This window comes from Tenrec ecaudatus, chromosome 2, assembly GCF_050624435.1.
Source record: "Tenrec ecaudatus isolate mTenEca1 chromosome 2, mTenEca1.hap1, whole genome shotgun sequence".
Taxonomy (NCBI): domain Eukaryota; kingdom Metazoa; phylum Chordata; class Mammalia; order Afrosoricida; family Tenrecidae; genus Tenrec; species Tenrec ecaudatus.
Window position 1 is genome coordinate 104,537,566 of NC_134531.1, and position 72,089 is coordinate 104,609,654.

At 38.1% G+C, this 72,089-nt stretch overlaps 1 pseudogene; it reads right to left on the minus strand.

The window, feature by feature from the left end:
• Positions 1–26,560: 26,560 nt before the first annotated feature.
• LOC142440057 (large ribosomal subunit protein eL6 pseudogene) lies at positions 26,561–31,122 on the minus strand (annotated as a pseudogene).
• Positions 31,123–72,089: the final 40,967 nt, after the last annotated feature.

Genomic DNA, 72,089 nt, shown 5'->3' on the forward strand with positions numbered 1-72,089 from the left:
CCAGTGTCTCATTGGTAGCTTCTCACTAAGTTCAGCAATTCTAATGTACAGAGAACTGTGTTAGATTGGATTCTTTAGAGAAGTAAAACCAGTGATGCTTGAATATCTGTGTATATAGGAAGAGATTTTATAAAGAAATGACTTACACAGATGTATAACTGGTAGGTGGGTCCAGTCAAGTTCAAATCTATAGGTTATATTTAAGCTAGAGGCATCTTCTGACTCATGTAACTAACTAGAAGAGCTGATGAGCAGGAACTAAAAAGGTGAAATAATAAGTCCAGAGGCTGGTAGATGCAGAAAAACATAAATCCAAAGTTGCTCAAATGAATCCAGCTTGTCTGCTTACAGCTTGTCTGGAATCAGCAGTTGATACACATCCAACAGAAAGCAAAGGAGCAAGAGATAACTTGGTTCTTCTCAGTGTCTCTCTTGCACAAAAGGCCACACCCCAAAGGAGGTCCAAATAGGCTGTGATTCTATTAATAGGTTGGGTTCCACCCCTCGCTTTACCTAGATATGTCCAGTTGACATAAAATTAACCATCACAGACCAGCCCTTGTCAAAGTGACACTTGTACACAGCTCTGTAACCATACATAATCTCCAAAGACAATACTATAATCATGCTTGCCTCTCACACGACACCAGATGTGAACAACAGGAGACACACCAACCCCATTTTCATCTTATATTTTATAAGTGAACAAAACAAAAATATTTGATGCATATAAACAAATAGGAATTATGCATAACAGTTATATGATGTGTTTCTGCAGTTGGTCCTGTAACCATAAGTAGTATTTTAGAACTACCTTTGTACACTACCCACTCCATATTTCCTTTGCTCTCAGCAAGTACCTCAGCTGGCTTTGGTTCTTTGCCTGATAGAGTGACCCAAACCTGGATTCCTGAAGAGTCTTGGGTATTAGTAATCATATTAGAATTGGGTGCTGTAATTTATCATTGACTTTAGTCACAGGGCATGCTAGTACTGAGATGGCCTAATAAGTCTCCTGGATTCCATATTCTTCTTTACCTCCATTTTGCAATATTAATCCAATTTCCCCTTGGTAATTAGGATCAAGCACACCACTTAGTACACTACCAGCCTTCTTTTTCTTGTTGATCCAGAGGCCTGAGGAGTTCAAAATGACCAGGAGGCATTCTTTACTTCCAGAAATAGAATCAAGGCAGTGTCGCCAGGTGGGAGTATACCTCCCTTCAGAACTAAGATCGTCAGCATAGGCTTTTAGGGACAGGAAGTACAAATGTGGTAGTGGGTCATTTAGGAAGGATAATGGGCATTTTCATTCCCATTCCCACCACTTGGTTCCTGGACTCATGAATCCTGGCGTTTGGAGAAGAAGTAGCATATATTGTATTCTGGTTAGAGCATATGCAAACTCCTGAAGGATATTGCCTCCAAACTGCCAGATGTTACTGCATACCTGTCACCTAATTGTGTCATTAGTAGTTCCTTCCACTGACACACTTTATTTGCCATCATAAGCACACTGTTCATGAGCCCATTTGGCAATGACGATACTGACTTGGAAAAGAGGATGACAGACATGGTAGTTACATAATCTGGTATCAATTTGAGGATTAATAGTGGAGGGGTGGAGTCTAGTCTGTCAATCAAGACATAGACACTGAAGCCTCTGTGTGAGCATGGCCTTCTCCTGAGGATCCTGGGAACTCCCATATTTCCTCCTTGGAGGCAGGAGAGATGCTCTCCCTTGACCGACTCCCAGGGAGACTCTCTACTAACAAGACAGACTCCCTGGAAGACATACCTGAGGAGAGGTCACATGGACCTACTCTGTTGCAACCCTGAGAATTGGAGAAGCCACGTAGAGACCTTTGCCAGCGCTAAGATGCTTACACCACCACTGGACCTACAGGACTTTCCACCAACTGGCTTGTGATATTCCTGCATTTGGTGCCAGAAGAGGACTTTATAGATTGATGTCAGATATATGGGCTAATATCAGACTTAGGGACTTAATCTGGAGTGGGCTGGGATGTTTTTTCAATATTCAATTGCTTTTGTATATAAAGCTCTTTCTTATACACATTTTAGTGTCTATGAATTTGTTTCTCTAGTCTACCCAGATTAACATGGCAGGTTTCCACAGAATGTGTCATATAGTCACCAGATTGTTAAAGTCTTCCTTTGTAGAGATAATCCTTTTGTGAACATTCACATGAGATGAAAATATCTTAAATTCTTGTCCCATTAAGAGCGGTCTGGCCGCATACCTTTTCCTCACATATCCTTGTCATCAATGTTCTAATTATGCTCCTTCGAAGGCCCTGGTCATCAAGTTAAGCCAGTGGCCACAGCCCGTGAATCAGTGTACTGTTGCTCATTTGGCCATTTATCCTCCAAAGCAAATTGAATAACCATAATACATGTCAATTTATTACATTCTTGAGAATTATAGACACAGCTGAGTAAATTATAGGAACACTAATTAGAAAGACACGAATACCAGGTGACTAGTTAGTCAGCCAGCCAAAATTCTAGATTTTTAATCTCTTATTATCTATCCTTTACCATTTTATAGTTTTCCTCTTGATATTGGATACTGTGTTCATTTCCTATTGCACAGTTTAAGGAATACTTAGCTATATGAAATATGTGTTCATTTCAAGGGGATCCACCCCTGGTTTTGAAAAAGAATGCGAGAGTCATTTAAGAGCTTGATTAGAGATATCTTAAATCGCTATGATAGTAATCAATTTTATCACGAGTAAAACTATTTTAACCATCCCCTTTGTCTGTACAAGCATTTGCAACCCAGCAGAAAAATTCCTTGTCCTCCCCAGTAAGCTTAACCACGCAGAACAGTTGGCTAGAGTGAGGTCACACTGGAAAATGGTTTAAAAGGAGGTTTTTAAACCCTTTAAATTTTAAGTTAGTTTTTAATGAGCATTGCAGAAGAGTTAGATCTCTGGAGGCAAATCAATTTTGAGTGTTACATTACTTGTTCCTTTTAGCCTCCGAAGTTCCACCTTACCTAATTTCTCCTTAGTTTTGTTGGCATTAAATTCATGATGAAATAATGCAAATATACACCCATGGATTTCTTCCTCACCAACCGGTCACCAAATACTTCAGCCATTTTATTTTATTTTTTCAAATAGTTGAGAAAAAGGGAATGATTATAAAAAAGAAGATAGCTGTTTTGATGAGATGATGAGATTTAAGAGGGGACATGGAAGACTCTCTGATTAGCCTCCTATCATGCATGCAGGGTCAGTGGTTTAATTCCATTGCGCATAGGGTTTTTCATGAGTTGGGATCAACTCCACACCAGGTAATAACAAAAACAATGAAAGTTTTAGTAAGCCATAATTAGGTATGCTCAGTGACATCCCTCTGCCCCTCCACACACATTGGTTCTAGTGCAGCTACAGTTTGCACAGTTCAGGATCAGTCTAGGGCCCAAAGCAGTTAAATACAACTAGTGAAAAACCAAAACCCAAAACTAAAACAAATAACACTGACAAGCACCGTCCACATGAATTCTAGAGTTCTGAAACTTTATTTCTAAGTTTTTTCTCTTGTGAGTATATTTAAATGGGTTTACAGGTCTTCTAGACTATTGGGGGTGCTGATTGTTTTTTCTTTACAAAGATTAATGCTAATTCATATATTACTGCTAATAAACTGACACAATGCATTCTACTAAGGAGACAACATGTTCTACAGTGGAAGTCTCTGGGACTATTGACTATGTTCTGCTTTGTCTCTGCAATATGAAACTTATATATTCAAGATGAACTGAGCATACCATTTCTTCTCTCTAGGCTGCCATAAGTAAGAATGGAGACTGCAGCTCATATTTTTGCAGTTTATCTCTGTGAAAGCAATTATGAGACTAGGCAAGTATATGCTTTTATTTGATTATGACTATATGTTTGACATTCTGTAAATGGTAAAGAGTGCATTTTATAGAGTCCTAGTCCAAAAACATCATTTATTGATGCATTTACATGCCTTCTTTTAAATTTTTCCTTAAAGGTCATCTGCCCCATGAGGCCTCTATGAACAAAAATAAAAACAACAACAAGAAACCATTGCCCTTGAGTTAATTCTGGCTCCTAATGATTCTACATAACCACCTGCTTAAATTTGAAACACATATCAAACAGTACTTTTTGTCCCAAAGTGCTGCTATCTATGTTTTCAGTGTCCTTTCTTACCACCATAACACGCATTTTATATGTGACTTATTCATGCTGTCATTCCCCAATGGGTTGCAAACAGCTCATGTGCAGAAGTTCTTGTCTACTATGTACATTTGTGTTGCCAAAGTACCAACGATAGAGCAAGATACATGGAGGTTGTCCAATAATTATTTACCAAATTATGAGATGAGACCATACAAGTAGAATGTGTATTTAGTAGATAATATCAAAAATAATTATTAATATATGTATGTATGAATTAAATTTATTTGAATTCATCTCATTTTTAGAGCCATTTTTCATCCTTGGTTTAATATTTAAACTAAACATATGAATAATTGCCACCACTCTTCTGTCAGGTTGTATTGTGGTGACTTGCATGTTGCTCTGATACTAGACACTATGCCAATGATATTTCAAATGCCAGCAGGATCAATTATGAGGGCCAAAGTACCATTGTGAGTATATCAAATCATAATTTTGAGAATATCTCAAGAACCGATTTTTCAATTTGAGATTCTTCCATTCTACTTGCATGGTCTCATCTCATAATTCGGTAAATCTGTGACACAAGACTTCTTTAGAAGTCTTGAAAAGCAATGATGTTACTTTGAAGCCTAACATGCGATCCACTCAAGCCATGGTTGTTCAATTGCCTCATATGCCTGTGAATGCTGGACGTTGAATAAAGAAGACTGAGGAGGAATCAGTGAATTTGAATCGTGTTACTGTTGAACAGTGAAAATACCATGGGCAAACAAATCTGTCTGGAAAGAAGTATGGATAAAGTATTCCTTAGAGGCAAGGATGGTGTGGCTTTGCTTGGTAAAGTGGAGGGGCAGCAAATAATAAGTCCCTCAATGAGATGGACTGATACAGTGGCTGCCAGAATAGTTTCAAGCATAGGAACAATTGTGAGGATGACATAGGACTGGGCAGTGTTGAATCCTGTTGTATTTGGGTCAGAACCAACTCAATGGCACACAACAACAAAAACTACTTATCATTTTGTGGGAATTAAAAAAAAATCTAGAGATACAAGGGCCATATCAAGTAATTTCATTTTACCACAATCACACCTCCCTGTGAAGAAAACCAGCATCCCTACAAATAGACCACTAATCAATTGCATGATGATAAATGGAGAAAAGATTCAAGTTGTCAAGGGTTCCATTATGTTTGACTGCAGAGCGAATGCTCATGAAAGCAGCAATCCCAGAACTGAAAACCGGATTGGACTGTGCAATTGGGCTGTACCAGCCCTCTGGAAAGTTCTCAAGACTAAAAATGTCATTTTGAGAACTAAGGTGCCCTGGCCCCAGCTATATTTTTAATCTCCTCAGGCAAGAAACAGCATATAGTAAGAATGTATAAAAACCTATGAGGACTTGATTCTTGAATTCTGCTATTACAAACAAAAATAATAAATATACCACAAATTTCTAAAAGAAGAAACGAATCCGGTTTCAAAGAAATAGAGAACAGGATGCATTTTAGAATGGAAAATGGCAAAACTCCCCCTCATGCATTTTGGGCACATGATCCAGTGAGTTACATTCCTGGAAAGGAACATCATGTTTGGTACTGAGTCAGCGAAAGAAGAGAAAGATCCACTGGTTTCATCAGTGGACCCACTCTATGTGTGAATGCCACCAGACCAGGCAGTTTCATTTTGTTGCACAGAGTATTGCTATGGGTCAGATTTATTTTTAATACTTTCATTGGGGCCTCTTACATCTCTTATCACAATCCATAAATTCATTCTGTGTACAAAGCACATTTGCACATATATGTTGCCATCATCATTTTCAACTCATTCTCTTCCCACTTGAGGCCCTGATATCAGCTCCCCAATTTCTCCCTTACCCACCTGCCCTCCATCACAAACCCTTGATAAGTTATAGATTATTATTTCCATATATTACATTGTCCTCCGTTGCCCTTCACCCACTTTTCCTTTATTTGTCCCCCTGGAAGGGGGTTATAGCTTGATCCCTGTGATTGATTCCTGCTTTCCCCCCACCATCCTCCCCTAATCCTCCAGGTATCTCTACTCTCATTCTTGCCCCTGAGGGGTTTGTCTATCTTGGATTCCTTGTGTTTGGCTCTTATCTGTGGTAATGTGCATGCTCTATCTAATCTGTTTTGTAAGGTAGAACTAAGGTCTGTTTTGTAAGGAAGCACCAAAGAACTAGAGGAAAGTTGTGAGTTTTATTGGTGCTATACTTCACCCTGACTGGCTCATCTCTTCCCTGTGACTCTTCTGTGTCCCATGGGGTGGGGGCCGTCCCATGATCCTCCCCGTGCATTGTCTGCTTCGAGCAGGAACATTGTCCTCGGGGGCTTGGTGGGCCAGGATTTCCTCTCCTCCCTCTCCATCCTTTTTTGTTTCTCTCGTGTGCTCTAATATGATGTGTCCCTCTCCCCAAGCTGTAGCACAGTGCTGGCCTATGAAGTGCACTCTTCTGGGGTGGGAGGGTGGCGTCCACATAGTTGAGATTGGGACCAGCGCTGCAGACCTCTCTATTGGCTCCCTGGTACATGCCAGTATATTCTATTCGCATCTTGGTGCATCAGGTTGAAGCCAGGTCTCTTTCTCCCTGTCCTGTGGAGATATAAACAATATCCTCCCCTTTAGTGGGTTACTGCCCTGCTCCCCACCTACCCATGTTTTTTTCTTCTCTCTTTCTTTCTTCCTCTTATTTAGTTGACAGCTGTATGTATCCCTGGATTGGATTTATCCCTGGATTGGGTTGGCCCCTGCCATAGTTTCTGGATCTCACCTGAGGGATGTATGTATATAGTAGCTTTTACCCTAAACCCCATTTTGTTTTTTGTTTTTAAGCTTATCTCAGTGGACTCACGTTACACTTGCACTTGACTTACTTCACTTAGCATGATTTCCTCCATATCTTCCGATGTGGGAAGGTGTTTCATGCGTTCATCTCTTTTTTAGGGTTGTGTAGTACTCCATTGTAAGTATGTTTTTTGATCCATTCGTCTGTTGATGGAAATTTGGGTTGTTTCCAACTCCTTGTGATTGTGAACAGTGCTGCGAAAAACATTGGAGCACAGATGTCTGACCGGGGTTTGTTTCTTTCTTCTTCTGGATATATGCCCAGTAGAGGAATTGCTAGGTTATATGGTAGCTCAATCTCCATCTATTCTAGATATCAGCAAATTGACTTCCATAATGGCTGAACATACCTTCAGGTCCACCAGCAGTGGACCAGAGTTCCTTTTGCTCTACTGTCCCTTGAACACTTGTTACTTTCTGATTTTTAAAATTAGGCTATCTTTGAGGGTGTTAGGTAGTATCTCATAGTTGTTTTAATTTGCATTTCTCTTCTGGATAAGGTTTGGGAACATTTTCTTATGCATTTATTGGCCATTCGGATTTCTGACCCTGTGAAACTCCTGCTGAGGTCCTTTACCCACCTCCTTAGTGGGCAGTTAGTTTTTTTTTCTTATTGTAAGCTTGCAATGTATTGTAGATTTTAGTAATAAGGCCTTTTTCTGATGTGTCATTGCTAAAGATGTTTTCCCAGTCTGTGGGTTCTCTTACTAATCTCTTGGTGAATTCTTTTGATGTACACAGGTGATTTATCTTCAGTACATGCCATTTGTCAATGTGTGACTCCTCTGTATTTGTATCCTCCCCTATACCTAATAGTCAATGTATTCCCTGTGCCAAGGTTCTCAGGCTTGTTCCAATGCCCTCATTAAGGGGCCTAATAGTTTGAGGTTTTACCTCAAGGTCTGTGATTCACCTTGAGTTTATTCTTTGCATGGAGTGAAGTAAGGGTCTGCTTCATTTTTCTTCAGGTAGATATCCATTTTTTTCTGCCACCATTTATTGAAGAGGGTATCAGCTTCCCATTGGATATTTTTGGGCCCTTATCAAAAATCAGTTGTCTGTATGTTGATGTTTTTATTTATGGGTTTTCAGCTTTTTATAATTGGTTTGAATATCTGTTGTTATACTAGTACTACACGGTTTTGACCACTGTGGCCGTATAATAAGTGCTAAAGTCAGGTAGAGCAAGCACTCCCACTTTGTCCTTCTTCTTGAGGAGTTTCTCTGCTAATTCTGGGCTTCTTCTCTCTCCATGTGAAGTTGGTAATAAGTTTTTCTAATTCTTTGAAGAAGAATGATGGCATTCATATCAGGATAGCATTAAACTTATATAGTGCCTTGGACAAAACTGACATCTTTACTATATTGAGTCTTCCAATCCATGAGCATGGATATTCTTCCATTGTTGGGGCCAGTCTTTATTTCTTGTAATATTTTTCTGTAGTTTTCTTTGTGGAAACCTTTTGTTTTTTTTTAGTCAGGTATATCCGTAGATATTTCAATGTGTGCTTTGTTATTGTAAAGGGGACTATCTTTTTAATTGTCTCTTCTGTCATCTTGTCTGATGTGTAGAGTACTCCAATAGACTTCTGTTTGTTCATCTTGTATCCTGACACATTGTCATATTCCTTTATCGCTTCCAACACTCCACTTGTGGAGTTTTGGGAATTTTCTAAATATAATATATTGTCTGCGTTTAACGATAGTTTTGCCTCTTCATTCCCAGGACAAATACGTTTGATTTCATTTCTTTGTCTTATGTTGCTAGCTAGGACCTCCAGTACAATGTTAAATAGGAGTGGGGGCAAGGGGCATCCTTGTCTGGTCCCCTTTTTCAGTGGAATTGTTTTAATTTTTTCTCCATTGATTATTTTATTGTCTGTTAGTTTTTCATATAAAGCTTGTATAATACTGAGGAATTTTCCTTCCATTCCTATATTCTTGAGTGTCTTAAACAGGCATGTGTGTTGGATGCCATTGAATCTTTTTCTGTACTTATCGATATTATTATGTGGTTCTTATAATTTGTCATGTCAATTTTGCAAATAATACTAATGGTCTTCTGTATGTTGAACCATGCCTGCATTCCTGTTATGATTACCACTTGGTCATGGTGAATGTTTTTAATATGTTTTTGTATTCTATTGCCCAGTGTTTTGTTAAGGATGTTTGCAACGATGTTCATTAGGGATATTGGTCTGTAGTTCTCAATTCTTGCGGGATCCTTGCCCGCTTTAGGTATCAGAGTTATACAAGCTTCATAGAAATTGTGTGGGAGTTTTCCATCTTTTTCTATGTTCTGGAAGGGTTTCTGTAGGATTGGTGTCAGTTCTTCCCTGAAGGCATGATAGAAATCTCCTTTGAAGCCATCTGGCCTGGGAGATTTTTTTTGTTGGGAATCCCTTGATAATCTTGTCTATTTCTTTAATTACTATGGGTCTGTTGAGGTTTTGGATGTCCATCAGGGAAAGTCTAGGGAGGGAATGTTTTTCTAAGTATTTGGCCATGTTTTCTAAGTAGTTGAATTTATTAGCGTACAGGCCTTCATAGTACTGTGGAATTATCCTTTTGGTTTCATTAGGGTTCTTTGTAATGTCCCTTATTTCATCCCTCACCTGTATCTCAGTTCTGATTTATATAATTTTTTTTCTTTTGCTATTAGTGGGATTATTCTGTGGACTCTTCTCTAATTGCTGTAAGTTTTATGCCAGCATAGCAACCATAAGTGACTCTTCCTTTTTTATGTGTGCATATATTTCTGTAAGTCTTCCTCTGTAAATGCCTTTGCTTTGTCCCAAATGTTTTGGTATGTCATGTTTTCATTCTCATTTGTTTCTAGAAACTTCCTGATTTCATGTGTGATCTGGGCCAATACCCACTCCTTTTGCAATAGTTACTCATCCTCTAATTGTTTTCCCTAGTTTTCTTCATTTCCCTTTTGTTGATTTCCCTCATTATAGCATAGTGGTGCTTAAATTTACCCAGGTTCGACTTCTGTTCTAGTCTGCTGTCTATCTTCAAGTATGTGAGCTTGAAAAGAATGTAGTTTTTGTTTTGTTTTTTCATTTGGGTGGAAAGCTATGAAAATATCTATCAGGTCATGGTAGTTACATAATCTAGTGTCAATTTGAGGATTTATAGTATAGATGGAGCCTAGGTTGTTAATCAGGATGTGGCCAATGAGATCTGTGTGTGGTCATGTCCTTCCCCTAAGGCTTCTAGGAATATATGAATTTTCCTCCTTGGAGGTGGGAGATTCTCTGCTCACACCCTGGGAGACATCGCAGCTACCAATACACTCCAATGCAACCCTGGGTGCTGGAGAAGCCATGCAGAGACCCCTGCCAGCAGATGCTTCCAATGCTACTATATCCAAAGACTTTCTACCCACTGGCCTGTGTGATCTTTTACATTCAGCGTCATTGCATGTGTTTTGTGAGTCTGAAAAGGACAGATTGCTGTCGGACATATGGGTTAATATTGGACTTTTGGACTTGATCTGGACTGGGCCAGGATGTTTTCTCAATGTTCAATATAAATCTCATATATATAAATCTTTGTATATAAATCTCATTCTTATACACATATGTGTGTCCATGGATTTATTTCTCTAGGCTACTTAGACTAACACACAAGTCATGTCATATGATTATGCTGTTTAGATTTGTAGCCTCCTTGTTAAGTTTCTTTCCATGTGATGTCTTTTATAGAGAGTGGTATATTAATGTCACCTACTATAAATGTTGAGCCTGTGATTTCTTTTTTCATCTTTGGGAATGTTTGATTTATTAATTTCATAGGTCTCTCGTTGGACGTGTATATATTTATTATACTCACTGATTCTTGGTCAACTGTTACCTTGAGTACTTTCTAGTGCCCCTCCTTGTCTGTTGTTATGACTTGTACCTTGAGATAAATTTTATCAGAGATTAAGATTATTACCCCTGATTTTTTCGCATTGCCATTTACTTGGTATATTTTCTCCAGTCTTTAATTTCAAACTGTTTATGTCTGAAAGTTTAAGATGTGTCTCCTGTAGGCAACAGATCGATAGGTTATGATTTCTAAGTCAGTCTATCAGTCTTTGCTTTTAATGCCCGAATTCAGTCCATTGATTTTCAGTGTCATTACATCCATCTGTGAACTCTGTGATGTCATCTTCTACCATTTGTGTTGGGTGTGTTCCTACCTACCTATCTTATCAGTCTGTGTTGTGTGTGTGATTCATTCTTGCCTTCTTTCTACTATTGATCTAATGCTATCTAGGGGACTGTTTTCTCTTTGTGACCTTCTGGATGGTGTAGTTATATGTGATGGTCTCTTATTTGCACTTGGTGAGCATTGATGTTCTGCCCATACTGGGTCAGCAAGGATATTTTGTAGTACTGGATTTCTTTTTATGCTTTCTTAAAGTTGTTCCTTTTCTGGGAAGACTCTTCTCCATCTATCTTAACAGACAACATGGTGAGGTACATTATAATTGGGTTTGCATTATTTTCCTTCAATTTTTGGAATATATTACTACACTCCCTCCTTTTCTTCATCGTGTCTGCTGATATGTCTGGACATATTCTTATTTGGGTACCTTTATAAGTGACTATTTGATTTTCCCTACATGCTCTTATGATTTTCCTCATAGTTGGATAATTTAACTATTATGTGTATTGGTGACTTTTCATGGGATTCAGTCTGGCTGGTGTTCTTTAGGCCTCCCGAATGGTTGCCTGATTTTCATTTATTAAGCTTGGGAAGTTTTCCTCAAATAATTCTCTCACTATTTTTGCTGTTGACTTCTTTGCTGTTTTTTGTTCCAGTAGTCCATTATTCTAATATCTTTCCATTTCAGAGAATCAGTCATGGCTCTTTTCATGAAGATTTCTTCACCTTTACTGGTTGTCATAGTTGACTGATGTTCTCCCTTGTTAATCTCTGTCTGGTTATCATCTAGGTCAGGGGTGTTAAACTGGTGGTCCATGGGCCAAATGAGGCACCTGAGGTAATATTTTGTAGCCCACAATATTCTGAAATACAATTAAAATAGAAAAAATGTTATGAAGGAAAAAAAGCACTTAGGGGATATTGAGGCAATACTCTACACACAATTCCCTCTTTACATTTTATTTCTGCTACATCATTCAGAATTAAAAGAAGGAAAACCAAGTCTACTGACTTTATATCCATAGCACAAATTTCACTTCTTAGAAGAAAGTCTATATATTATGCAAGTTATGGTTGTTCATGTTTAATCAGCAATTATTATTTTTAAGAACTCTCTTCCATCATTTTAATACAAAGATTAGTGAGTACAAGTTTGTCTTCTTCATTCTCAAACAATGCTTAACTCAGATCTAGGCTTGACAGCACTGAAGTTTAAACCAGGGTTGGTTTAATATTGCATGCTAAAAACGAAAAAGCCCATTATAACATAGATCCCCTCACATGAATGATTATGTAGTCAAGAAGGCAATACCTACTTCACTTACAAATTTTGTACACTATTGTAATCAACTACAGCATAAAATTCATTGATTATTAATATAGTAATTTTGGTAGTTCACACAGAAATTCTGGGGCTCTGTGGTTACCCCTGAGGCACTACAGGAGGGTTCTCAGCACAGGGCAGAGTCCCAGGCTCAGTGGTCATCTTAAAAGCTGAAATCAGCTGAGAGGAAAGGCGACTCTTTAGCTCTTTACTCCATGTATCTTAGATAAGATGCTGAAAAATATATGTAATCATGCTTGATTGGATAATTATTAGCCATAAAATAGATATTTATTGACTTAACATTTCATTCTATTAGGATTTGTTCTGAGTGTTTCAATTAATCTATCCCAAAGTTAAGAAAGCTCCAATTTTGGATAGTCCAATTCTTTTAAATCAATGAAAACAATACTCTCCATCTAAAGTTCAAACTAGATTTAAATTTTGTTGGCTTCATAGATTTTACCTGACTATGACCTTTATGTATTAGTAGACTTCTAGTGTTTAGGGACACTAACTGTGATTGGCATGTATCCTTAGGTATTTTGTAGATATTTTGTAGAAGCTTCATAACAATTCACTTGCAAGGAGCATAAATAACAAAATAATAGCAAATTTGATGTAATTTTCTCTGGATGAAATGTAATTAAAATGATGGCATATTTTCTTTTAGACCTTCTGTCCTGGTGGGGTCCTTTAATTTAGAAGCACAATAAGGAGCATGAACTAGCTAATAAAGTTTAAGACATTTTGTTATATTTGTAATACAAAATTTTCAATGCATTATTACATCAGTCAAGAAAGGCTTAGTGATTTAAAACATCAATACTTACTTTTCACTAATGCTATGCATCCATTATGAGTCAGCTGCTGTTGTGCTCATGTGTTCACTCAGGACTCAGGTTGATGGGTCAGGCTGTACTTTGAATATTACACGAGGCATAGTAGCTCACTTGCTGCTTCTAAATACATCTGCTTGGAGATGACACTCAGTGCCCTAAACAAATAGCATGACCATGCTGGAATTCAGTCATAAGCTACCCCTAATGTCATTGTGTGTCAGTTGCATACTTTTTTGCAATATAAAAATGTTAGTTTTATATGTTCATATAGTTTACTGAGATTATCTTTAAAATTTTAATTTACAGTGTTTAAAACTTTTTATTTCAAATTGAGGAGCTTGAGAGTTCCTCATACTTTCATTCACCTGCTTTTTTGCCACACTTTAAACAGCTCCCAAAGACCCAAACTCACTCTCATGGAATCAATGCTGATTCACAGGGACACCCTGTGGGTTTCAGAGGCTGTGACTGTTTAAGGGAGTCAAAGGCCCAGGCTGTCTCCTGCAGAGCTGCTGGTGGTTTCTAATGGCCGACTATGTGGATAGCAGCCCAACTAGACACACTCCATCACCAGGGCTCCTTTAACAAAGCTAGGCAGATTATACTGTACTGTATATCCGTGTTTTCCATCGACAACATTGGTATTTTGTTAAGTTAGATAAAACGTAGCACAATTTACTATTTAAAACAGAGGAATGGCCTTTATTGTGTAAAATTATTTCACTTGAATAGGCCTGCTCGCCCAGTCTTCCATTTTACCTGTAGTTTACACACACATTTTTTGAATGCCTCTACCAAACTGGAATAATTGGTGTCAGCCAAATTGTAAAGACTACATTTTATATAAGAAGAACACAGCCAGGACAGTAGACACATTCCACATCCTCTGGACATATGGCTTAGAGAAGGCCAGAGGAGCACAGATGAGGAAACTCAATTCCTATTAGAATATATACATATATATATATATATACATATATATATATATATATGCCAAAGTCCTGTGAAGAGAAAATTGTGTGTATGTATGTATGTTTGTACATGTATGTGTGTATGTCTAACTTAACGTTTATTAAGCACCTCTCTGAACAATAAAGTTTAAGTAGACATCATAATGAGGAATTATGCTTTGATTTGTATATCAAAATTTATTTTATCTGTGGTCAGGATTAAAAAATGAAATGAAATATAAACCTCATTTATGCTCGTTACTACTGGAAACCCATTATGCTATCTCAATAAAAAACAGGATAATATTGCTCAACTTTGCCTCATGAGACTTTGAGTAGTCTTTGTCCACTTGCAATAGATATCTAAATAGTATGGCTCATATTCCCTATTCCAGTTTATTTGACTACAAGATCGGGCTGGTAGCAGGAAGGTTATGGGAAGAACAATGTCCTGGGCTTATTGCTTCTTTCACTTCAGGCTCCACAGGGAGCATAGAGCTTTGAGCACTCGTTAGACAACATTTTCTCTCAGTGTAAGAGCTAAGTTTTATAGTTATGTCAGCCATTTCAATACACTGAGCTTATGCATCCTTAGCAGAAAGTTATTCTAAGAGGCTACAAGTCAATAGTTATTGTCCCTTATGAGTAGTAGCAAGCATTAATCTGGGAAGAAATTCCCTACCTTCTTACCCAAACAGTTACTTTTATTCATCAATTCTTCTCTCTACAGTGTTTCTTGTCACACTACATGGCTGAACCTCATTCTCTCAGGCTGCATTCCTTTAGGAAACACCTTTTTATCCTCCTAGGATTACTTGGTAAAGTTAGATCTTGAAACACAGCATGGGAGCCTTGTGTTCCTTTCACAGCCCATTAACTAAAGGTGATTTCTAATGTGAGCATTAGTGTATGTTAAATATAGGACTCAACTGTTCCTTTACTCCCCTTTGGAGATAGAATAAAGTTTCTAGAAAAATTAAGTCTGGTATGCAGAATTTGGTGGGTGCCAAGCGCATGGCTCTGAGAATCTTTCAGTGTATGAAGTCAAGACTGCACTCCAGGGGCATTCTGGTATTCTTTATTTATCCCTCTGGATTCATCCTTCTTTACCTTGCTGTGCGTCCTGGAAAGTGACCATTTTGAACTACATAAATCTGGTTTCTGATTTGGCCATAAAGTCACTGGGAGATATTGGATGGCAGAAGGAGAGTGAAGTAGGGACATTTGCTTCTCTAAGCTACCTCCAAACTGCATTTTCTTACAGGGACTTCTCTTTAAGTGCCAAAGCTCAAAAAGTCTCTATGTCCATGTTTTGATATTCTACACAACTTCTTCTTAATTTTTGTTGTTTTTATAGTTAGGTGCCTGTGAGTCAGTTCTGACTCATAGTGATTCTATGAGCCACATAGTTGAGCTCAGTTACAGCCATTGTGCTAATGCTCTTCCTTAAGGTGTTCCTTTATTTCCCCGCTTTCTAGTTAAGCAAGCACGCGATGCTGTTCCAGTAAGCTGCTTTTCCCGAGAGAGGTCTTGTGCAGCAGGTTTCCCCACTGCAAATGTGTCTTGATTTCTTGGCAGCTGCTTCCATGGGCATTTGCGTGTGTCTGGGTAGACCAGAGAAACCAATTCACTGAGACTCATATATGTGCAAGAGGGTACTTCATATCATAGAGTAATTGTATATTAAGAAAACACCTCAGCCCAGTCCAGATCAAGTCCATAAGTCCAATATTAGCTCACATGTTTGATCTAGTCCATAAATTCCCTTTGGGACTCATGCAGCACATGCCATGATGCCAAATGCAGGAAGATCAAACGCCAGTGGGTAGAAAGTCTTGTGGAACCATCAGTGGAAACCTCTCAACTCTGCCCCGGGTTTCCATGTGTCTCCCCCAGCTCTCTGAGTGTCTCAACAGCAGGAAAGAGAAAGCAGAAAGAGTGGATCTGGCCTCTGGTGAGCTATTAGTCTCTTTAGAACCTCCAAATGAGGTCATCAAGCTGCGACTTAATTGAAGACTAATGTCCACCACTTCACTCAAGTTGACAGGAGAATATGTAACTGCCACAGCATTGATTGTGGGTCTATGGAAGCTGAAATCCTTTACAACTTCAATTTTTATTTCATTTAACATGATGTTATCTAATGGTTCAGTTGTAAGGATTTTGGGTTTTTTTTACATTGACATGTAATTCATACTGAAGACTAAGATCCTTGATTTCATCAGCAAGTGTTTCAAGTCCTCCTTGATTTTAGCCAATAATGTTGTGTTAACTGTATTTTGCAGATTGATAGTGAAACTTCTTCCAGCTGGGGGTCTTCATATTGCCTAGCTTTCTACATACTTACACAGCACACAGATTGAAAAAGTATAATGAAGTGATACAACCCTGGTGCATAACTTTCCCGATTTTAAACTATGCAGTGTTCCCTTCTCTGATTCATGGGACTGGTCTTGATGCTTGTGCGGGTTCTACATTCTAGAATCACATTCACTTTCAATGTTATTGATAGTTTGTTAAGATCTGTCCAGTAGAATGCCTTTCAAGTGTCAATAAAAACAAATAAAATATTTCTGATACTCTTTTATTTCACCTAAAACCATCTCACACCCACAGGATTCCCTGGTGTCAGATCCTCTTTTGAATTTATGGAAACTCTCTGTCAATGCACTACTGTAAAGATTGTTGAATGATCTTCAATACAATTTTACTTGTATGTGGTATTAGTAATTTAAATATTCATTTGGGTCATTTTTTTAATGGGCACAAAAATAATTTCTCCCAATCGGTTGGCCAAGTAGATGACTTCCAGATTTCTTGGCATAGATGAGAAAGTGCTTCTAGTCATTACTCAATATATTGAGCTATTTTAATTAATTTTCATCAATTCCTGGAGCCTTGTTTTGGCTAATGCCTTTTTTGCAGTTTGGACTTATTCTTTCAGTTTCATTGGTTCTTGATCACATGGGACCTCTTGAAATAGTTGAACGTCGACCTGTGCCTTTTGGTACAGTGCTTTCCTCCATATATTTCATCCTCTTTTGATGTTTCCCACATCATTCAATATTTTGACCATAGAATTTACCTCTATTGCAACTTGAGGCTTGATTTTTTCTTCTTCAGTTCATTCAACTTGAGATATGTTGAGCTTATTTTTCCCTTTGGTTTTTAAACTCCAGGTTTAGCACATTTTATTATAATGCTTTATTTTATCTTCTCAGGGTGCTGTCTGAAATTTTCTTTTCAGATTTTACTTTGTCATTAGTTTTATTTTCTTTAGCTACTCTAAATTCAAGAATAAGTTTCAGCATTCCTGTGGATATCCACATTGGCTTTCCTTGTCTTTTCCATGACCCTTGCTTTCTTCATATGTGAAGATCTTAAACCAACATCTTGTCCAATCTTCTGTCATTAGTGTTAAATGAGTCAAATCTATCCTAGAGATACTTAAGGTTGCATTTTTGACACCCACAAACTTATTTTAATTTTCTTTAATTGCATCCTAAACTGCTGGATTGACAATTGGTGGTTTATTGCACAGTTGACATTTTTGGCTTGCCAATATGAGTTTTCAATCATCTCTTTCCACAGATACACTCAATTTCTTTCTTTCATATTCAGTCTTTGTGTACAGCCCCCTTTTGTTTTGTTGAATAAAGGAATTCTCAATAAAAAAGCTGGTGATCTTGCAATAGTCTCTCATGGAATCTCCAGCTTTGTGTTGCCCACAAGGCCACGTCATCCAGCTACTGTTGCCTTCTGTTTGTTTCAACATGTAATTTTCAATGCAACAGCAATGAGATCATAGTCTTTAAAAGAAATGAAATGAGGTAAATCTAGACTCTTATATCACGACACAGTAGATTCCCATTCCCCATTTCTAGCCCAGAGATGAGACAAAGCTTCTATCGAGACAGGTACAATTTGTGCGTCTGTTTAATGCCCAAACACTAACAGTCTATAAGGCCACGTATGACCCACGTTTTACCTTCTGATATTTCTTGTTACAAAACTAACATTATACACAATTCTCAAGATAAAACACATGCAAAGTGGCTATATAATGTTAAGCGTTCTCAGTTTAACCTATTTTAAAATTACAGAAAATTTTCTTCTAAAGGATCTTTGTTCATGGAAGTTTCTACTCCATGAATAGAGAAGAGATCTTCTGCATTACCGAGGAGTAATCTGTGTCACAACCAAAGGGTAACTGCTGCCGATTCCTCCACTGCTGAGTGAAACCAACCTAAATGTGTATAAAAGTTCAAGCAACAACAGACAGTGACACAGTGCATTATTAATAATATATATTGTTGCTAGTTGGCATCTAGTCAGTTCTAACCCATAACAACCCCAGACACAACAGAATGGAACACTGCCCTGTCCTGTGCGGTCCTCACAATTGTTCTCGCCCTTGAGCCCGTTGCTGCGGTCACCGTGCCAATCCCCGGGGCCTTCCCCGTTTTCACTGTGCAGCTGCTTTACCAAGCGCGGTATCTTTCTCAAGGGATAGGTCGCTCTTGTCCAAAGTACTTCAGAGGAAGTCCCATGATCCTTGCTTCCAGTGAACATTCTGGCAGTACCTTTTCCCAAGAAAGACATGTTCTTTTGGTAACAACAGTCCTTTCAAGAGTCTTCTTCAGCATCATAATTCCACTTACCTATTATTCTACAGAATCCTTATTCCATGTCCGTCTTTCACATGCACATGATGAAACTTTAAATATGATTCCTGGAGTCAGTTGCACCTTAGTCCTCCAAGTAGCATCCTTGCTTTTCAACACCTATAAAGAGCTCTTTGTGCAGTAGATTTACTCAATTCAATGTGTCCTCTCAACTTTTGACTTCTGCTTTAAGAAGCATTGATTGTGGATCCAAGCAAAGTGAAATCATTGACAACTCCAACCTTTCTCCATTTATCTCTTAGTCCAGTTGTGAGGATTGATCCATGTACAAATTCCTCAGGAGCACAATGAAGTATTCTGGAATTTCCACTCGTCTCAAGTTTGCTTTTCTATCCATCATTTGCTATCATCTACAGAACAGGACATGTTGTCCAAGTCAACAAAACACAATTAAACTTCTTTCTAGTATTCTGTGCTTTGATCCAAGATCCATCTGAAATCAGCAATAATTGCCCTTGTTCCAAGTTTTCTGATAAATCCCGTCTGAACCTCTGGCAGATCCCTGTCCATGTATTGCTGCAACCTTTGTTTGATGATTTTCAGCAAAATTTTACTTTCATTTCCTATCAATTATATTGTTGTATAGTTTGCACATTCTCCTGGCTAACCTTTCCTTAGAATGGACACAAATGTTGATCTCTTCCAGTCACTTAGCAAAGTACCTGTCTTCCAAAATGCCTGACAAGTAAGATAGACAAGTAAGAGCTTTCTGTGCTGTACCAGATGGTTGAAACAGTTCAACTGGTATTCCATCACCTCCTAGAGTCTTATTTTGGTCAATGCTTTCAGCACAGCTTGAAAAGTACCATTGTTTCTTGCTCATATGCTACCTCCTTATATGGTGGAATTTCACCTAGTTCAAAAGTAGAGTGACTGTAGATTTCCATCTTCTTTGGATATTGCCTGTATTGTTCACTATTTTGCTGTAGAATCTTTAAATTTTTCAGCTCAACCTGAATTTTTCCTGAGTTATTTCAGTTTTAGGTATGGTTTTCCAAACTCTAAGCCTTTGCATATTTCATTATAATATTTGGCTGGATCTTCTTGAGCTTCTCCTTGACATTTTCAGTCCATCTTTTTGACTTCATAATTTCTTTCATTTGCCTTAGCTACTGTGTGATGAAGAGCAAATTTCAGAGCCTCTTCCAATAGCCATCTCAATATTTTCCTTCTCCTGTTTTTATGACCTTTTGTTTTCTTCATGAGTAATATTTTTGATGTTCTCCCACAGCTCATCAGTTCTTCTATCATTAATGTTCACTATGTCAAATTTGTTCTTGAGATATTCTCAAAATTCAGGGGAGAACATTCAAGATCACAATTTGGTTCTTGTGGATTTGTTTTGATTTTCTTCAGCTTCAACCTGAACTTATGATGAACACTTGATGGTCTGTTCTAGAGTTAGGCCCCTGACCTGTTTTTAGCTGCTGATATTGAGCTTTTTCATCTTCTCTTCTCACACATGAATGTAGCCCCAAAATAAGGCTCCACTAAGTGATGGAATACTAGTTTAAATGTTACAACAAGCTGGTGAAGCACTTATTCATCTTTGCCAAGAAATTTGGAAAAGAGCCAATAGCCCAAGTGACTTGATGAGATCCATATTTATGTGCATTCCAAGGAAAGGTTACCCAACAGTAGGTGAAAACTATAAAACAATATCATTGACAGGGAATGGAAGTACAATTTTGCTGAAAATCATCCAACAAGGGTTGCAACAGTACATTGATAGGGAGCGGCGAGATGTTCAGGCAGATTCAGAAGAGAACTTGGAACAAGAGACATCATTGCTGATGTCAGATGAATCTTGGATGCAAGCACAGAATACTTAAAATAAGTGTACTTGTGCTTTATTGACTTTGACAATGTATCTTTCTTTGCGGATCATAGCAAACTATGGATAACTTTGAGGAAACATTGCTTCATTGTGCTCCTGAGGAACATGTATGCAGATCAAGAGGAAATTGTGGAAGCAGAACAAGGGAATACTGCATGGTTTAAAATCAGGAAAGGTGTGCATCAGGGTACAGTGACTCTGGATCATATGATGAAGAACGTGGCCTAGGTTTGGAGGAAGACTTTTCAATAACCTTTGATATGCAGATGACACAACTTTGCTTGCAGAAGTTGAAGTGAGCTTGAAGCACTTGCTGATGAAGATCAAGTATTGCAATCTTCAGTATAGACTGAGACTCAATGTAAAGAAGACCACGATCCACCCAACTCGTTCAATAGATAATATCATGATAAACAGAGAAAAGATTGAAGTTGTCAAGAATTTTGTCTTCCTTGGATGCACAATAAATACTCATGGAAACAGCAATCCAGAGATCAAATGATATTAGATATCTCTGCTGCAAAAGACCGCTTTAGAGTATTGAGAAGCAAGGATGTTGCTCTGAGCACTGAGGTGTTCTGACTCAAGCCCTGGTCTTTTGAATTACCTCACATGCATGTGCAAGCTAGACGTTGAATAAGGATGACCTCAAAAGAACCATGCGTTTGCATTGTGGTGCTGGAGAAGAATGTTGAAAGTACTCTGGATGCTAAAACAAACCAATCTGTATCAGAAGAAGTACTTCCAGGGTCCTGCGAGGCTATATGAGTGAGATTTCTGACTTACGTTTTTTGGACATATTTTCTAGAGAGACAAATCCTTGGAGATGGACAAAAAGCTTGGGAAAGTGGAGGAACAGCAAAAAAGATTAAGTTCTGAATGAGCTGGAATGACACAATGACTACAAAAATTGCCTGAGGCTAGAAACAATTGTGAGGATGGCACAGGACTGAACAGTAATTTGTTCTTTTGTGCACTTTGTTGCTATTGGGCACAACTGACTTGGTACGACCTATTAACCACCATAAAAAGTCAATAGTTCAAGTATATTAAGAAGAGCTGTACAATCATCACCACAATCCATTTTAGAACATTTTCTTCTCCTTTGTACTTATGCTCTTAGCTCCTCATTTCCCTCCAACCTCCTCTGCCATACCTCCATCAATCCAGTTACTGTATCTATGTATAGACCAATTTGGATTTCATATACAGGAAAACATAGAAATAACTCCCTACAACAATAACAGAATAAAACAGAAAAAAATATCAATATACAAGAAAGCAAAATATACAGAAAAGTAGAAAAATGCATAATGGGTCAAAACAGAGAACAAATGATAAGGTATTAAATTTTAACCTCACTGAATCTGCAGTAACCCACTTTTCAAAGCACTCTGTACTTTAACTTCAGCTTATGCTTGGGACTTAGAAGGTCATGATTTATGAGTAGTCTAAAGTAATGTAGTGGAAAATTATGGTCAGTGGTGTTATTTTTGCTCCAAAATTTCTCCCCTCCATTCTAACATTTCCTAACTTTAGGCCATTCATTTCTGGAAGTTTTACAAATATCCTTTAAGTAGAATGTATAGTCCTCTAAAATTTAGATTAAGAAAATACGTCACTACATGATTTTCTCAGATGTATGTTTATACCTTTCCCCAGACTCTTAATTAACTGGGTCCAATAAGCAATGCTCCCTATTAGGATTTCTGATATTTGGCTTCTCTTCACCCCTTCTCCTTGGACACAGTTTTTAGACCTTAGATGACCAAATACAAAATTTTAAAATAGGTTATCTTGCTACTGACCCGTAAATGCATTTATTACACACAATACTATTTTAATTTCTTTAATATCTACTCATAGAGTTTCCTATAAAAAGGTCAGCTCTTGATTTATAGATCTGATAAAGAAACTTTTGGTCTGTTTCTTTATAACTGTAAACAGCAGGCACATTCAAGGGCTCTGTTAGAAGAAAGTAATCTTATTTCTCTCCCAGAGAAAATCAGATTAAGAGCCTTTATTTAAAAATGAAGCTTCTGAGTTCTGTTTCTCAGGGTTCCCCCCCTCTTTCTCTGAATTACTGACTTATCTCACGGGATTCTCATTGAAGTTTCGCTCTCTATCACACTGCATTATCAGGCCTTTGGTTTTCCTTCCATTGATTTCCTCTCTGATCTTCTATCTACAGAAGGCATCGGGTCACATTTCCAAGATAGCAAATGGAGTTACATCAGTATTTTCATACAAGATCAAACTCTATAGGAGATAGAAAAGAGTTGTGCTTTGAGTGATGTTTGTGTTTTAAAAACATTTTAAAATGAAACCTTTACTGTGAATTAGACAGGGGTAGGGGTTATATTTTCAGGCCTAATCTCTGCATTCAACAGTTCAAAACATTCATCAATCATCCACCTGCCCTCCTCTATTCTGTAGGATCTCGTCCCCTGACTTCTCTTCTCCTTTTTGTGGACCGGGCATTACCCACGTCAACCTCTGTCAGCCTCTAGCCAGCTGATTTGCCTCCCTTTTCTGGGTGCATGCAAAGTCGGTACCTCTGGTATGCAAGTCTTTTTCTTGGTTTTTAACCTTATAGTAGTGGTCTCATGCAATATTTGTCCTTCTATGATTGACTAACCACTCACTTTAATGTTCTCCATGTCCAAGCACATCATGAAGTGCTTCATTGCATCAATGTTTTTTAGCAATGTATAGGAACCCTGGTGGTGTAGTGGTTATGGGTTAGGCTGAGATCCAAAGTCAGCAATTACAAACCATTAGCTACTCTTTGAGAAAAAGAGGGGGCTTTCTTTTTTCTATTAAGGGTTCCAGTCTCTGAAATTCACAAAAGCCATTCTATTCTGCCCTATATGGTTACTTTGACCAGTAGAGATATTGTTGGATTGGACGGACTTTCCATTCCTAGTTGTTTTTAGAGAATAGCATCATATAATTGCCCACAATAGTCCGTGTTTACAGGCCAACCAACAGTGCATGAGAGCTGCATTTGCATGTATGTTTTTAAAATGGGCTGTCACTCCAGGTTTAAGGTGACATCTCACTGATGATTTCCATCTCCTTATCATTGATGATATATATAGCTCCAGGATATTTACATTTAGGTTTCCAATCCATGCGGAGTATGTTTTTATGCATCAGTTGAGATTTGGGTCCTGTTTCATTCTTTTGCAGATGAAGATGCAATATTAATATCACCATTTGTTGAATAGACTATTTCTTTCCCATTTAATGTTTTGAGGGGTCCTCTTTTAAACATAAGTTTTTCCTGTCTGGATCAATTTATTTATGGATTTTCCATTTAGTTCCATTTTTCTATGTACCTATCATGGAACCAGTATCGGGTGTTTTTGACTATGTGGCTCTGTATTGATTTTGTTCTTCTTCATTTTTAAAAAATCATTTTATTAGGAATGCATACAACTCTTATCACAATCTATACATACATCAATTGTGTAAAGCACATTTGTACATTCATTGCCCTCATCATTCTCAAAATATTTGTTCTCCACTTAAGCCCCTGACATCAGCTCCTCATTTTCCCCTCCCTCTCCGCTCCCCATCCCTCATGAACTCTTGATAATTTATAAATTATTATTTTGTCATATCTTGCCCTGTCCAATGTCTCCCTTCACCCTCTTTTCTGTTTTCTGTCCCCCAGGGAGGAAGTCACATGTGGATCCTTGTAATCGGTTCCCCCTTTCCAACCCACCCTCCCTTCACCCACCCAGTATCACCACTCACACCACTGGTCCTGAAGGGATCATCCATCCTGCATTCCCTGTCTTTCCAGTCCCTATCTGTACCAGTGTGCATCCTCTCGTCTAGCCAGTTTTGTAAGGTAGAATTGGGATCATGATAGTGGGTGGCGAGGAAGCATTTAGGAACTAGAGGAAAGTTATATGTTTCATCATTGCTACACTGCACCCTGACTAGCTTGTCTCTTCCCCTAGACCCTTCTGTGAGGAGATGTCTAATTGCCTACAGATGGGCTTTGGATATCCACCCCACACTCCCCCTCATTCATAATGATATGATTTTTTGTTCTGATGATGCCTGATTCCTGATACCTTCAACACCTCGTGATTGCACAAGCTGGTATGCTTCTTCCATGTGGGCTCTGTTGCTTCTGAGCCAGATGGCCGCTTGTTTACCCTCAAGCCTTTAAGCCCCAGATGCTATATCTTTTGATAGCTGAGCACCATCAGCTTTCTTCACCACATTTGCTTATGCACCCATTTGTCCTCAGCAATCATATCAGGGAGGTGAGCATACAGTGATATGATTTTTTGTTCTTTGATGCCTGATAACTGATCCCTTTGTCACCTTGCAGGCACATGCAGGCTGGTGTGCTTCTTCCATGTGAGCACTGTTGCTTTTGAGCTAAATAGCCACGAATTTACCTTCAAGCCTTTGATACCTGGGTACCATCAGCCCTCTTCACTACATTTGCCCATGCACCCGCTTTGCCTTCAACAATTGTGTCAGAAAGGTGAGCATCATTTAATGCCAGTTTAATAATATCAAGTATTCTTGCACTGAGGGAGTACTTGAGTGCAGGCTCATTGTCCATCTGCTACCTTAATACTAAACCTATGAATATATGCACAAAGATGTATTTCCACATCCTCATATATATTTTTGCATATGTACATGCATGTCTTCAGACCTCTACAAATGTCCTTTACCTCCTAGCTCTTTCTATTTACTTTAACTTTCATCCCGTCCCACCATCATGCTCAGCCTTCATTTGGGTTTCAGTAATTCCTGTTGGTTACATTACCTTTGTTCATGCCTTACTAGGTCTCCTACACCCTCCTCACCACCATTGTTCTTCTTCTTTATAGATTGCTAAAGGATGAACCTTTCTGTCTTGGAAGAAGTACTGCCAGAGTGCTCCTTTGAGGCCAGAATGGTGAGATTTCATACGACATAATTTTGACATGTCAGGAAAGACCGGTCCCTGGAGAAAGGTATCATGCTTGGTAAAGTAGAAGGACTGAAACATAGGAAGTCCCTAAATGAGATGGATTGATACAATGGCTGCATCAATGTGCTTAGGCATAGGGACACTTGGGAGGAGGGTGTAGGAATTGACAGTGCTTTGTACTGTTGTGCATAAGCTCACTATGGGACTGAACTGACTCAATGGCACATAGTAAAAGTCAGTCTCATGGAGCTAGAGAATAATGATTTCCTCAATCCCAATGTGCAATTCAACTCCATCTTTCTCCCATTCCTGCCATGAGTATATTTATTTCACTTTCTTGGATTCTGTGAATATCTGCAATAATCCACAGAAACTCATGGAAGTTTGAGGAAATGTCTCAGGTGGAAGTGGGTGCTGTTCAGTCCAAAAGCTGAAGGTCAGGGAGGGTGAGCCAGATGCAGGGTCCAGAGCCCGATGCCAAAGATGTCAAAAAGTCACCGGAGCTTCTTTCATTTCTACCAAAACTCCATGAGGAAATGGAAGTCTGGTGCTCTAGGTGAGGCAATGGTGTGTGGAACTGGAGGCGGTGGTACCATTTCATACCTAAGGAAAACAAAGACTGAGGCTTGGTTCATGCTCAGTTCTGTGGTGGGATCTCAAAGATGTCATCAAGGAAGCAAAGAGTGTGCCCCGATTCACACACTCTACTAAGTTTAGGTCTCCTCCGCCTCTTCCTCTTCCTCCTCCTCCTTCTTCTTTATCAGTTAATTAGGTTATTTGCAAGACGTCCAGGACACACTTTATGAAAATACATTCCATTCATGAATGCAAAGGAAGCACATAATAGTCTCGCAGCCGGGAAACAGCTTTGATTCTTGCCGACTTTTGCGAGTCCATGGCTGTCTGACCAGCCTTGCGCTGATCTCACCCTCTTGGTGTCGGGAATTACGCCTCTTCTTCTTGAAGTAGGTATTTGTGAGATACCCGGGGAATTTCACACCACTGATAACAATTTTGGTAGAAGTGTCCATGAAATAGTTGTAGTGTGTTCTGCACAGAGGAACTCGATTGAGGGAGAGAAGTCCAGTCACAAGCAGCACGCCGCTGCCCACCTACTGCAGCACAACCATTCTCTTTCCTCCGTGGCGGCCCTCTAGGATGCTCAGAATGGTCCCTGGGGTGCGACAGGTGTGCAGTCTCACGTGCTGACCGAAGGGCTTTTTGCTGTGGCTCCACGGCTTCGGAGACACGTCTTCCATAGGGTAAACTGCATTTTGCGTAGCTTAACCACTCTGCTACAGCCATGCTTGTCACCACCAACTGGCTTTGTGATAGCAACTAGACCTTCTTCTCGACCCTGGAATGGGCTCCTTCTAGAATACATGGCAGAATGGGAATACCGGGCAATTCCTCTGCCTAGAAAGAGCTTCCGGCTGCAGTGGGGCTCCCTCTTCCAGAGCTTTTTGCCCTTGACGTGAGCCTTCTTAACTTGGCCACTGGTGTTCGCTTTCTTGACTTCAGGCTTCTCCGTGGTGTTTGGCTTATTCTTAGTCTTCTCACCCGTGGTCTTGCAAGATAGGGAAGAATTTAAGGTTTTGTCTTATTTTAATCCTATTTCTGCTAACTAGTAGAGAATGTCCAAACATCTGAGACTATCTCCACAAACACATGAAGTCCAGAATTATCATATATCACATAAGGAATTATAGCTAGAAGGGCCATACATTAGTTGGGTTGTCTACAGAAGCACTATCATAGAAAGAGATTTAATGGCTTACACAATTCAAGAAACAAGTCCCGTCTGATTCAAGCCAGCTTCTCCAGACTCAGTGAAGCTGATGGAAGAGAAGCGGGATAATGGAAGGGGCCCTCCTGGTTGATGCAGATCTCTGAGCTCAGCTGAACAAATCCTCCACTGGCAGTAAGCTGATGGCTCCTGGGACCAGCAGCTAGGAAAGAGGAGATCAAGGAACCAGACACAAGATGCAGCTTTAGTAGAAGGCAAATAGCCAAAAAGGATTTGATTTTACTTGGCATCTGTTATACAGAAAGGCTTACAACACCAGGAGTTGTCATCAGGTTTCCAGCCAGTTGATAGATTGTAGTCTGCCCCTATCCTGTCCCACGAGTCGACACAATCCCTTACAATCACAGAGCAGGGCCATCTTTGTCTGATTCCAGTTCACAGGAGAACGCTTTCAGTTTTTCTGTGCTGGATGACATGCTGGCTGTTTGTTGTTCATAAATGGCCTTGATTGTGCCAAGATATTTCCCTTCTATTTATATTTTATTCAGGTTTCTTCTCTGTTTTTTACTAAGGAATGGGTGTTGAAGATAGCCGGATACATTTTCGGCATTCATTGATATGATTATGTGATTTTTATTTTGGGATTATATGGTGGATTATATTGATTGCTTTTCTAATGTTGAACACTGTCTGCAGAGATGGTATAAATCCCACTTTAACAACGTATAATATATTTATAGCCTGGTGCAATATGTATTTTATATATTTTGGGAGTCTATGGGCCTTGATTTTGCTGAGAATTTTATTCTCTATGTTCACAAGGAATATTAGTCTGTAGTTCTCAATCTTTGTGGTGTCTTTGGCAGGTTTTGTTATCAGAGTTACATCTGCTTCATACAATGGGTTTGGGAGTTTGTTGTCCTTTTCTATATTCTGGAATAATCTATCTATAATTGGTCTTAGTACTTGATAGAGTGATACTTGGTAGAGTGATATCAGATTCTGAATACCTCATAGAATGATATCAAATTCTAAACTTTCTGATTTGGAAGGTTTTATTAATGGTGGCAATTATTTCTTCTTTTACTATGGGTCTGTTGTAGTTTCTTATGTTAATCTGTATTAATTTAGGTAGAAGGTGTCTTTCTATAAACTTGGCCATTCTGCCCAGGTTTGGAAGTTTGCTGGAGTACAGTCTTTCATAGTAATGTGTCATTAATCTTTTTATCTCATCTAGTTCTGTTGTGATGTTAACATTTTTCATCTATGACTCAATATTTGCATTTTCTTTATTAAATTTGTAAATTGTTTGCCAATTTTGTTATTTTTTTCAAAGAATCAACTTGTTTTATTGTTGATTTCCCCATTGTTTTCCTATTTTACAATTCTGTTATATTTTACTCTTTATGAATTCTTTTGTCTTGTGGTTGAAAGCTTCCTTTAGTTGCTCTTGTTCTCGTTGTTGAATATTAGAGGTGAGGGTGTTGATTTTGGTTTTCATGTGTGATTTGATTGCTAAAACTTGCTCTCTGATACGGTTTTTGCAATGTCTCAAAGGTTTTAGTATGTTATGTTTTCATTCTCAGTTGCTTCAAGAGCATATTTATTTCATCCTATACTTTTACTATTACCCAGTCTTTAAAGGTAGTGTGTTATTTTCTATGTATTTTTGCCCTTGTTCTTTCTATTATTGATTTCTGGCTTTATAGCATTGTGGTCTGAAAAAAGAGTGTAGAATCTCAATAATTAAAAAAAAACAAACCCAAATGGAAGAAACACACCAGCCTATGTGACCATGAGCTGTTGAAGGGATCAGGTATCAAGCATCAAGGAACATAAAATCTTATTGAAAATGTGGGTGAGTGCACAGTGCAGACTCAAAGCCCAAGGGTAGCCAACTGGACACCCCTTGCTGAGGGCCTGTGGGGAGAAAATGAACCAGGCAGGGTGCAGGGTAGCAACAATGAAACACATAACTTTCCTCTAGTTCTTGAATGCTTCCTCCTCCCCACTATCATGATCCCAATACTACCTTGCAAATCTGGCTAGACCAGAGGATGTACATTGGTACAGAGAGCAACTGGAAACACATGGAATCCAGGACAGATGACTCCTCCAGAACCAGTAATGAGAGTGGCGATGCCTGGAGGGTGGGGAGAATGTGGAGTAGAAAGCAGGAACTGATTACAGGAATCTACATATAGCCTCCTCCCTGGGGGAGGGACAGCAGAGAAGAGGGCAAGGGGAGACATCAGACAGTGTAATATATGGCAAAATAATAATAATATATGAATGATGAAGGGTTCACGGGGAGGGGGAACCGGGGAGGGAGGGGGGAAATGAGCAGCAGATATTAAGGGTTCAAGTAGAAGGCAAATGTTTTGAGACTGATGATGGCAACAGATGTACATATGTTCTTGACACAATGGATGGATGTATGGATTATAATAAGAATTGTATGAGCCCCCAATGAAATAATTAAAGTAATAATAATAATAAAAGAGGAGCTTATACCAAGAGCTCAATAGAAAGTAAACGTCTAGAAAAAAATGAAACTAACACATGTACAAACATGCCTGATTCAATCGGTGTATGAATTGTGATGAAAGTTATACAAGACCCCAATAAAATCATGTAAAAAATAATAATAATAAAAACTTTAAAAAAAAAACAAACCCACTAGAAGCCGTGGTTCAAAATAAAGCTGTTGACCATCTGAAAAAGCAATTTATTAAGACTTGCTTTGTTACCTAACATGATATATTCTAGAACATGTTCCATGGCAACTTGAGAAGTATGTGTATTGTGCTGCTGTTGTGTGGAGTGCTCTATAAATATCTAGGAGGTTGAGTCAGGTAATTGTGTTGTGTAGTACTTCTGTAGGTTCACTGAATTTTTTCTGATCATCTGTCTTTCCTCAGGAGTATTTTATTGAAATCTCCTAAATTATTGCTGTATTTTGCATTTCTCTCATGAAATCTGTAACAGTTTGATTCATATGTCTCTGGGGTCTTTTAGTGGGTGCCCATATGTTCATTGTGGTTACATCTTTTTGTTGTAATATTACTTTAATCATTATAGAGTTTCCCTTTTTGTCTTTCATGACTTTTACCCCTTTGAAGTCTGTTCATCAGAGATTATTATTGCACATCTGCTCCTCTTAGGTTACCTTTAACTAGGTAAAAATGTATTAATTCTTTGATAGTCTATTTTTCCCTTTGTGTCTAAGGTGTGTTTCTTGTAGGCAAAATATTGATGAATCTTCTTGTTGATGTTTTTTTAAATCCAGTATGCTACTCTGTATTTTTACTGGTGCATTTAATTTATTAAAATTCAATAAGCTTTTGAAGAGTGTGCATTTGTTGATGTTATTCTGCTTCCCTGACCACCTCATGTGTGTAGCTTTACTTTATTTTGCTGCTGTTATTTCTATAGTTCTGTGATACCTCAGGTGCAGTTACAGTGATTTCTGCACGGTATTTTACATGTATTTTCTGTAGATGATCCAGCAACAGTTGCTTCAGTACATTGCCAGAGAGCTGCCAGACGTTTAGTCCAGATTCAGAAGAGGACATGGAACCAGGCCTATCATTTCTAACACCAAATGGATTTTTGCTAAAAGCAGATAATATAAAACAGATGTTTCTTTGAGTTTTATTGATTATGAGAAGGCATAACCCTGAGTGGAGCATAGCAAATTATAGATAACCTTGTGAAGAATGGGAATTCAAGAACACTTCATTGTGCTCATAGGGGCCTATACAAGAGGCAGTTGTGGAAAAGGAAAAAGTGAATACGACATGGTTTGAAATCAGGTTTAAAATCGTATGTGCATCAGAAATGCTGCTCGTCTGCGGGCACCTGCAGCCTCTGTGGATCGTCCGATGATTGCTGATCTCACTGCTCTTCCTTTCTCCTGCACACCGGCAGCCTCTGGTGTGCTGTACGGGGCAAGAACCTGCCTGCTTCTGTGTGCTGATACCTGGGGCGCATCACATCCTTTTCAGATGAATGTCAGATGTGGCTGCTCTTTTTCTCCGGCTCTTCTCCAGGGATGTGACCACTGACGTAGCCTTTGCAGTCTTTCCCATGTTTAGTAGCAGCCCCTTGTTCCACCCAATTATTGCTGAATACATATACCAGTATATCTCTGGTCTTGGATATACAGTATGTTTATTCATAGTACTTAGTCTGCCATATTTTATTTTTTAATTTTTGTATTAACCCTATCTGGACCCAGTGTTGACTCTGCTTGCATAAAGCAGCCTGTGTTAGGGCTCATAATATACACTCTGCCTTATTGTACACACTGTGCTACTGCATGTCTTGTGTTAGCACTTCCCATACATATGTAGCAACGCAGCATATGCGGTAACGCAGCGCAAGCAGTAACAGTGCATACACAATGTAGCATGTATATCATGAGCCCTAACACAGGCTCCTCTATGCAAACAGTAATGTCACCACATTCTGGAATATCATCAGCCTGCATTATGCTTCAAACTATACAAGTTGTAGTGTGTACATGAGGTAAGGCAGTACATGTAGTAATGAGCTCATGCAGTAACACAGCAAGCATAGCATGAGCCCTAACACAGACTGTGCTAACAAACATGTCATGTCCTCACATTCTGGAATATTATTATACCAAACTCTCCAAACCCTGAGTTTCTGTCAGCTCCCTTGGTGATCCAGCATGTTTTGGGTCTCGTGGTATTTTTTGAGTGTGATTCCTTTGAGGGGATATCTGCTTTCTGTGGTGAAGTCACTGTCTTGCTGCATTCTATTAACAAATGATTTAAGTTGTTTACACGTATAGTTGCCTGAACACCACTATTTTTACTGTCAATTGACCTCTTTTAAGAGCTATAACTAGGGCTTATTTTTGGAGTAGGGCTTATTGTATAATTTGAAAATTCAATCACTAAGGTACAGCATTCTTTTTCAAAGTCTTTTTTTTTAACCTGTTAAAAATATTTCCCAACAATTCTAATCCTGGACCAAAACAGGTCATATGAAGCAGGTTTCAAACGTAAGGTTGTGTCAAGAGCAGTATTTCAAGTAGGGTATTTTGTGTTGACGAAAAACAAGTGAGGGAGTTGCAGAAAATGAAAGCTGACTTGGAAAAGACTCTAAAGGCATGACTTCATATGGGGCTCTAGATACTGAATTGCATGAATGGTTTTGGGAGTGTCGTCAAAATGGTTACCGAGTAACACGCATGGGCATTCGCTTACGTGCCCTTCATATGGCTAAAGACGACAAATTAAAAGCACCAAGCACTGAAAGTTTTGTTTCATCAGCAAGATGGTGTACCCGCTTCATGAATAGGTTTTCCCTATGTTTTAGGCAAGAACAAAGATTTTACAGAAGTTGCCAAGAGACCATGATGAAAAAGTGGTGTCATTCCTCTCATTCATCATAAAACAAAGATGGATCAATAACTATGACCTAGGAAATATTAGGAATATGGATGAAACACCTATGATCTTTGATTTTCCAAGCAAGAGAACTGTGGCAAGTTTGGGAGACAAAACTACTACTTTACTCAGAACCACCGGAAATGAAAAAAACAAAAAACAAAAACATTTCACAGTCATTCTTTCATTCTTGGCTAATGGAACTTAGCTGTGGCCTGTCATTATTTTTAAAAGAAAGGCCTTGCCTTAAAAGGTCAAATTCCCACCATGAATTACAGTGCATGCACATATTAAAGGCTGAATGGATGAAAACGGGACAAAAAAATTGCTGGAAGAAATTTGGAAGGGACGACCAGGAGCAGCCTTGAAGAAAAAAAACATCATTGCTTGTTTGGGGTGTGTTCATAGACCACACATCTGATGACATAAAAAACCTGGCAAAGTTTTCTCAAGTTATGTACTTTGGCCGTTACGCCAGGTGGGCTTACATCTGTATTGCAGTCCCTAGATGTGTGCTTAAATAAACCTTTCAAAGACTGCATAAAAGATGTGGCATGAATGGATGTCATCTGGTCAAGCCCGACTGATGAAAGTTGGAAATCTGATGAAGTCCAACATAGAACTGATAGCAAAGTGGGTTCGTGATGCATGCAAAGAGATTCCAGAGCACATGGTGTACTGCACCTTCAAGAAATGTGGCCTTAGTAATGCTGTGGGTGGCAGTGAAGACGGCACTTTGTATGAGAACGACAGCAGTGATGGGATGACTGTGAACTCAGTGAGGATGACAGTGTCCATGCTGATAACCGCACACCAGCTAAAGCTGAAGCTGTGTTTGGACATAACAGATGATAAGGAGGAATTCAGTTTTGAAGGATTTTAACTTTTGTTTTTTAGCTTGGTTGCTGATTGAGCTAAGGTTTTTGTACTTTTAATGTTATTGCTGATACCATATTGTTTTTGTTGACCCTCTTTTCCAGTTGTAAAGCTAGTTTACTGTTTTTCTTTGAAATAAGTATTCAAAAACATTTAACCTACTGATGCCTCAATTAATGTAATTTTATTGGTATCTAATTTTATTTTGATATTTACCAGTACATGCTGCATTTCCCACCCTAGGTTTATACTCGAGTCAGTGAGTTTTCCCAGTTTTGTGGTAAAATTAAGTGTGTCAGCTTATATTCAGTTCAGCTTATACTCGAGTATATAGGTACTCAAAACTATAACAATAGGTAATCGTGCTAAATGAAAAAAAGGTTGACATTGTCAAGGACTTTTTTCTTGCTTGGATCCACAATCAATGTCATAAAGAAAAAACAGTCAAGTAATCAAACAAAACATTGCATTGGGTAAACCTGCTACACAAGATCTCTTCAAAGTGTTGACAATAAAGGATGTTACTTTGAGGACTAACATGCACTTGACCCAAGTCATGTTATTTTCAGTTGCCTCATATGCGTGTCAATGTTGGACATAGACTTAGGAAAATTGAAGAATAAGCAATGCTTTTGAATTATGCTGCTGTTGGAGAATATTGAAAATAACAAATTTGCATCCATTGAGTCAATTCAGAATGAGAGTGACCATATAGGACAGGTGAGATCCTATAGGACAGGGTGGAACTACCACTGAGGGTTTCTGAGACTATAACTATTTTTTAATCATTTTATTGGGGGCTGGTACAACTCATCACAATCCATACATACATCCGTTGTGTCAAGCATATTTGTACATTTGTTGCCATTATCATTCTCAAAACATTTGCTTTCTCCTTGAGCCCTTGGTATCAGCTCATTTTCTGCTCCTCCTCGTTCCCCACTCCCTCATGAACCCTTGATAATTTAGAAATTATTATTATTTTGTCATCTTATACTGTCGGACGTCTCCCTTTTCTGTTGCCTGTCCCCCAGGGAGGAGGTTATATCTAGATCCTAGTAATTGGTTCCCCCTTTCTACCCTACCTTCCCTCCATCCTCCCAGTATTGCCACTCTCACCACTGGTCCTGAAGGGATCATCTGTCCTGGATTCCCTGTGTTTCCAGATCCTGTCTGTACCAGTGTACATCCTCTGGTCTAGCCAGATTTGTAAGGTAGATTGGGATCATGATAGTGGGGGGAGGAGAAAGCATTTAGGAACTAGAAAAAAGTTGTATGTTTCATCATTGCTACACTGCACCCTGACTGGCTTGTCTCCTCCTCGCGACCCTTCTGTAAGGGGATGCCCAGTTACCTACAAATGGGCTTTGGGTCCCCAATCTGCAATCGCCCTCATTCACGATGATAGGATATTTTTGTTCTTTGATGCCTGATAACTGATCCCTTCAGCACCTCGTGATCACACAGCTGGTGTGCTTCTTCCATGTGGGTTTTGTTGCTTCTCAGCTAGATGACTGCTTGTTTACCTTCATGCCTTTAAGATCCCAGATGCTATATCTTTTGATAGCTGGGCACCATCAGCTTTCTTTACCACATTTGCTTATGTACCCACTTTGTTTTCAGCGGTCGTGTAGGGAAGGTGAGCATTATGGAATGCCAGTTTAATAGAACAAATTATTCTTGAATTGAGGGTTTACTTCAGTGGAGGCCCAATGTCCATCTGCTACCTTAATACTAAACCTATAAAGCTATGCACATAGATTTAACTCTTTATGGGAGTAGAAAGTCATGTATTTCTCCCATTGAAAATATCATAGACTGCCAAAAAATAAGCAAATCTGTCCTGGGATACATATAGCCAGAATGTTCCTAATAAGGAGGATGGTGAGGCTTTCAGAATGACATCAGGGGAGCCCAGTCCCTGGAAAAGGACATCATACCTCATAAAGTAGAGGGTCATTGAAAAAGAAAAAATATCCCCCCAAAGCTGGACTGACACAGTGGTTGCAATGATGGGCTCAGACTGACAATTCAGAGGATGGTGGTGCATCAGACAGCATTTCTTTCTGTTGTGCGTAGGTTCTTATGAGTTGGAATCCACTTGACAACACCGAGCAACAGCATGTGCTTTTGGAAATCACTGTTTTGTTTGGACCTTACTCTCTTGGTAAATGCAAGCTTTAATAAATGCAATCTACAACCTGAGAAGGTTTCCATCCATAAAATCTTCCTCATGACTTCTATCTTGTTTAAATGATGATAGAACGATAGAAATTTTTGAGTTGGCTGATTTCAAGCAATTATTTTGACCACTTTCTGCATCTTCATCCTATCAAATGTGTGTTTTGGCTAAGATGTCTGCTGAAGAGAGAAAATTCACATTTATGTTTAGATCTCACCTTCATTTGTTAACACATCAAATGGTAATTGTAAGTCTTTCAGGACTTCAACATTCTTATAAACTCATTGCAAAACTCCAGTCTTCTGAGAGTATGTCCACTTGAGTCAGGATGAACTATTTCTCCTCATTTTTTCAGCTTTGTTATGGTCAAAACATATAGATGAAGGGAAAAGACAAAAGTTATAATTACTCTTCATCTATATGTTTTGGCTCTGTAAAAGCCCCCCCCCCCCAAGCTAAGCACCCTAGTCCTTTGTGTGAGCATCAGTTAAACTGCCCTTCCTAAGGATAAACTGTCTTTCCCCGTTTTTCCAGATCTGATATAGTAACTTGCTTCCTTCTTATAATTGTCAAAATAACACATCTAACAATTTTTCATCTCTGTTTCTCTTTTGCTGCTGAATAAAATCTTTCTTCCTTCTTGTGTGAGGCCAGGCTGTCTAGAGGAACACATATAGAGACACTCATATGTGTATAAGAAAGAGCTTTATATCAAGAAATACTTATATAACAAGAAGACATCCCAGGAGAGTTCAAGTGAAGTCCATAAGTGTGATGATAATCTATAGGTTCTTTTTTAGACTCACACAGCAGCAGACCGGTGATGCAGAAAAGTGAATCAGAAAGCGTGAATATCATGGGCTGCTGGGTGCAGAGCAGAGTGGATCCCAGGTTGGGGGGAACATGACAGAGCACTGGGAGGTGTCAGGATCAGATAGCTCACACAGGGCTACCACTGGTGACTGGCAGAATCCCACCATGTAGGCAGGTGGAGGAGCAGAGAGAGAGGGGGGGGGGGGAGAAGTTCCCAGAGCCCCTCACTCTTTTTTCCCCATGTCTATAGTCTTTTTATTATTTTATTTATTTATTTTAATGTTTATTTGTGTTTTATTGACTAGGCAAAGGAATTCGACTCTATAACAAATTTGGATCAAAACATACTATGATCATAATTCAGATCATAATAAACTATGAATAGCCTTGAGAAAAATGGGATTGCCAATTTCCCCCCCATTTTTTCAATTTTATTAGCAGCTCTTACAGATATTATAACAATCCATAATTCAACTAGATCAAGCACGTTTGTACAATTTTTAATTAAATACTTAAAATTTTTTTTAACATTTTATTAGGGATTCATACAACTCTTATCACACTCCATACATATACATACATCAATTGTAGAAAGCACATCTGTACATTCTTTTCCCTAATCATTTTCAAAGCATTTGCTCTCCACTTAAGCCCTTTGCATCAAGTCCTCTCTTTTCCCCTCCCTCCCCACTCCCCATCCTTCGTGAGCCCTTGATAATTTATAAATTATTATTTTGTCATGTCTTGCACTATCCGGTGTCTCCCTTCACCCCCTTCTCTGTTGTCCATCCCCCAGGGAGGAGGTCACATGTAGATCCTTGTAATCAGTTCCCCCTTTCCAACCCATCCACCCTCTATCCTCCCAATATCGACCCTCACACCCCTGGTTCTGAAGGTATCATCCACCCTGGATTCCCTGTGCCTCCAGCTCCTATCTGCACCAGTATACAACTTCTGCTCTATCCAGGCTTGCAAGGTAGAATTTGGATCATGGTAGTGGGGGGAGGGGGGGAAGGAAGCATTTAGGAACTGGAGGAAAGCTATATTCTTCAGCAGTGCTACATCGCACCCTGACTGACTCATCTCCTCCTCTAGACCCTCTGTGAGGGGATCATCATTGGCCGACAAATGGGCTTTGGTTCTCCACTCTGCACTTCCCCCTTCATTCACTATGGTAAGATTTTTTTTTTTATGATGCCTTATACCTGAACCCTTTGACACCTTATGATCACACAGGCTGGTGTGATTCTTCCATGCGGGCTTTGTTGCTTCTGGGCTAGATGGCCGCTTGTTCACCTTCAAGTCTTTAAGACCCCAGACACTATCTCTTTTGATAGCCGGGCACCATCAGTTTTCTTCACCACATTTGCTTATGCACCAGTTTGTCCTCAGCTATCATATCATGGAGGTGTGCACAAAATTATATGATTTTTTGTTCTTTGATGCCTGATAACTGATTCCTTCAGAACCACGTGATCACACAGGCTGATGTGTTCTTCCATGTGGGCTTTGTTGCTTCTGAGTTAGATGGCCGCTTTTTTATTGTCAAGCCTTTAACACCCCAGATGCTATATCTTTTGATAGCCGTCACCATCAGCTTTCTTCACCACACTTACTTGTTCACTCACTTTGGCTTCAGCAGTTGTGTTGGGAGGGTGAGCATCATAGAATGCCAATTTAATAAAAGAAAGTATTCATGAATTGTGGGAGTGCTTGAGTAGAGGCCCAAGTTCCTTCCGACACCTTAATACTAAACCTATAAATATAGGTACATAGATCTAGTTCCCCATCCTCATATATATATTTGCATGTACATGTCTTTGTCTAGACCTCTAAAATGCCCTTTGCCTCCTAGCTCTTTCCCCTATTTCCCTTGACTTTCCTCCTGCCCCACTATCATGCTCCATCCCCACCTGGGTTACAGCTATACCTCTTCTTTATGTTACCTTACCCTTGATAATTCCCTATCAGGCCTGCAACTCCCTCCTCACCACCAATTTGAATCCCATATTGTTCCCTTGTCCCTGGGTTAGTTAACACCTCTTCCTTACCCCCGACCTTCCCCTATCCCAACTCCCCCAAGAACTGTTGGTCCCATTGTTTTTCCTCCAGATAGTTCATCCAGCCTATCTTATTTAGACAGACCTGTGGAGATAATAACATGCACAAAAACAAGACAGAGGAAAACAAAGCAACACTATACAACAAAATAAAAACAACAAACCACTGACAAAGAACAGAACAAAATACATCAAGAAAGAAAAGCTTGTAATTAGTTCAGGGATCGTTTGTTGACCTTTAGGAGTATTCTACAGTCCAGTCTGTTGGGGCACCACGCCCTGGCCCCAAAGTCCACTTTCAGCATTCCCTAGGGACCTTGCCACTCCATTCACTTGCTGTTCTGCTGCACTCCCCCAGTGCTTTGCCTTGGTGTGTTGGGATCAGGACGGGTGCAATTCCCACACTGTGTCTCCGGTGCTGTCCCCTGTATCGCCCTTGGTCACTGAGGGCATCATGTCTCATAGTGGGGCCAGCCATATTGTTCTCTCTGTGGACTGGCTGCTCTACTCAGGAACATCATCCTCACGGCCTGGTGGGCACGGCTGTGCTCCACTCTCTCCTCCTCCCCCTTCATCTGCTCCCGTGTGCTTTGATCAGATATGTCCCTCTCCTGGAGCTGCAGATTCAATGTCGTCCTTTGAAACAAATTCTTCTGGTGGAGGGAGCCCCTCACACTTATGCGGAAGGATATACCCCAAGGACATGTCATCAAGTTGCCACTTGATTGGCAGACTTGACTCCACTCTTAGCCAGAAATGTCTAGTGTCCATAGAATCATCCAGCCATCACACTTCACTATTATAATTTTGTTGTAGTTGATTTTCCTAAGGATAGCGTGAACTCATACATGACTAAACTGGAATTCACGTAACACTACATTTCTCATTTGACCTCATTAAAATTACAATTTTAGACAATTAAAATATGCCCCATCCACCTACCTTAACATTGAAGCACTAAAGCCTTCATATTTTTGCCTATATTCTATTTTCATTTAAATCCTCTATAGGAAATATTCTTGTGCATGGATTTAACTGTCACTGACATGTAGATGAGTAACAAATTTATATCTGGGTGGCTCATTTCTTAACTGAATAAAAGTTTTTTTTATTGTTAATTTTTGACTGGTTTTACCAGATTCATACTCTTGAATGCATCATTCTATAAAATTATGGCTGCAACTCAACATCTGTTGTGGATTGAATTGTATCTGTTTAAATTATGTGTGGAAATACACATAATTTACCTGTACCTGTGTGTGCAATGCATCTGGAAATATAGAAGTATCTTTGTTATGTTAATCGGGTCATAGCTTTGCAATGTGTCTCCAACCAATTATATTTTAAGTATGCAAAGAGTACATTGGGCACAGAGACAAGCAGGCACAGATAGGAGGAAAATAGATGCCATGTGGTCATCAGCAAAGAATCGAGGGAAACAACACTGGTGACAGAATGTTCCCCTAGGCAGAAAGACAGAGCTCCTTCCATTAGCAAGAGTGTCTTCACTTGGAAGGTTTGCCTTCTGAACTGTGAGAAAGCAGTCTCAGTAGTGCTGGTAGATGCATTAGACTGATAGCCTCAAGATCAACAGCTCAAACTCATCAGCCACTCCAAGGAGTACAAGTGATGTGATCACTTCCTATAAAGAATTAGAGCCTCAGAAATCACATATAGAATCTCTCTGAGTTGGAATAAACTATATGGCAGTGGATGGGCAAAAATGCTGACAATTTCTATTTAAAACAATTCACAGCACATCTATTACAGAAGCACTATATTTTTCTTGAAAATATGATCCTTTCCTGTTTCCTATTTAATTAGAGAAAATCTTATTAAAAACCTTCAATGTGAAGATGGTACAACTTTGCTTGCCGAAAGGCAGAAGACTTTCAGCACCTGCTGAAGAAGATCCAGGTTCGCAGCCTTCATTATGGATCGCAAGTTAAAGAAAACGAAAATCCTCACAACCAGCCCAACAGGCCACATCATGATAAATGGAGTCAAGACTGAAGTTGCTAAGATTGGGTCTGCCTTGGCTCAGCAATAAATTCTCACGGAAGTAGCAGTCACGAGATCAAATGATGCACTCACTGTCGGGTAATTGTGCTGAACAAGAGCTCTTCATAGTTTTGAGAAGCATGGATGGTAGTTTATGCTGCACCCTACTCATGGCCCTTCCATTTGCCTAATGTGCATGTGAAAGGTGAATAATGAATATGGAAGACCAAGCAAGAATAAGTGGATTTGAATTATAGTGCTTATGAAGAATTATGAAAGTATCACGGGCTACCAAAAGAATAGACATCTTATTTGGGAAGAATCAAAACCAGAATGCTCTTTGGAAGCATGAGCGGCAAGACATCACCTCATGTACTTTGGGCATGTTATCAGGAGAGACCAAGCCTTGGAAAAGGGCATTATGCTTTGCATTACAGGTAATACGGTTCAGAGAGCAAGAGGAAATGCTTAGATGGAATTAATTGATCTGGCAACTGCAGAAATGGGCTCAAAGAAAACATGATGGAATAGGACCAGGCACTCTGTTGGACACAGGGCCAGACCAATGGCACACAATAACAGCAGCCGGATGTGTTTTTAGGTAAAGCCCTATAGGAGCAGACAGCTTCATCTTTCCAATGCAGAGGCTCTGCTAGGTTTGAATTTCAGACCTTGAGGTTGGCAGGCCAACAGTGCTATGAAGTCTTCTGTGATGACTACATTCGTTTCCTCCTACTCATTTTCTACCCATTACCAACCCTATCAGTTTTCAAATGCAAGTTCAAACCAATTGCTTTCTTGCTCAAAACTTTCAGGTATTCTTCATTGCCTTTAGAGTCAAACTTAATTCTAAGAGATGGCCTATTACTAGGAGGACTCTAGGTCCCTTGCTGTTTGGAATTGTCCCAGCTATAGTTGCTGTTTAAGTATAATTAGTACCCACACTATAACTTTCCAAAGAGCCTTGTCTTGGATATTTACCTTTCAGGAGCACTAAGTTTGTGGGAGGCTACAGACGACAGTGAAAGCCCCAAATTTATTTGTCGAATCCCCTCCATTCAACTCGTTTAGACTATTAACCACCGAGAGACTTGTACATGGATCAAGAGGGAGTTGTGCAAGCAGAACAAGGGATTATTGCATGGTTTAAAATCAGGAAATTGTGCATCAAGTTTAGATCAACTTGCAATACTTAATAAAAATACTGAGAAAATAATCAAAGAAGCTAGATTATATGAAGGATAAAATAGTATCTGGATCAAAGGAAGGCTTATTAACAACCTGGATATGCAGGTGTCAAAATCTTGCTTGCTGGAAGCGAGGAAGATTTGAAGCACTTGCTGATGAAGATCAAAGATTGCAGTATTGATTATAATTCAACAGCACCAAAGGGTAACATCATGATAAACATAAACAAAGATGGAAAGTGTCAAGGATTTCATCGAGCTTAGGTCTATAATTATTGCCCAAGAAATCAAAGGATGCATCGCAATAGGTAAATTGTCTTTAATGTTTTCAAATGCTTAATCGTGAGCATCCAGTTTCTAGAAGGCAAAGGATGGTTATGGAAACCCCAAATCCACTTGCAGGGTGCCTATATAGATCATGCTGTTGGTCATCCCCCTTTGGGGGCGAGGTAGTAGTTATACATTCATCATTGTGATCAGTTTCTCCTTTCTCCCCTTTCTTCCCCTACTGTCTCCCTCCCCTAATAGTATCAATGCTCCCATTACTGTTCCTGAGCATTTATCTGTCCTGGACTCTGTGTGCCAAGAGCTCTTACTTGTTCCAGAGTACATTGTGGTGGTTACATAATCGGGTGTCAATTTGAGAGGATTACCAGTGAAGGGGTGGAGTCTGTCCTGTCAATCAAGATGTAAACAATGAGGCCTCTGAGTGGGCATGGCCTTCTCCTGAGAATTCTGAGAACTCCTGTTTTTCCTGCTTGAAGGCAGGAGACAGTTCTCTCTCTCTGCTCACTTACTGAGAGATGCTCTATTGACAAGACTCATGGTTCTATTGCCTGGTAGCTGGAGAAGCCACAGAGAGACCCCTGACAGCGCTGAGATGCTTAAACCACCACTGGATCCACAAGATTTCCAACCCATTGGCCTGTGATCATCCTGCATTCAGCATCATTGCATATATGTTGTGAGTCTGAAGAGGACTTTATAGGTTGCTTTCGGACATATGGTGTATTGGACTTATGGACTTGATCTGGGCTGGGACATTTTCTCAGTATTTAATTACTCTTATATATAAACCTCTTTCTTATAGACCTAAGTGTGTCTATGAATTTGTTTCTCTAGTGAACCCAAAATAACACATACATTTGTAAGGCAGAACTGGGGTCCTGGGCAGGGGTGAGGGCTGTAGGTGGGGGAGAGGAAACATTAAGGAACTCCAGTGTTGTTGTATGTTTCACTGGTGTTATCCTGTACACTGGCTGACTAGTTCCTTTCTGGTGAGCTTTCTATGAGGGGATGTTCAGTTGTACACAGATGAGCTTTGGGTCTCCTTTCTGACCGCCTTAATTCCCACCCGTCTAATTGTTTGGGGTCTTCTGATGCCTCATACTTGATCCTGTTGACACCATGTGATCACACAGGCTGCTGTGCTTCTTCCATGTGGCCTTTGTTTCTTGTTTTTAATGATTTATGCTCTTTTTTTGCCTTCATATGTTTTGTCTAGTCATGGTTCTTGAGGTTTTTTGCTCCTGTGATTGATGGTTCCTATTTCAGATGATTTTCCATATATGAAGTCCAGGATGGTTGGATTTATAGAGATTATCTGGGGATATGGCATGGGAGTGGGGACAAGTGGGAAGCCAAGACAATGAGTACAAAAGGGGGGTGTTCCGGTACTCATTAGTGTGATGCTGGCGTGGCTCTTCTTAATACGGTTGAAGGATAAAATTGTATGATGCATGAAGTGTAGCCCAATAAAAGTATAAGAAAAAATAAGAAAACACTAAATTGTTGTAAAGTGAATGTGTTATTTTGATGACTAAGGTAAACCAGACCCAAGCATGGCATTTTCAATTAACTGATAAGCAGGTTGGACACTGAATAAGGGAGACTGATCATGGTAGTGGTGAAAAATCTTGGAAATACCAAAACCTGCCAAAAGAACAAACAGATCCATCTTGGGAGAAGTATAACCAGAATGTTGCTGAGAAGCAATTGGAACTGCTTCTCACAGTACTTTGGACACATTATCCCTGGATAAGGATACCATGCTCAATGCAGTGGAGGGGCAATGACAAAGAAGAAGACCCTCAATGAAATAAAGTGGCACAGTGTCTGTACACATGCTGTTTCATTTTGTTTCTCATCGGGTTGCTGTGAGTTGAAACCAACTCAAAGGGTTCTGACAACATTAACATGGGATGTGACGATGCTTGCCTCGGGCAGAGTGCTTCTATCCTCGTGAAGAGCCCAAGTAGAGGCAGTCTTTGTAAGGTTTAGCCTGGTGTGTTCTTGATGCGGATAACCATATTGGGTAGCATAACCAGGAGTCATGCCCTGATTTCCTTTGTTGGAAGGCTCTAGACCAGCTGTTCTCAACCTGTGGGTCACCACCCCTTTGGGGGTCGAATGACTCTTTCACAGGGGTCGCCAGATTCATAACAGTAGCAAAATTGCAATTATGAAGTAGCAACGAAAATAATTTTATGGTTGGGGGGGTCACCACAACATGAAGAACTGTATTAAAAGGTCGCGGCATTAGGAAGTTTGAGAACCACTGCCCTAGACCCACTTTGTGAGCTCTTGTGTTTAACTGAATCCCAATCATGGCCCATTCCTGCTTCTGTAGTCCCACCTGTAACTGTGATATATTGATCTGCTGCCAATCATGCATATGTAACAGTTTCCTTTGCCCTCCCAAGTCCACTTCACTTCCTGGCATCATTTCAAGCCCTTAGGCATCATTATGACCTCACACTAATGGTCTTTCTCATCTGGGTGTTGAGTCCTCTCCTTTGTCTTTGTCCTGTTTAAGACTTAAGGAATATTCTCCTTAAATTATATTTGAGTTTCAGGATCTTTATTATATCCTAAAGACCACCTAGATGTCTGAGATCTTGAATAACCTTGTCTTTCATCTCATGTTATCAAATATCCTCCTCTATAAGCTTCATTTATTCACAAAAGTATAATTTCACATCCTCTAACTAGACATATAGGAAGTAACTTCCAAAAGTTTATAGAAATGTTTCATTACCTTTTAATTTGTTTTGAATGATATTTGAAACTCTTTCATAGTTATTCACTTATCTTCTATTATTATTATTATTATTATTTTTAATTTCAGCTCAGGGTTCACTTTTATCATAGGTTTTCAGATCCTCCCTGATATGGCCCTATAGCACTTTAACATTTTATTTTGTAACTTACCCCTTGAGTGATTTTATGGCAACTTGTCATGTTCTGCTTCAGACTGTCCCATGGGAGCAGATAATGTATCTCCTTAGTTCATCATTGCAATCTCAGTATCTTTCAGTGTTTAGATTGGGTTATAATTCAATAAATTTATGTTTTGAAGAATGATTTAAATTCTCTAGTGTTTAAGGTATCATTATTAGTAATTCATATTTTTAGCAAAGCTCTGTAAAAATAATGTTTACTATTTTGGACACTTTTAAATGAAAATAAGAGTAGCCTTACGGAATGGTTTGAGTTTTCTGAGTTAGTTCATCACATACGAATTTCTCTTCATATATATTCCTCCCCATTAAAAGAGACCCAGGTCTGAAAGGGAGTAGGAACGAAGAAAAGATCTTTCAATAATAAGTGATGTACATGTGTGTGACTGTGTGACTGTGTGTGTGTGTGTGTGTGTGTGAGAGAGAGAGAGAGAGAGGTTGTTTGTATTTATAGGAAGCAGAGTATCTTTTTCTATTTGACTCTTAAACTGTAGCCTTGAGTGTTACGATCTCATGAGAGATGCATACATCCAAGCAATCTTAACAATTTAACCGCTGGAGGAAATTATTTTGACATAGCCAAGCCCATAGGCCTTTTCCGTTACTATCTTTCCTGGTGCAAGAGTTCAGTCTTGCATTAGTAGTCCCTCCAGCATCCTGGACATTTGTTGTAGCTCTGAAGGAGAGGTGACAGAGAAGGATGCAGTTCTATGCCAAGTAGAGATGGTGGTCCAAGAGGTCACTGTAACTCTGTTTAATGAGCACTTGAAGGACACAGCCTCTGGCCCTAAGTCATCAATCTTTTCGAGAAGTTTAGTATTGATATAAAGCCCTGCGTCACAGGTAATCTGGTAATGACCTCTGCTATAGATGCCTGAAGCAAGCTTACTTAAAAGAGCTCTCTCTAGGATCATGCTTAATTTGATAAATGTTCTCACATATTTTAGTCCATTGTTTGCCACTCTGTTCTGATAGCAGAGACTACATTTTAGCAAAAATTCTGAAAACTTCAGATGACCTTAGATCTATGGAGAGCATGAGACACTTTACATTGTTCTGCTGACCTGCAAAGTGGAAAATAACTCTTATAATTACATGATTTACAATGTTTTAGCTTTCCTTCCACCTTGTAGGCAGATGAGGTAATAAGCATATGTCAAAGCATCTGAGGATTTATCAGAAGTCTTTAGGATTTAGTTTATTTAGTGTAATCTATTCCCTTGAAAGGTGCCAGACACTCTTGAAAAACAATTCCATTAAGCATTTCCTGTGCCTTCGTGTTAGTATCTGTTTACCAATTTACAAAAGTCTTCTCAATGATGAGTGTTCAGTGTTGGATTTTATTATTAAAATGAAAAAGAGATAACACTTTGTTTTATTGGTCATCAAAATGTTCCCTTCTCATGATTTTTAAAACCTCTTCTCACAGTGATTATGCTCCTGATGTTCAGTGTTGGATTTTATTATTAAAATGAAAAAGAAATAGCATACTTTGCTTTATCAGTCATCAAAGTGTTCTTTTCTCATGATTTCTAAAATCTCTTCTTACAGAGATTATTCTGATTACTGCACATTTATTTTAGTCATTGATACCAACATCTAGGTAAAGATATACTTCACCTCAAAAGCCTCTCTATTACTAAATATGTAACATTGTTAAGTATTCCTTGAAGTCTAGGAAACTAGTATAGTGAATGATTAAAGTCCATATTTCATAAAACACCTCATTACCAACTACTGTATGATTTAAACTGTATTTGAGTTTAAATTCTGAACTCATTTGCAGAAGGCTACGGATGACAGTGAAAGCCCCAAATTCATTTGCAAAGTCTCCAAGTAGATGAAGCCTCCATTGATCATTGACCAAGGATGTGGATTGTTTCACCCCCAGGCAGAGTGCATTGGAAAGTGGATTGGCTCTACCCCTCTCCTGCCAGTCCAAGAAGCTGCTGTCTCTCTTGGTGCTTGCCTATGTGTGTCCTTGATGGGGGCCGTACTGGAGGTTGTATAGTCATGACCTGTCAGTCATGCCCTGATTGTCTTGATTGGAAGGCCTTGGACCAATATTGTAAGCTCTTCTATTGAATGTACTGCACACATTCCAATCATTGTCCTGTTTCTGCTTCTTTAGTCTCACTTGTTACTGTGATGAATTGATTTGCCATCAATCATGAATTTGTGACAGTTTTCTGTGTTCTATGCCTTATTTAACCAGTGTTCGTGTGTGAATTCTCAGATGTCATTATGATCTCCAGTAATGACCTCCCTCATATGGATGGTGTGGCTGTGTCTTTCATCCAGTGTTCAGTCTAGCACTGATGAAACACACAATCCCTCTAGTTCTGGAATGCTTCCTCCCCACCACTACCATGATCCAGTTCTGCCTTATAAATCTGGCTAGACCAGAGTACACACATTGGTACATATAAGAGCTCTCGACACATGGAATTCAGGAAAAGTAGTGAGAGTTTTGATATGAGGGTCAGGGGATGGTGGGGTTGGAGGGAGAGGAAGAGAGGGATAAAGGGAGGAACCCATTACAAGGTTGGATACATAGCCCATTCCCCTGGGGGACAAATAACAGAAAGGTGGGTGAAGGGAGACAATGGACAGTGTAAGACATGAAATAACAATAGTAATATATAACTGAACAAGGTTACATGAGAGTGGGAGGATGCAGGATGTGGGAGAGGGGAAGAGAGGAGCTGATACCAAGGGCTCAAGTAGAAATAACTTGTTTTGGAAATGGTGATGGCAACTTATGTACAAGTGCAAGTGTGCTTAATATCATTGAATGATGGATTATGATGAGATTTGTAAGAGCTCCCCAATAAAATGATTTAAAAGAAAGATTTGCTTTCCTTAGATTATATTTGAGATTGGAGTCCTTGTTGTAACCTAAAACAAAATAAAAATCAACACATTTTTACATTGTATTTTTAAAATAAAACAAATATATATATATGTAAATTTCTAAAATTAAGATCAGAAATAGTAATGCTGTAGATACAAAAACTAAAGACTTGGATTGTTGTTGGCAGGTTCTGTTGTTGGCAGGTTCTACTTGGTTCCTGCTCAGCAACCCAGAGCCAAACAAGACCGGTCTTTGCCTCACCATCAGTGTTTGACCCTATTGATACAGCTGCTATGTCAATCTCTTCAGTGAACTTCCTCTTTTTTGCTAACAGTATAATTCAAAGACATTTATTTTAGACTTCCTTATACATTGTTCAGTTTTTGCATGCATATGAAATAAATCCATACACTGGATTAGGCACACCTTAGTCTCCCAAGTGACATCTTTACTTATTAACACTTCAAAGAGATCTTTTGAGGAAGATTTACTCAGTAAATTACATCATTTGATTCCTTGACTACTGCTTCCAGGAACTCGGATTGTAGAACTAAGTAAAATGAAATCCTTGACAACTTTAATCTTTTCTGAATCATGATGTTGCTTATTGGGCAGGTGTGAATAATTTTATTTCCTTTATATTGAAGTGAAAATTTCTAGCTCAAAAATTTAAAATATAATATCTTTGACTCATTTTCACATAAATAAAGTGCCAGAAAATCACATTTTCTGGAGTAGATAATTTATTTTAAATTTTTAATTGCATTATACACACTGTTCGATAAATTTAAAAATAAATGGCCTCTTAATATTTACTTGACTGATAAATGTTTATTAAACACTAGCAGGGTTGAGAGTCATAATTAAAAGTATACATTTTAATAACTATACAAGCTTCATTAAGTACATGTTTTGACTTTTTTATTATAGAATGTGACACATTGAATTATCATTGTTTCTTTAGTGTCTCTCCCCAATCAAATGTAAGGGCATCTATAGAAAAAATAGTGATTTACTGACATTTGTGTCAACAAACCCCATTTTTAGTCCATGGCATGAATGCAATGATGGCCTGTTCCATGAACAACCCAGTTACTGTGCACACAGTTTTCAGAGGCTGAACTTGACGGAGACACAAAGCACTGAGACCGGCATTTCAGATGGGTCACTCAAACACTAATTTTTAATATTTTTGTAGAAATTGCTCTAATTAAAAAAAATTCTTTTAGCTGATAAAAATAATCTTTATTTTTTTACAGTACAAATGTACACTTAAAATATTTAAATGGGCCCAGGATGTGATTGTTCTTGGATTGCATATGAAGCTACTTTTTAATGGAATTCCTCATTACACCTGATTAAAGGAAAAATAATCCTGATGTCAAACTTGAGAGTTCATGAAGGTATAAGAAGTGTGATTTCTAAGCCAGTGGCTGCCAACAAATTATACATGGTTTCAATAATGAAGCTACATTAGTAACTCTACTTTCTAAACCGTTCATTCTGTGCATGGCATAGATAATAGTTTTCTTGTACCGTATATAAATTTATTTATTTGATTCGCTACTTTTTTTACTTTTACAATTTTTCATTCTAAAGGAATGAATAACTAATTATTATGATCCTTTTCTATTTGCCCTCATACTTCTAAATTCACAATGGGTTTACATATATTCCAGGCTAGATTAAAAATTATTTATGCGGCCTAAAAAAATCCAAGTTTCACTCTGCATAATTTAGTTTGATGAAGGAAAAAGCTTTTTTACATTTTTCTTGTAGAGTCCCTAATTCACTGAAAATTGCATAGTTAATAATCTCTAGGCTGTGCAAATTTAGGAACTTAGGCATTTTTCACCTCAAATACAGTTGATTAAGCCTGAGGATTAAGTAGTTAATACAAGTTACACATTTGCACAGTCATTTCTAATGTTTATAAAGGCGTGGGGTTTGCATAACATTTGCATTTCTGTAGGCTTTAGCCATTCTTAATTGATTAAGACTGGACAGGTAATTGGTATTTGTAGAGAGATGAAGTCTTGGAAAGTAGTTACATTTATTTGATCTTTAAAATGTGTAGAAAGTTGCAGAGGAATGGAGAGAGAGGGCCAGGAATTGCTTTCCTAACGATCGATCACCAAGTGCACTGAACATCGTTTTCACTTTTATGTGGATGCTAGTCTCTTCACTTTCCCCACAGACCTGCGCATTTCGACGGTACATGCATTGCTAGCTGTGGCTGTACTTTGACTTTTCAAAGACTCACCTTCCCATGTGGTTATTTTCTTTTTCTTGAAATCATATCACATAAGAAAACATTTATTCTGTAACTTCCAAAATACCTAATAGGATCTTATCTAAAAAATGGAGTTCATACGCTCACCATAGTACATTCACAATGGTATTGGAAAAGTAAAATCTAAATGTTCAGAGTTAGGGAGTTGAAAGACTATCACCACAAAATGTGCATGGTGACATTTATACAGCTTCAATGACATAATACTTAAGAATGATAGGCTCAAGTCTTTGGACTGTGGCCCACCTGCAAGTCGTTATAGACTATAGTATGGTTCTCAAGGCCTGACAATATTATTTATAGAACTTGACCTACCTGTCAGCAAATAATAACAGCATTTTATACTTCTGCTGTGTCCTACCTATGTCTCAATGTTCTTTACCAACATGATTAAATTCTTGTATCGCTTCTGTTGAGTATTGAAAAAATATTATGACACCAAGTTTGCAGATGGGGAAGTAGAAAATGAAGCACAGATGTTAAATAATTTTCTTCAATCTGACATCACTATGTAGCACTTTCCCACAAGTCATATAAATAATATTAGGCACCAAACCTGAGATATAAGGCAGTAAAGAGTGGTGGAGGGAAGTGGAGCTCTTATTTAAACAAGTTGAATACCAAATAGCCACAGTAGGGGTAATGATTGGGGAAAAAAAGGAGTGGGGGGATTAATTCACTGTGATTTATTTATAGCTTTTATCTTATTTAGCATGAAAAACAATTTGAGATTGAATGTTTCTTCTTCCCCTTGGCATTTTTTTCCAGAAAAGAGAATGTAAATAGACACTGGGAATAAATTTCCATAGATTCCTTACCAATGATTATTGTTTAGTTGATCTTGATGATACTGTGTGGCTATAAGTTTGTAGATTAACTAAAGAAAGAGCTTGCTGAGAATTCATATTCATTTATCGGTTCCAGGTGGGCTCACGTTTGCATCCCTGCCCTTCTTACACTTTATATCTGGCCATACATCGTCATTCCTTAAGTTCCAAATCAATTTTTATTTTTGCAACTGCCATTATTTCTGTCTTAATATTTTTATTTTCTCTAGAACTCAGATTAAATCAAGATTTATTATATATCCATTATCTATGTGATTAAATAATTGTTTCAGTAATTATGTATAATACCTACCACCCACATTAGAACATTTACTCCGTAAGGGCAAGAACCATCTGTCACATTTCTACCTCTGCTTGACTCTCTGTGCTCCAGACTCCCAGAGAGTAGGTACTTGTTATATACTGAAGGTCCAAGGAAGGGAAAGAGAAAATAGTTTGAGATTGTGGCAGAGGATAGGCTCCTGGGTTCGAAGACAATCCCTATATGACTGAAGGTGAGCTACTTTCTCACAGTTTACCATGGTGACATGAATGGAGTAAAGCCTGTAGGAACAAAGAAAACTGGGTCTACATTTGCTCAAGATCCATACTCAAAATGAGAATAAATAGCTTCAAACATCAACTTTTAATTTGAACTTGGAATGTACGAAGTAGGAATCTAGGAAAATAGGAATTCATCAAAAATGAAGTAGAATGCATAAAGACCGATACATAAAGGTGTTATTGAGATAAAAATCAACTGGTATTGATCATTGTTCAGTACATGAAAGCCAAGAGAGATAACCCTTTAGAAACAGTAACAGGAGTAATGGTTCTCTGAGGGTACAGGAAGAGAGGGGGATAAAGGGGCAATAGAGAGCAGATGACATTGATGGCTGTATAAACCCACTTGAGGTGAGGGAACAACAGAATTGTACATAAATGGATATATTAGATGGTGTAAGATATGGAAAAAATAATAATATAGGTTCCTGGGGTGATGGGATAAAGGGGAGCTGATAGCAAAGAGTTCAAGAAGAAAGAAAATATTTTGAAACTGACTGTGGTAGCAATTGTACAGCTATGCTTGATGTGATTGAACTATGGATTGTTATTATTTTCAAGTATTATCTTCTCATTTAAATTTCAAAATCCTCTGCGCTGCCAGTGGGCAGAGGTAAAATTATTAGCAGTTAGGCAAGAAGTAACCTAATATTAGTTGATGTCAGTAAGAGGGAAGTTAGATTCAAACAGTCATTATCTAGTGTTCGATCATCTATATTTCTCCCTCACCATCTACTCATGAGCCCCATTGCACCTAGGTTCTTAGAGCCATTTGCTCTTTCTGGGATCAAAATGAATACTTTACATACACATAGAATAGCATATGCTATTCATAATTAACCTTAATGTTAAAGTTCCAGTGAGGTTTGATTGTATTTATTACCAAGTTTATCAGGAGAATAGAGCACAATGTGCCAATAGAGTACCATGCTATTTGTGGAGCATGACTTTGGGGTTTTATTTTAAATTTTGTTATCTGTAGAACCTATCCCTCAACTAAAGTCACATAAATCAATTTAGTCATTTGAATACAAACTCTAAAATTGAAATAATAGGGAACTATAATTATCATGAAAACAAATCATATGGGTAAATTCCCAAAGTATAATTGGGAGTGATTATTGTTATTGTATGATGATGGGTGTCTTGCCAATGCATTCAGTCTAAGAGCAACATTATGTACAACAGACTGTTTTAGGGCTTAAAATATAAACTGATTGGGTTGTGGAAGGCTGTAATCCACAGTGAGACCTCTAAGTTCACTTTGAATCTTAAAATAAGTTTATGTAAAATGTTAGTTCTTTCTGACCATTAAAGTAGCAATGTGGCTTTATATTAACTCGTCCAGTTTAAAATCCTGAAACTTTTAAAAGCTTTAACTGTGAAATCCCAATGGCAATCCTTTGCCTGTTACACCTGCCACACTGACAAAGCAGTCTTCTACCAATTGCAATTTCGTGATGATTTCTGTTGTTTTCTATTCTATAATCAGTTCCATGACTGTGAGTCAGTTAATTCTATTTAGCTTCTGTACCTTGTGCATGTTGACAGTTACACTGATCCAGGACAATCATCATTGTCCTGTTTAAGACTTTATAAAACTATCTTTATATAATATGTTTAAATATGTGGTGGTTTTTATCCGAACATCCATATTTTTCAACTACCAATCCTTTTTTGTGTGTGTTACCAACTTTCATAATCCACCCAACAGTAATTACCAGTGAATGTTGATCGATTATGTGTGATTAATTCAAGATGATATAAATTGGTAAAAATACTCAGTTTCTTAATTTTTGTCATTAACGGTTGTTGAGTACATTTTAAGTAGTGATACTAAGTGGTGGGTTTTTTTTTGCAGACATATGGGTATTATCATTAATGGGGTTGTGATTCAGGATATAACTCAAATATATTTGTGGTAAATATGAGATCATACTTTTCTATTCTGTATTAATTTGAAAATCCCACTGAAACCTGTATTTCATGGTTGACCTTGTCTGTATTTGAAGTATTGATGACATAGCTTCTAGCATCACAGCAACTTGCAAGCCACTAATGTAATGACAAATTGACAGACAAGTGGTGGAAGTATTCCTTGATAAGCTAAGTTTTATATTCATTATGTATACATTCAACTTCTACTTACTAATCATGTCTTGTATTAAAAGGTGCATCTAAACACAGACATAGCATAAACATGAGTTGAAATAATCACTTCCATGATAAAATTTATGAAATTAATACTGCAACAAAAGATCTGTCAAGTTACATAAAAAGTAGACATTGAAGATGTTGACAGCTAGCTCTATGTGGGTCATGTATTGATGGAGAATTTAGTAGAAAAAAGAAGATAGAAGTATAAAAATAGTTTTCATTATTAGGTAAAGAAGCGACTCCATACCACCAAAAAACAAACAAACACATACACACCCAGAAAAATGTAAAAGAAAGGAACTATATCCTTCTGCCATACTGTCTCCAACTGGGCAAGTGTCACAAGTCTGAAAGTTACTGAAAAACGCTGGTTGAGAACTTTATCAAGAGGTTATAATCTTTCAGCAAGTCAAAGTGCAATGAAATAAAATCCACTCAGTTTTGGTGAGTTACAGTTATAATGTGGCAGTTTTAGTTATAGACAAGTAATGCCTAAGTCCATGAAGTATAATACATGTCCACCTACCAATGGAAGGTATTACGTTTAGATATTAAGATCAGTAAGTATATGTAATCACATTTAGTAGAAAACAAAAATGTGTCTATAAAATATTACCAAAGTATTCAAAGAAAAGTACATATAAAATGTTTGTCTTGGAGAGTAAGAGTTTTAGGGGAAAGAATAGTCATATTGAATTCTGGGTGTGAGAAAAAATTTCATGAAAAGAAAAGAGGTGTCTCTTGTATTTCAGATCATCAGAATTTCAGATCATCAGTCATAGAACCAGGCAAATGGGCATACACTACATGTAGGTTAGGTGTATTATTAAATGAGGCAGAAGGAGTTCTTTATTAAGTCATATAGAAGTTAAGTGTGTGTCGGGGGGGCACGAAATATTGAAATACATAAAGGGATAGGAGAAATATGAATCCAGATGACAACGTGGAGAATAATAGAGATAGAAAATAACTTATAGAGTATTTTAACCTTAAAATACAGTGTGCAAAAAATACAGTGTGTAAAGTCTGAGGTGCTGTGCGTATGGTTTTACAGTTTATGAGGTCCCATCATGATTTCGTTACTGGTTTTGGAGGTGCAAATATTACCAGTGAGAGAGTGGAATGAGAAAAGGTAGGAGATTTCCAGAGCAGTTAGAGCCTTAACAGTATATGAAGACAATATATTTCAAAAATTGTATCAGAGATTATGAAAACAGTGAAGAACAATTTTGTTTATATGTGGCAAGTCGTCTAGTAAGCATATGAAATTGATGTGTAACAGAAAAATTATTTGTACAAAGATTCATTTGTGCATGTTATTGATCAAGACAACATTGTATGATACTTTAACAAATATGTTTATAAGACTAAGAGCCCTGGTGGCCGCTGTTATGGATTTGACTTCTGCCCACAAGGTCAGCAGTTCAAAACCACCAGCTAAGCCATGGGAGAAAGCTGGTGTGTTGTGCTCCTGTAAAGTGTTACAGTCTGAGAAACTCACAGGGGCAATTCTACCCTGTCTGATAGTGTCTCTATGAGTCAGCATGGACCACATTGTCGTGAGTTAAGAGCTGCTCGGGTTGGCAGCTCTTCCCCAGCAATTTGAGTGCTTTTCAATTTTGATAGTAATCAACACACCAATATATGCCTTAATTTGAAGCTTCTGAAAACTCATTACTAATTAAGTCAATGTCTCTATTTTAATTGCAAAATAATATTATCTTTGTCATATTTGATTATTTATAGTTTTTACCTCTCCTTCAGTTTTACACCAGAAAACCAACTCTGTTCAGCTGTATGACACTCATTCCTGTGAGACTTGTATCTATGTAAATAAACATTTGTAGTCATGGAACACTGTCTTCCAAATTTCCTGGTATACAAAAATGAGTGCTTCCAGTGTTTAAATATTTCAGTTGTTAGTCCATAAATTCCTGGAGTTTTGTTTTAGGTTAATGCTTTCAATGCTGCTTAGGCTTTTTCCATCAGTACCTTTTGTTCTTGTTTATATTCTACCTCTTGAAATGGTGGAATGCCAATAGTTCTTTCTAGAGCAATGACTCTGTGTGATGCTTCCTGCATTGATCAATATTTGATTATAGAATCTTTAATTGAAATGCTTTAATTGCTTTATCATCTTTTCCGTTCTTTCATTTTTGTATATTTGGAGTGTATACTTCCTTTTTTTGAAGTTCTAATTCTAGGTCTTTGTCCCTTACTGTATAATATTGTATTTTGTCTTCTTGAATTTCCTTTTGAAATTTTCTGTTCAGTTCTTTTACTTCACCATTTATTATATTTGTTGTAAGTATTCTCAGATTAAGAACGAGTTTCAAAGTCTTTCCTGACATGCACTTGATATTTTCTTTTAACGAAATGTCTTTTCCTCAATGTATGATGTTCTTGAGGTCATGCCACAGCTCTTCTATTATTAACGTTCAATACTTGACATGCATTCTTGATATGCTATGGAAATTCAAGTGGGATATACACCAGGTCATAGTTTGGTCTAGTGGACACTTGTTTTAACTTTATTCTCCTGAACTTACATATGAGCAATGGCCCCTGACCATGTTTAGCTGCTGACATTGTGCTTCTCCATCGTCTCTTCCCACAGATGAAATCAATTTGATTTCTGTATATGCCATTTATAGAGTCCACGTATACAATTGTCTAGTGTATTGTAGAAAAAGTCGTTTTAATAAAGTCATTGGTCCTGCAAAATTCTATCATGTCATTTCCATCTTATTTTTTTTCACTAAATCCATATTTTCTAAATACCGAATGTTCCTTTTTGTTTCTAATATTTCTATTTAAATTTCCAATAATTATCAGGACATCTAATTCACATGTTTGATCAATTTCTGACTGAAGACGTTAATCCAATTCCTCATCACTAGCTTTCGTGGTTGGTGCATAGACGTATAGTTGTATTGACAGATTTTCCTTGTATGTGGATAGAAATTATCCTATTACTCACAACATTGCACAGCTAGATACTGAAATGTCCTTTTCAACAATTAATAGGATATCACTGCATTTGTATCTATCGTTCCTGACATAGTCATATGGTTTTCTGCTTCAACATGACCAATAGCAATCCATTTCAGCTCATTAAGGCCTAAAATATCGATCATGCATTACAAATAATTTTTTTACAACTCCCAATTTTCCTACATTCCTACTTCATACATTTCAAGTTCCTATTATTTGACATTTACAGCTGTTTCTTCTCATTTTTCAACTCATGCCTGATCAACAAATGAACATCCCAAAGATTTTACTCCTACAAGATTTACTTTATTTACTTCAGGACTATGGTCTACTATAATTTGAGAAGGTAGCTCTTTCTCAGTCATGTTTGGGTGACTTCTGAGGGGAGGGTCTAATCTTTGGGCACTAGCTCAGTGATAGTTAGATAGTTTCTTTCTTTTTTAAAACAGTCATTTTATTTGGGGCTCCTACAGCTCTTATGACATTCCATACATCAATTGTATCAGTATATTTTTGCATATGTTGCCACATTCATTTCTGAAACATTTCTACTTGAACCCTTGGTATAAGCTCCTCTTTTTACCCCTCTCGCCCATCCTCGGGTATATTTGATCAATTATGTATTGTATCTTCTACTGTCCATTGTCTCCCTTCCCCTGCATTTCTATTATTCTTTCCTTCGATGGGGTGTCTTGTAATGGGTTCCCCCTTTCTCACTGTTCCCTCTCCCTGCCCATCCCCCTCCTCTCATGATGTCGCCATTCCTATTACTGTTCCTGAGGGGGTTTATCTTTCCTGAATTTCATGTGTAGAGAGCTATTATCTGTACTAATGTGTGTTCTCTAGTCCAGCCAGATTTGTAAGTCAGAACTGGGTCATGGTAATGGAGGTGTGGGAGGTGGGAGTGTTCACGAATTAGAGGAATGATGTATGATTCATTGGTGCTAATGATGTGTGAATCACCCCTTCCTTACACCACTTCTGTAGGGGCATATTCAATTGTCTACAGATGGGTTTTGGGTCTCCACTCCAATCCTCTCTTTCACATCAACATAGTTGTTTGTTTTGGATTTTTTTGATACCTGATACCTGATCCTGTGGACACCTCATGATCACACAGAATGGTGTGCATCTTCTTCCAAGTGGCCATGTAGATGGCCACTTATTTGACTTCAAACCTTTAAGACTGTAGATGCTATATCTTTTGATAGCTGGGCACACTCTGCTCTCTTCATCACATTTTCTTATGTACCCATTTTGCCTTCATAGATCATGTCACAAAGGTGAGCATCAGAGTGCCAAGTTATCAGAACTAAGTGCTCTTGTGTTAAGGTAGGCCTTGAGGAGAGGCCCAAAGTCTGTCTGCAATCTTAATACTTATCATTTAAATATATGTACAATGGCATCTATCCCTTCATTATAAATTAATATATTTACATATATTCATGCCTATAGTCACACCTCTATAAATAGCGTTTGCCTTCTATTTATTTTCTCTATTTCCTTTTACCTTCCTCCTAATCCACTATCATGCTTATCCTCCATTCGACTCTCAGTATTTCCTCTTGGATGGATTGCTCTTGATCAAGCCATACTCACCATCAATTGTAGTTCTCTTGTTGTTCCCTTATCTTTGTATTTGTTGGCTCCCCACTTCCCCTCCCTGCCACCTCCACTCCTGTTTCCTCCTGGAACCTCTGATCCCATCATTTTCTCCTCCGGATTGTCAATCCTGCATATCTGATGTAGATAGACATTGGGCAAAAGCAAAATAAAAGCAAGCAAAAGCAAAAACGAAAACAAAACAAGAGAAAACAAAACAGCAACAACAAAAAACAATAGGGAGTTCAGGTCTGTCTGCTAACCCTTATGTATGTTTTCTGATCAAGTCTGATGAGGGGGCAAGTCCTGTCCCCCAAGTCAGAGTCTTGGGGGCTTGATTACTTTGCTCCTCTTGCTGCCCGGTTGCACTCCCTTTGCATTTCGCCCCATGGTGCCTGGGGCAGTCCAGGTACACGTTCTGCCCCATGTCCCCTGTGCTGTCCCAGGAAGTACTATGGGTCAGTGAGGGAAAGGTGGGGCCTTCCTTGCAGTCCTCTCTATGCACTGGCTGCTCTGAGTAGTTATGTTGTTCCTGGGGCTTTCTCTCTCCCTCTGCCCCGCCCCCGCCTCCCTCTTAGTTCACTCCTGTGTGGTCTGGACAGAACCACCTCTCCCTGGGCTGTATCTTCAGTGTTGTCCTCTGTATTGCCTTCTTCTGGGGAGGAAGTCAGCCTAGTTAAGCTTGGGCCTGGGCTCATCGTCCTCTCTGTTAGTTCATTGCTGCATGACAGTGTATTGTGCTCAAGGCTGGGTGTTCTGGGATGGGATCTGCTCCCTTCCTCCCTTTTTTGTGGAGATATGAGCAATACCCTCCCTGTGGGTATATTAGTGCCCTGTTACCCATCACCCTATTTTCTCCACCCCTTTCATTCCCCCCATTTTTAGTTGGCTGTCATTGCATCGCTGAGTTTGGTCAGACCCCTACCAAGGTACCTGGACCTCGACCCAGGATTTATATATGAAGTAGCTTAGCCCCTATGCCCATTGTAATTTTTGAGCTTACCTCAATGTACTCATATTGTCCTTGTCCCTGTGTGCTTGGTTAGGTAGTGAGACAATTTCATGTCAACTTGAAGATTTATAAGAATTTAACGGTGGAGTGCAACCTATCCATCAGTTCACAGGCTGGGTGCCTCCTTGGGGGTGTAGCCTTCTCATAAGGGGGTTTCTGGGACCCTTCCTCTCTCTTTGCCTTCACCTTCCAGCTTGCTGGTCGCCTTAAGAGCTCCTGGGGTGCTGTTTGTTTCCATCAACCTGAATGTACATGACTTTGCACCCACTGGCCTGTGGTCTTTCTGAATTCTGCATCATTCCATATGGTGGCATGATTCTGATGAGGGACTTACAGGCTACAATTGGACTGGAGTTGGACTGAGGTGGGATATATATATACATATATATATATATATATATATGAATGACTACTTCTTGATAGTAAACTCCTTCTTACAAATATATAAGTGACCCTGGATTTGTTTCTCTAGTCAATCTGGGCTAACATCATCTCTAACAATGTTCTGCTTCTTTTCATTGTATTTCCAGTATCTGACAATGTTTCTTTTTTGTCCATAAGATATTTTGTGGCTAATTCCTCTGAAATAGACAGCCTATTCCTTTTTCATTTTGTGCTTTTCCTTTGGAAGCTTGTCTGCAGCCTTTCTAATTTGGGTAAGCCTGCTTACCTGTGAAATGACAGCGATACAGCTTTCAGCGTCAGAACAACACATAAGCCGTCACAGGGCAGGAAATTGAGAGAAAAATGTCGAGATTTATTACATAGACTGGAGGATGCTGAAACTTTGGATTTATGTTATGAGAAGCTATCCATCCTTGATAACATTCTTGGTAAAGAGTCCAGAGGAAAGAGGAAGACCACAATGAGATGGGGTCATGTGTGTGGCTGCAATCATGAGCACAAACACAGCAACAGTGGGAGACTTACAGGACTGGAAGTGTCTCTCCTGTATGTAGTATGTCTCTTTCTGCTTATGTAGCATGTGTCTCTTTCTGCTGTATGTAGCATGTGTCTCTTTCTGCTGTATGTAGTATGTGTTTCTGCTGTATGTAGTGTGTGTCTCTTTCTGCTTTATGTAGTATGTGTCTTTTTCTGCTGTATGTAGTATGTGTTTCTTTCTGCTGTATGCAGTGTGTGCTTCTTTCTGCTGTATGTAGTATGTGCTTCTTTCTGCTGTATGTAGTGTGTGTTTCTGCTGTATGTAGTGTGTGTCTCTTTCTGCTGTATGTAGCATCCCTCTTTCTGCTGTATGTAGTGTGTGTCTCTTTCTGCTGTATGTAGTATGTGTCTCTTTCTGCTGTATGTAGTATGTGTTTGCTTCTGCTGTATGTAGTGTGTGTCTCGTTCTGTTGTATATAGTATGGTTAGCAAGACATTTTATAGCAAAGAGTTACCACAATTGTTGTAATATTATTTTACTTAGTCTGTTACAATTTTGAATAATTAATCTTGGTATCAGAAGGAGAGGCAAAAATGCATCGAGGATAAGGAGTTTTTCTGATGATAACTGACCATAATTTAAATAAGCGAGTAGGAGAGAATGCTTCATATTTTCTGAAAGCCCCTCCTAATTTCTCACCCATTCTTTCTCATACTGTCCTGCAAACCTTAATTCTTAACAGTGTAAATTATTATCAGTGGATTTTTTGTATTTTAGGAGTTTAAACCATTTTTTAAAAGTGGAAAATTAGAGGAATGAGGAGAGTAAGGTAAGTGCATTTATTGTTTTGGCTTCCTGTTTTCAGGTTTACCTTTATGTGGCTATCACCTTCAAGCAATGTTCCCTGCTCTGCCAGTAGTGACCTATACTGATTTTCATAATGTATATTCCAGTAGCCATTCATCTCTTTGTTAATTTGTACCTTCTGGGAGTGGTGATTATTTTGCTTTTATTAGCTCTGGGTTACCACAGTGTTTATTGTGTTTTCAGAAACATTTGTATATAATCTAATTATTAATCCCTCTTAAAAATTATTCAAAAATGGTGTGACATCTGTTTCTTTTTGGAGTTGAAAATTGTTCTACATGTGCATTCTTAAATGTATAGCCTAAAAAATAATTTTCAGCTCTAAAGGATCGGATTCATCGTAGCAAAGAAACAATTTAAAGAACACTAAATAGAAATTAGAGAAAATAGGCATGTCGAAATTTCTGGAAAACCATAAAAATAAGATTTTTACTAAGTTAAACATTGGGTTTTGAACTGATCAGGTAGCAGACACTGTGGAACAAAAACCATCATTGTGTGATCACCTTCCTCACATAAACACTGAAGACGAATGTGTGCATAAGTAAGTTTGGTGTAGAGGCTGATGGTGCCTGGCTACTGAGAGATATAGCGTCCAGGGACTGAAAGGCTTGAAAGTAAACAAGTAGCCATCTAGCCCAGAAGCAACCAAGCCAACATGGAAGCATCACACCAACATGTGTGATCATGAAGGGCCAAGGGGACCAGGTTTCAAACAACAAAGGCGGTGGGGGGAAATCACATCACCGTGAATGAGGGAATTGCATGATGGGGACCCAATGCCCATCTGTAGACAGCTGGACATCCCTTGCAGAGGGGTAGTGGGGAGGGGATGAGTCACTCAGGGTTCAATGTAGCAACAATGAAACTCAAAACCTTCCTCTAGTTCTTGAGCGCTCCCCCCCTCAATTATCATGATCCCAATTCTGTCTTGCAGACCTGGTTAGACCAGAGGATGCACAGCGGTGCAGTAGGGATCTGGAAACACAGGGAATCTAGGACTGATGAACCCCTCAGGACCAGTGGTGAGAGTGGTGACACCATGAGGGAAGCGGGTGTATAAAGGGAGAACCAATCTCAGGGATCTATGTGTAAGCTCCTCTCTGGTAGATGGGCAATGGGATGGTAGGTGAGGGGAGATGCCGGGCAGTGTAAAATAAGATAAAAAAATAATTTATAAACTATTAAGGGTTCATGGGGGAGGGAGGAGCGAGGAGGGAGGGAAGGGAAAAAAGGAAAATGAGCTGATTCCAGGAACCCAAGAGGAAGGCAAATTTTAAGAATGACGAGGACAATGAATGTATAAGGATGCTTTACTCAATTGATATATGTATGGATTGTGATAAGAGTTGTATGAGCCCCAATAAAATGATTTATTTTAAAAAGTGGGAAAAAAACATTGGGGTCAAAATGGGCAAAGAAATATACATGACACATCTGTGAAGAAGAGGAGCTTCATAATGAAGACTTTTCCTTGTTCCATGTTTTCCTTAGTCATGGGAAAAGATAGGAATAGTATTTACCAATAATTAGTTGAGCAGCTTATTGGAAATCCATAGCTAAGACTGTGGAGCTAATAAAATTACAGAAATGAGTATTTTGATTTTCAAAATATAAACTGGCATTTTTTCCTAACTTGTGAACAGTATGAGTTTTAGTAACGTATTCACTAATATTCCCCAAATATCTCCCAGTACTCTGAGGTTTACATATCCACTCTTCATTGTCATCTAAAAATAACATGACCAAGTCATAGCAAGCAGCCATCAACACAACACTTCACGTAATGTGTGTGATTTTCAGTCACTCTCTTTTGCGATATGAAGAGGTTCAATAAGTAAGGTAGACATAGTTGGAGAAAACAGAAACATCACATCTCATAAATATTCTCTGGCAGAAGATCAAAGGGACATCAACTTTCCTTCAGAGGGATAAAGGAGACTTTTCGTTAGAGTTAGCACACTAAATTTGGACTTCTAGACCTTTACACTGTGAGAAAAAGGAAATTCTGTTTTTAAAGTCAAACATGTAGGCTATCACGATGATATCAGCACTAGATAACTAGCATGACAGAGGGGCTCTGCATCTGATTAGGGCGAAGGACTTTTCGGTGGAAAGATAATCCTCACTTATTGGGTGGATGCAATCTACCCATGGGAGTCTTTAAGAGCAGGCATTCTTTGCTGGCTCTGGCCAGAACCAGGGGGGTATGCTATGAAAGAAACCGAAGTAGAGAGGCGGAGTGCCTCTGGAAAAGGCCAGGACGCAAATGCCATTGTGAAAAGTTCACTTGTTCCCATCTTGATTCTACCCTGCTGAGACTGATTCTGGCCTCTTGACCTATAGAATTATTATCATTGCTGCATCCTCATTAACTTCATATTTATTTGCTATGATAATAGGAATCTATTACAGATAGTCTTATAGAATTTGAGAAAATTTGGATAAACCAATAAAATATAAGAGAAATTATCAACTATCTTGGAGCAAACCCTGCAAGGGCAAATGTTGACCCAGAGAAACCCAAACAGGTCCATATGTTACTGGTTAATTTTGTAATTTTATTGATATTATTCAAAAATGCCAGAATTTCCACTCTTTCTGACATGTCTGGAATGTATCAGAAAGGGAGAAGAAGGAACATTATTTTAAAGCTAAAAGGGGTTCATTGCTGCTTCCTGAAATCACCCAAAACTTTTACTCTTTTTCATCTCTGTGTGCCCTTTTAAGTAGTGCATAACATACCAGTTTACATCTCTTAATTTACTTTGTCAAGGATGTATCACATTTAGTCAGTATACTCTTTGCAGCAACAAAACTTGCTGATATCATAATTGGAAAACTTCACAGAGATAATAAATTTGATCATATATATTTATTTTTTTCTGTCACAAATCATGAAGTTTAAACAAAACTTCTACTTTGGAGAAGAAGTAAAAATTCTTTGAGTCTTGTTTTGCCCATTTCAAGAGCCTCTACAAGTGACTGTTGATATGTTATGAGCAAAGATTTTTGGATACTAGCCCTCTGTTGCTCTACAATATTCAGCAGTGACCTCAACTATGAAATTGGAGAAAATTATTCTCTTATTTGAATCTAGAACATAGGGTGCTCTTCATATTATTGGAAGTAAAGAAAAGCTAATTTAATGAATGAATCCAAGTAAACAATATACGTAATAGAATTTTTAAAAAGTGGTCATGCCATAAAAGAAACAATTTAGTTTTTTACTAAAATATTTAATAGTTTTAAAAAATAAAAAAATTAAAATAAAACATTTTAAAATTCTTCAGATTTTATGATGCATATGCATTAAATAAAAACAGAAATCAGCTGGATAATTTAATAAATGTAATCTTTTCAGTAGTTTCTGCTTCAATACAGTTCACAGTTGTAAAAATAATGCCATTCGTAGATAGAACTCTGGCAAATTCAATCATATTTCTATTTAGATGGAATGTGCAAAGATTTCCCACTTCTGTTTGCCTAAAGAACATGTATATCTTGGCATACAAAAGTTCTCTTGCTTTCATATAATTGTAAAATTTTGAAAAAAAGTTAAAACATCCACCTCAAAATCCTAAGGGCAATAAGCAATCATCCTTCCAAAGAAGTCTATATTTTCAAACATGATGTGTGTCACTGAATGCGGAACAAAATCCATGGTGTCATTTTGTGGCTGTCTAACACTGACAAAGAAGCTGAGAGGAAAAACTTACCGGTTGCTAGTTCCCAGATTTCCTTTCATCTTCCTCCGAGGAATTAGTTTTCAGAGCATACACAACACAATTCAAGAGAGGAAGCTTTTTTTTTTTTTTTTTTTTGGAATGAAATATTTTCTGTTTTAAGCCAGTGCTAAAGTGGTCTAAATGCAAAGCTTTAGAATCTGATGATACCTACTCCATGGAGGCCCGACAGTAAGTCATGTAATACATCGATGATTTTATGGATTTCTCTGTTAGTATTTCCAGATGGTGTGTCTGTGCTCCGGCTGTGCACTCTGTGTAAATCATCTCACTCACAATCAACAGACACCCAGAAGCACTTGAATTGGAAACATTTATTTTTACCAGTTATTTATAACTTTTACTAGAGTCTCATTCAAGAACTAGGGTCCCTTGTTTTGCATATGACTGGGCTCTTTTTCTGAAAAGCAGATTTTGGCAGGATATGAGCTGCCTAAAACGATCTTTTCCCTGGGATTTTTATCTTTTACATGTATTTGAGGTTTCGTCTTAAGAAATGCTGCTCTCACATTTTATAACCGTCTCAACACTACCTTTTTCCAACTCTTTTTTCAGACTGAGAAGTACTTCTCTATAAAGCATGTTTGCCACACTTGAAAAATGATGGCTGTTAATGCCAGGGTTTTGGTATCAGCTCTTCAGACCACCATCATTAATCTTAATTAGAAAACTAAGTAAAGGCTTTTACCATTTGCAATTAATACTAGACCTAATTTGGATTCAGAATCCAAACAGAATTCACTGTCTGTTTGTGTTGGAGAGCATGCTCTCTACCTGCCAGTACCAATATTGTTTTAGTAAGCGAGGAAATAGCAGTGTATTGACTGACATCAGAATAATCTGTGTCGACTATAAGCATTAATCTTATTTAGAAAGTCAAGCTGAACGTTGTCAAAGAAGCAAGGTCTAAGGAAAGGAAAAAATTCCACTGAAAGGCTATATACATGCATATCAAAAACATTTTAGAATTTCTTTTACTGGGAAGGTAGGCGATGTGGCCTTTTTCTATGCGTTTTATATGACTACGTGGTGGAAGTGATGCATTCTAAATTGTATTTTCCTTTTTCTTTGGTGTTCCTTTCACTAGTCCACAAGGCTGCTTTGGAGACAATATGTGACCCACAAGTTCTTAAGGAGGAAAGCTCTTAGAGAGGAGATTGACTTGTGAAATCTTTTGTGTGAAATGATATAAAAAACTTCCAAAGAATATAATAATCCAGAAAAACCAAATCTGAGGTACTACCTTTAACTTACTAAGCATTGCAAGACACTATTAATTTTCATTGAATTTTACTAAATTTAGAAATAACCTTATGGAGATATTGGGCCAAACTATTAATTATATTTAGACTGCCATTTACATAACCTTAAAAGTGGTAGAAATCACAATGAGACCCTTAGAGTTAGTGATAAACAAGTTGTGGAGGAACACTTAAATCATAAAAACAAAACAAACCAGCTTCCTGGTGGGCTAGAGCGTGTGGGATCCCCAAGACGTTGAATCTTAGTGACCCTGTCTGTCTGCAGAAGAACTCAACTATAGTGCTCAAGTTTCTGCAGGATGATCGATAACACAGCTAGGGGAGTGTGCACACCTCAGAATAAGCAACCATTTGTGATAAAAAGTAAAGCATTTACCCAAGCTCAAAGTATAGAATTCAGGGAGAGGTAGAAAAAAAGAAAAACCAAAATAAATATGCTTACATATTTACGCTTTTTCTTTTGTTGTAAATTGAATGATGTCCTGAATTTGAAGAAGTCTCAGAAACATAGTAAGTATCTCATTGAAAATGGAGATACAGTACTTACAAACAAAGAAAAAGATCAAATATTAAAATACATACATTTTAATTTCTTTTTACCAACAACCGAAGCCTTGATACTTTAGTATAGAACTCATGCATTGGACTGCTCATGTTAAAGTAGGCAATTTAAATCCACCAGCCACTCCACAGGTGAAGCTGCGGCTTCCTGTCCCTATGAAGATGTATCTCCTTGGGAACCCTATATAGAGCAGCTATGAGTTGGAATATACTTGACATCATGCTTAACTAAGTGTGTGTGAGAGAGACATAAACTGGTATTTGTATACATGTATATACGTAATATATATTTGTATTATGTGTGTTTTAATATAAATTTATCAAAGTATGGGTGCTTGTGTGTATTGTGTTATACATTTTCACAAGTGAAATAAAAAGATTGGAATATGTATATATATATATAACAGTAAGACCATGACTAGAATTTCTAGTATTTAATTTTTATTAATTTGCTAACTCACCTGTCTTTCAATTTTTATACATTCAAATAACAAGAATTATTCCCTATTTTTTGTATTCTATTTGACTGAGCAAGAGAACCATAATAAGTTCTCCTATGAAAATATAAATATCTGCTATTGGTCTCATATTAACCCTAACAGATAAAGAACAAACAAAAATGATATGTTTGAAACGGAGAGCTGCATATGATTATTATTTATAATCATTACTCTATATTTACCATGTTCAAAAACAATATAACTAAAGATGTTTTAAAGCAAAAATGATCAAGAAATATTGACTGACAAATGGCACATTTAAATAGAACCTCAACAATGATATCTGGTCATTTCTATTGACTTCCAAATCTACCTCTAATATAACACTTTCTTTAGTCAAAGATTACCATTCTCCTCAGAAGACACCTTTCTTACCATTCCCTTTGAGTCTGGAAACTCACACCTACCAACTCTATTTGTGTTTCTCCCACTGCTCTACGAATAAGCATCTACTTGATAGTATGTGACAACAACAACAGCAACAGCAAGTGTATCGCTGAAAACCTTAGATGAATTCACATGGGGGTTATTTATTTAGACAAACTTCATTGTTCTCATTTACAAAGTCCTATTTGCTAATGGTCATGTGAAAGCTTTATTTTGAATATGAATTTTCAGTTGGCAACTAAAACACCCCTTTCCAATAACTTTCAGAAAGTTCTTAGCTCACCTATTCCTGTACGTCATTTTCTTCAACTATCTCATAAAGTGAGTGTGATATAGCTGCAGCCTAACATTCACTTATAAAGTGGACACTGAGTCTGTCTTTTCTCACCACTCTAGGCTTCTCACTAAACAGAATGCTGTCTTTGCCTCCTAATTTCTGGTTAGAAACCCCTTCATTAAAATATGGAGAGAATTGTGCTAGTAAACATATTGTACTGAAAAAAAGTCTTTAAAATTGTTGCCTCACGATAGTTGCACAGGAGGAAAGTAAAAAGAAATAGAGGAAAGAACTAGGAGGCAAGAGGCATTTACAGAGGTATAAATATATGCATGTACATATGTGAAAATATTAATATAGAATGATAGGGATATAGCACTATGTATATTTATTTAAATGGTAAGTATTAAGGTAGCAGAAAGGCTTTGGGTCTCTACTCAAGTACTCGCTCAATGTAAGAACACTTTGTTGTAATAACCTGGGATTCTGTAATGCCCACCTTCCTGAAATGATTTCTGAAGTTAAAATGGGTGCATAAGTAAATGTGGTGAAGAAAGCTGATGGTGCCTGGCTTTTAAAAGATAGAGCATCTGGGGTCTTAAAAGTTTTAAGTAAAACAAGTGGCCATCTATCAGAAAGCAACAAAGCCCACATGGAAGAAGCACACCAGCCTATGTGATAATGTGTCAATGGGATTATGTATCAGGCATCAGAAGACTCAAACCAAAAAAAAATTATATTGATTCAAAAGTTGGGGGCTGGAGTAGAGACTGAAACTCCATTTGTAGACAGTTGGACATTGCTCACAGAAGGTCACAAGGAAAGAACAAGTCAGTCAGGGTGCAGTATAGACTGATGAAACACGCACATTCTGCTAGTTCCTCTATGTTTCCTCCCTCCCACTCAGATGACCCCAGTTCTATCTTACAAATCTGGCTAGATGGGATATGTACACTGGTACAGATAAGAGCTCTCAACATGTGGAATCCAAGACAGATAGACCCCTTAGGAATAGTAATGGGATAACGATACCATGAAGGGATGAAGGAGGTGTGTGTGTGTGTGTGTGTGTGTGTGTGTGTGTAAATGGAAAACCAATTGCAATTATTGATATATAGAAACACCTTACCCAATCATCCCCTCTCCTGGGAGTGAACAATAGAAACATGGGTGAAAGGAGATAATGGATGTTGTAAGATATGACAATAATAATAATTTATAATTTATTAAGAGGAGCAGAAACCAAGGGCTCAAGTAGAAAGAACATATTTTGAAAATGCTGATAGCAACATTATGTACAAATGTGCTTGATACAATTGATGTATGGATTGTTAAAAGAACCGTAAGACGCTCCCAATAAAATGATTTATTAAAAAAAGTTGCTTAATGGCAAACTCAGCATCTGGCAACTATTTTGGAACAATTTGAAAGTCACTTTACTGTTCAGTCCATTGTTGCCTGATTTCAGTGTATTTTTTAAGCCTGTGATTTTTTAATTTTTAAAATTAAAAAATAAAATAAATAAAAGTGTAAGAAGAAATCTTGGTAATCCCAAGGGTAATATGTTGAAAGAAACTGGTGCAAAGTTGCAATATTTGGTAAGCTGTCATTTTCAATGCATCCCCCATTAGACTCAATAATATTGGTAGAGTATATATATATATATATATATATATATATATATATATATATATATATATATTAGTACATATATATCAGTTAATATTAGTATATTATATCAGTTATATCATATCAGTATTAGTATATTATACCATATCATATATTATATCATATTATATTAGTTATATTAGTATATATATATCAGTTAATCACTTGTATGTTAGTTTGTCATACTTTGGTGCCCTGTGTGTTGCTGTGATGCTGGAAGCTATGTTACAGGTATTTCAAATGCCAACAAGAGCACCCAGGGTGAACAGATTTCAGTGGAGCTTCCAGAATAAAAACAAACTACAAAGTAGGAATTGACCGCCCATTTCAGAGGAAGTAGCCACTGAGAATCACATGCACAGCATGGAAATGAAGCAGAACCTTGTCAGAGATAAGGCCAGTTGATGGTCCCTTGGTTTTGAAGGCCCTTGAAATGTAACTCTGGAGGAGATGGTTTTTTAAAGTGGAGTCAACCATGGTGATATGAATGAAATCTGTGATAGTACAGCCTTTGGAATCTTCATTTGCTGATGGGGCAAAATTCTACGAATAATTAGAACTTGGAATGTGCAAAGTGTGAATCTAGGAAAACTGTACAAATAAAAAATGAAATGCATAAAGATCGGTATCCTAGGTTTTAATGCGTTGAATGGATTGGCATTGGCCATTTTGAATCAGAAAATCACATGGTTTACTATGCCAGGAATGACATAATCAAGAAGGCACATTTTGCATTCATTGTCAAAAAGAACATCTCAAGGTCTAACTGTATAATGCTGTATGTGATAGGGAAATATCTATCCACCTTTAAGTAAATCCAATCAATACAACTATTCAAATTATTGTACCAACCACAAAAGCTAATGATGAATAAATTGAGGAATACTGCCAACAGCTTCAATCAGAAATTGAGCAAACATGCAATCAAGATGCATTGCTATTTATTTTTAATTGGAATGCAAACATTATGGGTAAAGAGGCAGGAACAGTAGTTGGAAAAGAAAGACTTGGTGATGGAAATGAAACTGGAGATAATATGATAGAATTTTCTAGAACAATGACTTGTTCCTAACAAACACTTTTTTCAACAATGCACACAGTAACAATGCACATGGACTTCTCCATGTGGAATACACAGAAATCATATAAACTTTGGACCAAGAAAGATACCAAAATCTAATATAAATTAAAGCCTTAAATTCATTAAAATGAATACCTAATAATTAATTCAAACAAAGCATAAAATTCAGTCAAATTAAATATCCAAATAATTCAAATAAAGCATAAAATTATTTTCTGTTTGATAGGATAAGTCTATTAGAAAAGCGCTCTCAAAAGTGGTCAAATGAATGCTCCTCTGAAGACAGAGTTGCAAATTACCTAAGTCGTGTTCTTTTTGATCACTTCATATGTATTCAGTAGCTAGACAATGAATAAAGAAAACCAAAGATTTGTTGTCTTTGACTTTTGTTGGTAATAAAGATTAACTATACGGTGACTTGCCAAAAGAATGAAAAACTTTGTCTTGGATGGGGTGTTGCCAAATGCTCCATAGAGGCAAGAATGGTGAGATTTTATCATATACACTTAGACATATTATCAGGACATATTAGGAGGATGGATACCATGCTTGGTAAAATAGATTGTCAGCAAAAAAGAGGAAGACTTCCGACATGATGGACTTACACAGTGGCTGCAGCAATGGGCTCAAACAGCAATGATTGTTAGCATGACCCCAGAATGTGCCATGTTTCTTTATATCGTAGGCAAAGCTGTTATAAAATAGAACTAACTAGACGGCACTCAACGGCATCATGACACTGATCGTTCAATTTCAGTTAGAGATCTTACGTTCAGGAGACATGTAGGATAAGTTTTGGCAAAGCATGTTTTTCCTAACACCACTAGGTATATAAGTAAACAAATGAATTTATTTCATAGAAAAAATCAAGTTTATTACATAGACTTCCAATTAAAATGGTAAAAAGGAGATGCTAAGCATTCAGATTTTCAGTCTCAGCATATCAAGATTCTGTTCAGGAATCTTACTGGAAGATTTCGATGGTCCTTGTGAAGCCACCGATCCTTATGCCCTTTCACATTTCCTTTGTTTTTAGCAGTTTTGTTGGCATGTGACTCACGATGTCTATCTTGTGTACAGGCAATACATCCTTGTTCTCTTTCTTTTATTCTCTTGAGAGATTAGATATATATTCTTAAGACCTGAAATATATCTCTGAATCTTCGGAATAACCTCTTAGGAAGCTAAGTTAGAAAATATATAATATATTAAAATTTAAAGTGGTAAAT